The 70,859-nt window shown below is 50.6% G+C and overlaps 1 protein-coding gene across 1 annotated transcript; it reads right to left on the bottom strand.

The window, feature by feature from the left end:
* Positions 1–37,078: 37,078 nt before the first annotated feature.
* Mindy4b (MINDY family member 4B) lies at positions 37,079–66,411 on the bottom strand. Its single transcript, XM_040270001.2, has 12 exons — positions 66,305–66,411; positions 66,045–66,072; positions 64,198–64,365; positions 57,083–57,202; positions 56,322–56,413; positions 53,623–53,788; positions 53,088–53,153; positions 49,423–49,493; positions 48,006–48,078; positions 47,304–47,465; positions 38,864–39,044; positions 37,079–37,716 (listed from the first exon to the last, which is right to left on the bottom strand). Exons 1-12 carry the CDS (start codon positions 66,409–66,411, stop codon positions 37,574–37,576), a joined length of 1,377 nt encoding a protein of 458 aa, XP_040125935.2. The 3' UTR covers positions 37,079–37,573.
* Between the last annotated feature and the right edge of the window lie 4,448 nt (positions 66,412–70,859).

Below are 70,859 nucleotides of genomic sequence, written 5' to 3'. Positions count from 1 at the left end.
CTCCCTGGACCTCCACACAGAGGTAACCGAGCCCAGGCCTCTGGCTGCCAGGAGCCAGGGCTGGTGGACAGGCTGGTGGACAGCCTGGGGCAGGAAAGGCTTTTATTTTTGTTGACCTGCAGTGAGAGGACTTGATTTGTGTGGTCCCTGCTGTGGAGGAAGTGTGACCCCTGCTGCTGCTGTGGTCCTGCTAAGTGCTTCTGACCACCAGGCAGTGGACGTCCTGCTGCCGCTGCCCCAGCCTGTCCCTTGGAACCAAGGCCTCTGGAGGGGGGAGGGGGGAGGCCAAGAAAGCATCGGCAGGAAGGCAGAGCCCAGAGAAAGGAGTCCTGGGTGGTGGCCGGGAATGGGAACGCGCCCACAGGGCTTGGCACACTTCTGCAGCGAGCCCTGGTGACAGAACTCCTTCTTTATGGCTCCTTCCTTCCCACACCATCTCTAGGGTTTGCTGACTTTTCATTTTGGAATAATTTCACCTACTAAAAAAGTGACAAAAACAGTATGAGGAATTTCCATATGCTCTTCATAGAGTCTCCAAATGGCAACATCTGATAGAACCGAAATTTTAGAAGTTTTTTTTTTTTTTTTTTTTTTTTTACAGATAACACATCACCTGGTTGAAAATGGAGACAACTTGAGACTGGTCATGGGAAGTCCCCCCCTCGCCTGTCCTCATTCACATCCTCTTCGTTGTCCTTTTACAGGCCCCATGCTGGTGGCCTCTCACTGTTAGGTTGGACTTGTGCAGATCCAGCCAACGGGCATCTGTAAAACAGACAGACACTTTGTAGTCATTATTCTCCAAACAACGCAGTACAGTAGGTATCTACGTGGCGTTTATGTGGGTGTTATAGGTCACCTAGGGATGAGTTTGACTCTACGGGAGGGTGTGGAGCTGTGTGAATAGACCTGCCATCTTGTCCAAGGGACAGGCCTGCAGAGCTGGGTGGGGGAGGATGTCCTGGCACTCTTGGATACTGAGGGATGACGGAATACACCTCCCCCTTTCTTTCAGAAGGGTCAACATTGGATAAACCTGCGCCACAGCTACCTTTCCTCAGTAACCTTATGGGCCAGAGATATTTTCATGTCAATATGTAGTGTCTCCATGCCTTTTATCAGCTATGTAATTGCCATGGTGAACATGTACTTCTGGGTGCCTGTTTATTGGTGCTGGGGATGGAACGAAGGTCTGCCACGTACTGGGCAAGTGCTCCACCATGAGCGACACCCTAGCCCCACCTCTGTTCATTTAACCGGTTCCCTATCATAGATGTTGCTGTGTGGCAGACTTTTGTTGTGATTGTCTTGTTTTGTTTTTAAAATTATTTGCAGTCAAAGGCATTTTTAAGTGCTACACCAATCAGCAGAGAGTGAGCAGGAAGCTCTCCCCTCAAGAGCCCTTTGGCCCTGGGATGAATCTCAACAGCACCTTTGGTTTGGAGCTGTGGGTGATCTTGTTCTGACAGCTGGCTGATCATAGGCCCGGGTGAAGGAAGGCAGGGTATGAGACGCACAGAGGGGTATCCCATACCTTATTGACTGGTCAGAATCCCATTACAAAGGAATGAGTCCATGTTCTCTCCTAGTGAAGAGTCCTGAATTCCCATACGGGTATCCAGATACGGAACGGGGGAAGAGGAATCCAACCCTGCAGAATGGCAGGTTTCTCAGAGAAAAGTGTCATGGCCTTCTATGCATCAGATTAGACCCCAGAGGGATGGGGGCCGCCAAGAGAGAGACTCTGCCTGGCCAGGACCCCTGACTGAGGAAGAATTGTCTTATATTCCCCACATTCACAGAAGAAGCTGTCAAGAAGCCTCAAAATCTGGGGCCAATCACCTTCTGCAGGGGGTAGTAAGAGGAGGCGGGAAGGGCCCGGATCCCCAGCCTACAGCACCCCGGGGCTCTCCTGTTCTGGGTGCAGGCTGACGGCACCTTGTAGGCTTCGGAGTGGGCAGGAGGGCCCAGCAGGGAGGGCAGATGTGGGGCACCGCCGGCTTGTGGGGTGTGTGTCTGTTCCTACCCAACTCTAACGCCCAGGCAATGATCCCCAGGGGATCGCGTTCTCCTAGCCTTGACCGTCGAGGTCCCTCTCTAGGACCCTGGAGATGACACTGGGCCTACCTGGATAATCCGGGACAATCTCTCCACCTCAGGGTTCTTAATTCAACTACATCTGCAAAGCCTCTCCACCCACGACGCGAGGCAGCCAATTCACAGGTCTCATTCTGGAATGCAGATGGACATTGGGGCCACCCCAGCTCATGACAGTCACAGTTCCCTGAGTGATAGCAACTGAGCAGGGCACTTGCTACAGTGCCTGAAATCTCCCTGAGCAGGGCCAGTAGGAATCAGGGAGACGGTGGGCTGAGGGGGCTGGGGGCAGATGCCCTGGCTGGTGGGTGGAGGATGTGAGTGTTCTGGGGGGGGGAAGAGAGCCCCCTGACTTGTGGGGGCACCCCAGGCTCCAGAGGCACTTGGCAGGACCTCCAGGGACAGGATCCAGGTGCTCCAAATCAGGGGACTCTCTGGAGGGGACAGAGCAGACTCCCTCCCCCGTGGCCACCCCGAAGCCATAGCCTGACTGGATTTCAAGCGATTTCATCCAACACAGGCGGGAGGTACAAACTACCCGGACCTTTAAAACAACTCAACAGCTTGAAGGTGGGACCTGCCCAAGATGTCATGCGCCCTGGGTGGGGACTCGGGCAGAGTCGGCGTTTGACAGTCTGGGGTCATGACGAGGCAGGGCTTTGTGTGTTCCAGGAGGCTGGGCTCCTCAGTGGACTCCTCGTGGTCCATGATGTCAGGCCTGCCTCAGTGACAGAGAACAAAGCTCCTCAGCAAGACTGTCACAGTCTTGTGACAGCTGATTGCTGGACTGCCCTTCTCGCCCCCTCGGGAATGAGCATCCCCTGTAGGGCTGCCCTGTCCACAGCCAGGTGTGGTCATCTGAGCAGGGGAGAGTGAGGCCTTTGGTTAAATGCAAGTGAAACACCCCTAGAGTGCATGCCCCTGATTAAGGCCACGGCTGTCCTGTGTGTGGCCTAAACCAAACACGTTCATAAAACACCGTGTGTTCAAACACTTGAAAACAGACTGTCCCTCTTACTCCTTGACTTCTTCTTCTATAAAATGGGGGAAACAAGGCCCACCTCAGAGCGTCGCCAGCAGAGTGATGAATCAGGAGAAGAGCTTAACACAGTGGTAACCAGGGAGGGTACGAAGGTGTTAGCTGATACCCATGTTCTGCCTGGATACATCCAAACAAACCCGTCTATCCATTGGTCATCTTTCAGTTGACATCAAAAATGTTTTCACTGTAGACTTATATAGTAGCAAGAAATATAATTTTTAGCATGTGGTAATTAACATTTTAAATTAAAACTGATGCATGGATCTAAATATATCTAATGGCATCTCTATACTGTGAAGACTCCACGCCTGCTAACCTCTTTTCACAACACATGAGCGAGATTCTCGTTAATGTGAGCGCGTCCGTGAAGTTAAAGTAGGACATTTCATTTCCTTATTTCTTTCTCCTTTACCTTGCATTTTCATTCCACAGAACTAAATCCTAACATTATACATTTTGATCCTCAAAAGCCCTTTACTGATTCCCCTATGATATTTTCTGCAACAAATATATGTGCGTAAATGTAAGTTTTATGATTCGTTTTATTTTCTGTGACCTTAAGGCTCTATTAAAAACGTTTAATTGGTTGCCATTACAATTTGTGTGTGTGTGTGTGTGTAAAATTGATCAAACTAACATATATAGCTGGGCACGGTGGCACCGCCCTGTGATCCCAGTAACTCGGTGACACTGAGGCAGGAGGATCCCAAGTTCCAAGCCAGCCTCTGCAACTTAGGCAGCTCCTCTCTCAAAATAAAAAAAAATAACTTTAAAGAAGGAACTGGGGATGTAATTGAGGGGTAAAGGGCCCCCGAATTCAATCCCTGACACCAGAAACAAACATCAAAACCCCCAAACAACAAATTTACTATAATTGTTGATAAATGCATATTAAATAAAAGGAAACATCTAACTCATGCAACAAATATCATTTATTTCTAGAAAGAGCCATTTAGCATCAGTGCTTCCTATTTTTGTTTTATTGATATAAGAATCCAGATCACTTATTCCCGTCCAGAAGCAGATGTGAGCAGAAGGAGTCTTGCCAGAAAGGAGGGCTGGCAGCCAACAATTAACTCCAAATGCCTCAAAGGACATCATAATACCCATTGAGAAAACCCTGCCAGCTGGATTGTGGAAGTGGTGGCCTCGTTATCAAGTCACTTTGACCTGGTAGGATCGACCTGCTCACTGCACTTGGTGAGGAACCGGGGCCAGCGGAGGCAAGAGCCCTGAGCTTGGTCCTTGCAAACCTGTAGCCTGTGTGGCATTTTTTTCTCATTCTGAAATATTTAACCAAAAATTTGTGTGTGTGTGTGTGTGTGGTTTCTCCCCATCCTTATTTTTTAATTTGTTCTAGTTAGTTTTTCATGACAGTAGAATGCACGTGGACACATCATACAAAAATGCAGTGTAACTTCTCATTCTTCTGGTTGTACATGATGCAGAATCACACCGGTTGTGTAGTCATACATGTACGTAGGGTCATAAGGTCCAATTCGTTCTACTTTCCTTCTACCCCCATGCCCTTCCCTTCCCCTCACGCCCCTCTGCCTAATCCAAAGCACCTCTATTCTTCCTCCCCCATTGTGAATCAGCACCTCCATAAATCAGGGAAAACATTTGGCCTTTGTATTTTTGAGGTTGCCTTATTTTGCTAAGTAGGATATTCTCCAGCTTGATGGAGAATTTACCTGCAAATGCCATCATTGCATTCCTCTTTATCATCTAACAAGATGCATGACAAGCTTTGAACTTTCTATGTCAGTGGTCAAGTTGTGGAGAGCAAGAGAGGTCCGTGAGGCCCCCGGGGAATGAACGCCCACAGGCAGCAGAGGCCCTGCGTCCTCCCCGAGGGAGGAGAGGCTGCCTTTGGTTGTGTGCAGGATGCTTGTTTCACTTGGGCTCAGTATTGGCTTCCTTTTGTCTTCATCTGGAGCTGTGGGCTTGAGCACCTTGCAGGGCAGCAGGGTGACTGCGTGGGGGATTGAGGGACCTGCCTTCCCTGCGTGTTCCCAGATAGAGCGTGGCACCAGGGGAGACTGGGGCTTTGAAGGCTGGGGTGGGGCAGCCTCCTCTCTGCAGTCCTCGGAGGCTGGCTCACCTCATGGGGTGGCCAAAGACCGCAGCTGTGTCTCCAACTGCCATCCCCATAGCCTCCAAGGCCTCCCGAGACTGTGGTGAGCTGTCTGAGGGGGGCCCTGGCTTCTGAGCCGCCTTGCAGGAAGGTCAGGGGTGCCAGAGCCTGCTGGGGTTTAGCTAGCTCCGGTTTGCTCTGCTCCCTGCTCCCCGACCCTCCCTCCTTGTGCCTGTCCACCTTTGGCCTGGAAGACAAAGGGCCTGGCCTGGGCCATCCCCAGCTCCCACAACTGTCTGGCCCTCTGCCTGTCAGGAACCCCATCTCAGCGGTCCTGCTTCTTTGATAGAACCCCAATTAGTGCAGTGAGTTATCTATAAATTAAAATCAATATGCAATTTTTAAAATTTACAACAGGGTAGTGCAATTTGTGGCTAACTTGTAAGTTGCTTTGCCACGTGCTGTCCTGGCCTTCCTCCTGTAACTGAACGGGAAAGCGTAGGACCCAGTGTCGGGGTCCTGAGAATAATTATATTAGGATTTAGAATGACCATTTCAAATAAATTTAATTTTTGGACCTTATAAGTGAATGTTTCCAATTTATTTAATAATTGAGAAGAATAAATACAGTTCAAAACTATTTGGTCCAAAACTAGTGTATACTTTTATGTTGTATTAATAGCAGATCAAATATTAAACATTTGGTAAGATGAAGTGAGATTTTATTTGAATTAAAATGAATGTTTCATGGTCTATAACAAAATATGTCCTAAGTAGACCGCTCGTAATCTACATGGATCCTGACAAGATGCTATCCATTGGCTAATTCCAGTCTTGGAAGTCTGATGGATTGATCTGGGAAATATCTTCGCTGCATTTAGGAGAATCAGCACTCATGGCCTCTACTGCTTTGACTGCTCCTGGCTGCCTCTTTTCCTAGCTAATGACAAGTTCTAGGGATTCATATTGAGAAGAGCAGAAAATATTTGCTTGTGTTGAAATACATGAAAAAGTTATTTTTAGCATTTAGAATTTCTAATTGATGCTCTCTTTGCTCTTATGAAACTCTCCCTCAGATGATTCACCCTTTGAGAATAAAGAGGCTGATTAAAATAAAAAGTAGACGAGCTGGGAACAATGAGTTCACAGAAAACCAATTGCAAATAGCTCATAAAGAAACTGTTTAGCTTCATACAAAACAACAGTGAGAGCAGAGAGCTCGTGGAGAAGCTGGAGAGGGAGAGCCGGGATTGCAGAAGGGAGCAGGCGGTGGAGGCCGTTCCCTATGGAGGCTCTGAGCTGCGGATCTGGGCAGAGCTGGACCAGGCCCTGAACTGACAGTGATGGGTCAGGAGACCTCTGGCAATTTAGTGATGGGGCGAGGCATAGCCCTGGCCCTGGAAGATGGCCAAACAAAACAAGAAAAAACAGAAACAGTTTTAACCACTCTGCTGAGATGCAAAACTGGCATAGATTTGTCAACTCTATTGACAAAATTATGGTGCCTCTGAAGCCATCCCACCTTGCTGGTTGGGATGCAGTGGCACAACCCTGGGAATCCCACCAATGGCCAGGCACCAACAGGAGGGTGGTTCCAAGCACCCTGGAGTGCAGGAAGGAGAGGAAGCCCAGGCCCAGGCTCCAGGCCCAGCGGCTGTTCCTCACTGGGGATAGCAGAGGCTCTGGGGTCCATGCTACTCCTCTTATTCCCAGTGTCAGGGCTGGTGGCCTCTGTGTATAGGAGCACAGAATCACCTTCAGGTTTGGGTTCCAAGTACCCTGTGCTGCTGCGAAGCCAGAAACCCACTGAGCCCAACCCTGGAGCCAGGGCAGAGGCTCGTGTGATTGAATCTTCATCGCATCTTGTCACTTTCGAACTGGGGAGCCCACAGGGGTGAACTTGGATGCTTTCAGCATCCTGGATGTGAGTGTCTCTGTGGCTGTTTAACAGTTTACATATCTATGCTTAGAAATATTTCCCTGTTTGTAAAAATAATACATGTTTAGTGTACAATAATCAAACCCCCAAGCCAAACAAAACTTGCAAGTTTTGTGAATAAGGACCCAAATAATCCTGCTATAGAGAGTAAGAAAATGCTTTGGAGTTTTCTACCTGTTCCCCTATGATAGAGATAGCTATGTAACTGTATCTGGCCACCTGGGGTCCAATCTTCACTGACAGTCTTACATCTTGTCACTGTATCTTTGATCTAATGCACTTTGTTGTTTGCTTTTAATGGTTGAAGAGTGCCATTTGACCAGTGTTGTTAAATAAGGGGAAAGCACTGTGCTGGGCGTTGGACACACTGGGTGCATGTGAATCTGTGTGGGTGAGCTTATGTTTTCCAGCTTGTTCCCCAAAGAGACCGTAGATATTGTCCCTGCCCTCTTGAACTTGCCAATCTAGAGGAAGGAATAATACGTGTACATAATCAACTTCAGAATGGTGGCAGTGTGGGAGGAGTCATGACGAGGAGCCAGAACAAGGACGTGAAGCTTCCCCAACCTGTGAATGAACAGTCTCTGCTTTTCAAACACGGGATCACCGAGGTTTGGTAAGTTCCTGGGAAAGGGAAGTGGAACCACCCGGACTGTCTTTTCCATTGCTCCCGCCCTGAAAGGTCACCTGCCAGAGCGCCATTGTCAGAGGCGATCAGAGTCCAGGCAGCGGGGGTCCCCCTGTCTCTGGAGTGTGTGGAGGCTGAGGATAGACAGAGGCTCTCGGGGGAGAAGAGGTTGTGCTCCTCTCTCCTCGGTGTGCCGCGGGGAAACGGTCATTCCGAATAATTAGAACTAAGTAATGGAGAAGCGGGGATGGGGTGGCCAGGTGTGGCACTCAACGGGACACTGACCGGCTAAGGAGAGGCAAGGCCATCTCCAGCAATTCGGAGACTTGCCTGTGACTGCCCACGTGGAAAGGTGGACCTGCAGACCAGAGGGGCCTGGGAGGTGGGCCGCGGGCTGCGATGGCACCTGTACCCTTTCATAGGCAAAGAACTCCTGGGCCGTGTGTGCCCTGCGTGTTTCTGTGGTTTTCTTCTTCGGTGCCTGGCCGTCATGATATTCAAAATATCTAAGACAAAGATAATTTGGGGCAGGTGGGTGGGTGTTTATGGAGGGTCCAGTAGTGAGAAGGCTGCTGGGCATATCACACGGGCCCCGAGGAGCTGAGCAAGGATCCTGTCCCTTGAGCCTCCTTGTGGGGATTGGACTCAGGGCTTCCACCTTTCAGCCCAGGATGCCAGACCCCAGGGTGGGCAAGGCCCAGGCGCCACAGAGCAGGCGAGGGTCTCTGCTTTGTGCTGGGGTTTGGGTTCAGAGTCCTCATTGTGTTTCCAGGACCTGCCTTGGCATCAGTGGGAAAGGATCTCATGGCCCCCAAGCCTAATGACATGCTCATCTGTCTTGATATTCCGGAGCACGTCATAATCCAGTACCTTCAGGGTCTATTTCTGGATATTCCTGCTGGACATCTAAGTCTAGCCCCGTTCCTATGCCCAGCCCTCCTCACCATTTTGTCCTCCCAGGTCGTTATTGGCTTCTGGCAGCTTTGGTGGACTTCTGGTCACTTTCTTCTCTGCCCAGGCACACTCTCAGCTGTGCAGGGCCTGTGTCATGCCCGCTGGATCAGGCTTCTCCAAGAGACTGTGGGGTTAGCTCTCTGGCCACAGAACTCTTTTAGGAGCAGGTGGTCTCAGGAGAGTTTCCAGATCTGATTTGTCCCAGTCCTGGCCCCAAAGCTCGAAGGACTGTTTCCCATGCTTCCCAGCCCTTCCGAGTCTGCCATTTGATCACAATGGGACATGTTTCTGGATTACAAGATATCAGGCCAAAGGATTTCACCTAGCAAATGTAATGTCTTAAGAATATTCAGATACTATTGGTCCCATTTCCAGTCTCTGCTTGAAAAGGAGGCTTTGCCAGGCATGGAATCCACTACCTGTGATCCCAGCAGCTCAGGAGGCTGAGGCAGGAGGATCAAAAGCTCAAAGCCAGCCTCAGCAACTTATCGAGGTCCTAGGCAAATTAGTGAGGACTTGTCTCTAAATAAAAAATAAAAAAGGGCTGGTGAAGTAGTTCAGTGGCTAAGCGCCCTGGGTTAAAGTCCCATACCAAACCAAACAAAACAGAACAGGTCTTCCAGTGTTATGGGGCAAGGCCCTGAAGGCTGAGTTTCTGTCAAATGACCATGAAGGGGTCTCTATACCTTCAGAAAAAGGAATGTTATCTAACATGTTTATATTGTCTTCCTAGAGTGGAGGTGGAGGAGGCTTTCAGAATTCGGGCGAATTTGCTCACACACGCTTCCCACGCAGGATGTCTTGGTTCATGGTGACTTTATAGTTTACTTTATTTGGAAAGGAAAGCCCCGCCCCACTTTCCAGCGGGGACTCACATATGTTCCTTATTTTCCTTCAGTGCAGATATGCAGATACTTCACAGGGAAGTATGCAGGCCTTATTTGGCGTTCTTTATTTAAGGAAAAGGCTCACAGTTGTGCTGACACTCCCCCAGTTTCTGCAAGAAGAGAGCATAGCATGACTGAGCCGGTGTCAGCCCCAGGGGGAGGGGTTCTGGAACCCCCAGTGCAGCGCTGAGCTCCCTGCTCTCTGGGCCACATGCCGGGATTTCTGAAGGGTGACAGCCAATGGGCAGAGTGCTGAGGCTCTTCCTGATGGCTTTATGGAAACAGCAAGTGGCAGAAAGCTTTGCAGGGTGACGAGGAAGAAGAGCTCAGAGGATCCGCACCTGTCTGGGGCGGGCCCTTATGCCGTAGCTCAGCCTGGGGCGATGGTGTTCTTGATCCTGCCACCAAGGAGACTTTTTCTTAGCGAGACAGAAAGTGGGAACTTGGGCTGTTGCAGGAGAGCAATGACAGAAGCAGTGCTGTCCTTTCCAGGCTGGGGCACGGTAGCGCCCCCGGCAGGCGGCATTGGGAATTGCCACAGCAGGTGGAAACTGTGACTAGGTCCACCCCATTTTTACTGACCAGGAGCCACAGAAAATATTTGTCTAAGGAACACCGTGTGTGGAATGCTTCTCTTTGTGCACAATGAGTGGGATTCCTCTGGAGAAGAGGCCTGACCCTGTCTGATCCGTGTGTCACTGTGCGGCCAGACTAAACTCTGTCCAGCAGAAATCTCTCGGACAGTGTCAGCCTCCTTCTTAAAATCTTGTAGGAGTCCTGTAGGAGCTTCAGGGTGACAGCCAGACTCTTTGATCTTGTTGAAAACCACCCCTTCCAGACTCTTCTCTGATGATGCTTTCCTTTGCCCTCTGGATTCCTGTCATACTTAACTATTTTCTTTTTTAAAAACTTTTACTGAGCATGCTCTATACTGTCCTGAGGATTTTTACACAGCTTATTTTACTTAGCCCTAATGACAACTCTGGAAACAGAGAAGTTAAGTAACTCACCTAGAGTGACAGAGCTAAGTGGTAAACTTGTTAACTAGCTTGGCTGCAGGCCCCATCCCTAATTCCTGCTCCACAGCTCCTCCCTGAAGGATCATGTCCTCTCTTGCCTCTTGTATACATTCCTTCTCTTGTTTAGAATCCTCTTCATACCACCTCCACCTGGGCCCCCGACCTTCTCGGGGCGTCTCCCATGGTCACTGAAGTTAATTCTGCTCCGGTGCTTCCTTCCCTGTGTGTGTGCACGAGGACTCTCCTCTGCAGGTGGCTCTCCTCACTTGGCTAATGCTTCTTCTAGACAGGAACTACATTTTTTATCTCCCTGACCCCTTTCTGGATTTGCAGGACTTAGGAGCTCCTGGTACTTAGCAGGACAGGCAGTGAGACTTCTTGACTAGACCTGAATAGGACACACAGTGGGTGCCTTTTCTTCACTCAATGGTGTGGGCAGAGGCTTCCAGGGCCCAGAGAGCAGCACCAGGAGAAGGGCCTCAGCCCCCTGTCTCTTCCCACCAGCCTGCAGGTGTTGTTGTTGCTACAGGGTCTTACACCAGCTGTTACCAGGATGTCCACTTGCGTTCCATCCAGAGGTAAGCGGGAAGAGAATAAGGAGATGAGGCTCTCGTCCCTTTACAGACCCACCAGGGCATTTGTGCCACCTGGGAGTACCACTGGCCAGAGCAGAGTTACATGTTGGGCCTTGCTGCACAGGGCCTGGGAAGTGTGTTCTGGAAGGCCAAGTGCAGGGAGAAAACGGTTCCTCTTACTATATGCCTTAGGCCATTTGTGACACTAAAACAAAATACCAGAGGCCCGGTGAATTCCCGAGACTGGGAAACCCAAAATGAAGGAGCTGGCAGGTGTGATATCTGTGAAGGCCTCCTCTTCCCAGAAGGCACCTGAAGGTGTGTTCACGTGGCAGAGGGACAGAGCGCAAGCAGAGCTCAGCTAGTCCCCTTTGGCTCTTCAGATGGCACTAACCCATTCTTGGGGAAATCTGTGCATGGTGGCATCCATCGTGGATAAAAGATTGTGCCGTGTTGAGTGATGTCAACATGAGGAATGTTGGAGGTTTAGTTTATTAAGTAGCAATTTATTTTACAAAATCTAAAGCCTTTAAGAATTATCTGGCTAGAGGAATCTGTCAGTATATGGATTTTTAAGTGAATCAGTTTGGTGAATAATGGGGGAGTGGTCTTTTTCTTGAAAGAAAAGGCATTTCATCATGTGTGTGTGTGGGTGTGTGTGGGTGGGGTACTGAGTCCTGAAACTGGGGCATTGCACATGCTAGGCAAGGGCCCTACCTCTGAGCTACATCACCAGCCCTTTTAATTATGAGACAGGGTCTAAGTTGCTGAGGCTGCTCTCCAACTTGCCATCCTCCTGCCTGGGCCTTCTAAGTTGCTGGAATTACAGGTCTGTCACTGAGCCTGGCTTGATGTGATTTTTGAAGCGTGTGCAGCAGTGAGCTGCAAGGACCACCAAAGGCACATCAGGGGCATTTTAATTTCTTCAACGAAGGAGAAGGAAGAAGCTGAGTTTCAGAGTCTAGGCTCTTCTGCTGTGGGGACATTCCTGTGGATTGGGCGAGCAAGGGAATGAGAGAAGACAGGCAGGAGTCCTCTTGTTGGAACCAGAGTTTGAGATGGGAGTAGAGTCTCTGCTTCTGCTGGTGGGTGGGTCTGCATAAGCCACAGGCCTCTGCAGCTGAGAGAAGCCTTTTGTGGTGTCAACAGCAATCAAGGCAGGGGATGCCCCCAGCTGCAGCCTCGAGGTTGCAGCTGTCGGAGCTGGAAAGTAGCGGGCTGCACCTCCTAATGGCCAGCTCCGCCCTCCAGGGTCTCAGCAGACCCCAGAAGCTCACCGCCAATTTCTTCTTTCTGGGTTCTTATCTCATGAATTCAAAGAATGAAATCCATAGACAGCAAGAGTGAGCATGAAAGAGCCGGACTTGCTCAAGGGTGGAGACGAGAGAGCTCCCCCGGGTGGGTTACATGCCAGCATTCTTGTTCAGGGTTTATATAGCACTCCGGTCAACGCTGTGGGTCCAGACTTACGTTAGTCAGGGCCTGGAAAAGTGCCAATGCCGTTGGTTCAAATTTACCTAACTGCACGTGGTCTGCCCACTCCCCCCCTCACGGCTCTTTGGGAGGCAGGAGGCTGACGTTTGTGATGGGTTGCTCCAGGCCTTGGGTGCTCTGGGCATCTGCACCAGGCTGGGCTCTGTGTTGGGCCCGGTTGGTGCGCCTGGCCTGCCTCAGCCTGGCTCATGGTGCCTCAGGCTGGTGCTGGCATGGTGGGCTTGGTCCCCGCCACCTCCCGTACTCCAGCCCACCCTGTCCACCCGCTCCGGGATGAGAGCTTGGGTTCAGTGTTCAGGCAGTTCTGAGTGTGAGGCTGAGTGTGGGGAGGCAGATGGGCAGGCCAGCCCCCATCAGGAAAGTCCTGGGGGTCCCCAATGCCCAGTGTGCCCTGGGTTTGGAGGCAGCTTGACTCCCTGGAACCAAAACTTCCCCCTCTGATGGATACAGCTCCTCGTTGGCAGTGTCTTGTTTTATGGCCACTCTCTGATACCATTCTGTGATGTAAGTGAAATCCATTTAGGGTTTATGGGGAATTCCTTTTTTTTTTTTTCTTTTTTTGTGGTGCTGGGGAGTGAACCCAGGGCCTTGTGCATGCAAGTCAATCACTCTACCAGCTAAGCTGTATCCCAGCCCTGTGGGGATCTTTCAAGGTCAAGATTATTGTGTGCACCGATAAATATGTAACAAATCCCATCGTTGTGTACAACTGCGATGCACCACTAAGGAGTGTGGGCAGAAAGGTTCTTTACAAGTATATGTGGGCGTTAGTGTATTAGTTTGTTTTTCAATAAAAATTTTCATCAAGATGACAAATAAAATCTGATATTTTGAAATATCTTTCTCCTTCCATCTTGCCCACCAAATGGCTCCTTTACAATTGGTAGAATCTTAAGACCACAAGACGTAACTCGCCACTCCTAGAGACTCCTCATCCAGAAATCAAAGGTCAGAAGGTTTTGTTAAATGTATTCATAAGTATTTTAAAATTATAGCAAAAGGGATTTGGCTGGAATCCTTTAGTCTTGGAGCATCTGAAGGTCACCAAGTACAAGAAAACCCTGCACAGTTCTTTGTGTCTTGTGAATTTCAACTTTTCTTCACAGAGAGTCCAAAAGAAGTAAGTGGAGGTAAGGTGTGGGGGAGCCTATGCATAACCTAGAGATGGAAAACCAGTCAGGCTCAGTGTCTGTCTTAAATACATATGAACATATATTTTTTTTCTTTTTTGTGGTGCTGGGATTGAACTCAGGGCCTTGTGCATGTGAGGCAAGCAGTCCACCAGCTGAGCTGTATCCCCATCCCTGTGGGGGAATTTGAAGTGTCTGTCTTAAATACTTGTGGCAGCCTGTGCTCCTGATTGTCATGGTGGGTCTGGGCTTCACAGTACACTTCTCCACAGGGCGAGCCATGAAGCCTTGCTCTCGGGCTTCCCTCCTAGGCACGCCCAAGGATATGAAACCCCACGGTCTCAGTGGCCACCATGGAGGTGCATCTGATGAGACTGTGGTTAGGATGCCCGCATGGTAGTGTCAAGTGCTTTCTGAGTGTGGCCGTCCCCTGTGTGTATTTGTCCACTTTCTCTCATCGAGAGCACATGGCCATGGGTGGGGAGAAAGACTTGCTTGGCTGACGGGGCTGGAGGTGCAACACTGGGGGCTGCATGTGGTGATGGCCTTGCTGGCTGTCCCCAGGAGGTGCAGGGGGTGTGCGTCTCCTAGGGGCTGTCTGCCTCTCCCTGCCCAGCTGGCGAGTCAGGTCTTGGGGCTCCATCTGATGAGTCTATCTAGTCCTGATCACCTCCCCAGCATAGTCAGAGGGTCTCCACTCCAGAACCTCATGGTGGGGATTTGACTTCAACACATGAAATTCTAGGGACACACACCACATCCAAACCATGGCACCGCACCTGTGCAACCCCAGCTCAAGATCATGCACATTACCACTTATTCTCAGTAAAGAAAACAGGTCACAAATAAGTATGGTTTTTGTTTTGAGTCAAAACACACCAAACAAAAACCCACATATTTGCGGGTTGACAGCCTTAGAGAGCTCAGCACTGACCCCCAGCTGCCCCAGCTGTCTGACCAGCTTCACACGCCTAAAATGTCTTCTGCGCACCTCGGAGCCAAACAGTGGGACAGTGGCAATGTTCTGGAGGTCAACGTTCTGCGAGTTTTGCAACTTTTGCTCTAGCAGAGACTCTGTCTCCCTGCTTCCCTTCCCATCTCTGGGTCCAATACTGTGGTGGTGACCAGATACATGAGGGCTATGACCAGTCTGCAGCAAGTGCCACCGGACATGCCCAGCTCCACCCAGGCCCAGACCCCTCATCCTCTGTCCTGGGACTTCCCTGTTGATGCCGAGGTGAAGGAAGCTGTGGAGCCCCAGCTGGTGCCAACCTCAAGTGCGGGGCCAGTACACAGGGAAGAACTGCATCCAGGGGTGGGGATGATGCCCTTGGGCTAGTGACCTCCTGGGTCCAGGGCCAGAGTTCAAGTACCTGTTCCAGGAGCCCAAGGCCCCTCAACCAGCTGCCCTGCTTGCCTTCTCTGCTGAGCCTCCGGCCAACCCCAGAGAGTCACACTCCCCAGTAAAGCAAAAATGAACAGAGGGTTCTGGACTTGCAGTAGTTTGGACAGAATTTTTTTTTTTTTTACCTTCTGATGGTAAAATGGCAACACATTTGTTACAACTTGGCCAGTTTTGAACTTTTCCCAGGCTCCTGGTGTGTGGTAGGCTCTTTTCCACTGATGCTGGGCAGCAGCAGTGACCAGGGACTCCCAGCCGGCCAGCAGCAGGAGGGTGGATGACCAGTGCTCTCCAGCATACTCTGTTGCTAAGCGACGGTGTTCGTAGGTCAGGTATCTTCAGTGCCTTTGTGACTTGGGATATCTTTAGCTAACCATGGGGTGTTGGATAAATACCGGGGCATCTGTGGGAAACTCTGCTCTCCGTCTCCATTTTCTGGAGAAGACCCTGCTTGTCCAAGCTCCATTTCTATTCTATGGTGACAGAAATCCTTCTCTGGGTTATCTCTGTGAGGATGGTGAAGGACAGAGGCCATCCACACGAGGACTTTTTCTCCTTTCCCTGAAGGAGGCTTAACTTCTGCAGATGGGCAGGCACAGGACATTTTCAGAGAGCCGTTCAGCCACACATTTCAATTCAGATCGCGTTGATCCGTGTTAGCATGTAGAAAGAGAGTTATTAAAGCCCGTGTTGGAGTGCTTCCTGCCCCTGCATCAATCTGTCACGGAGGAGCTAGCCTTGGCCATCCAGGAGCCAGAGTGAGGTGGGGCCACGGGTGTCGGCATGGGCATGGCTTCCAGGGTTGGAGGGAGGTTAATGTTGGCAGAGAGACCCCCTCCCCTGCCTCTTCCTCACAAAAGATGCCCCTTGGAGATTCAAGGAAGAAAACAGCCACAAAGGTCAACTGGCTGCAGTGTCCCCACTTTAACACTCAGAGCAAGTCTGATCTTTTACCTGTTGGCCAAATGTGCTTCTATTTTTACTTCAGTTGTAATAAATTAACATGAAAGAAATTTAAGAAAAAGATTAAAAGGCCAGCTCGAGTCACACTGGCCCATGCAGTGGAGGGACATGCAGGGAGCAGCGGGGCCAATGGCCCTGTGGTGCTGCTGCAGTGAACAATCTGGGCATATGATCCGACTGCCACTCTTCCTGTCTCCTGTGGCTGGCCACTCAGTCCACCACCGTCCTCAGCCTGGGGTCTATCCCAGCTGAGCTGCACTGCTTCCATTCTCCACCGTGACTGGTGCCAGGAGAACCTGGGCAGAGCTAGAGGACAGCCTGCTATGGAGGGAGTGGTGCATGAGCACAGAGGACAAACTCAGGGTGCAGGGACTCCCTGGAGGGGACAGTGCAACAGCCCTAGAGGACAACCTCAGGGTGCAAGGACTCCTTGGAGGGGACAGGGCATAGCCCTAGAGGACAATCTCAGGGTGTAGGGACTCCCTGAAGGGCAATGTGCATGAGCCCAGAGGACAATCTCAGGGTGCAGGGACTCCCTGAAGGGCACAGAGGACAACCTCAGGGAGCAGGGAGTCCGTGAGGGCCACAGGGTATGAGCCCAGAGGACAACCCCAGGGTGCAGGGACTAGCTGGGGGACAGTACATGAGCCCAGAGGATAACCTCAGGATGCAGGGACTCCCTGGAGGGCACAGGGCATCAGCCCAGAGGACAACCTCAGGGTGCAGAGACTCCCTGGAGGGGACAGTGCATGAGACCCAGAGGATAACCTCAGGGTGCAGGGACTCCCTGGAAGGACAGTGCATGAGACCCCTGAGGACAACCTCAGGGTGCAGGAACTCCCTGGAGGGGACAGGGCATAGCCCTCAACCTCAGTGTGTAGGGACTCCCTGAAGGGCATGAACCCAGAGGACAACCTCAGGGTGCAGGGACTCCCTGGAGGGGACAGTGCATAAGTCCAGAGGACAACCTCAGGGTGCAGGGACTCCCTGGAGGAACAGTTCATGAGCCCCAGAGGACAATCTCAGGGTGCAGGGACTCCCTGGAGGGACAGTGCATGAGCCCAGAAGACAACCTCAGGGTGCAGGGGCTCCCTGGAGGGCATAGGGCATGAGCTCATGGACAACCTCAGGGTGTGGGGACTCTCTGGAGGGAACAGGGCATAGCCCTAGAGGATATCTCAGGGTGTAGGGACTCCCTGGAGGGGACAGTGCATGAGACCCCGGAGGACAACCTCAGAGTGCAGGGGCTCCCTGGAGGGTACAGAGCATCAGCAAAAAGGATAACCTCAGGGTGCAGGGACTCCCTAAAGGGTACAGAGGACAACCTCAGGGAGCAAGGACTAGCTGGGGGATAGTGCATGAGCACAGAGGACAACCTCAGGGTGCAGGCACTCCCTGGAGGGGACAGTGCATGAGCCCCAGAGGACAACCTTAGGATGCAGGGACTCTCTGAAGGGCAAAGAGGACAATCTCAGGGTGCAGGCACTCCCTGGAGGGGACAGTGCATGAGCCCAGAGGTAACCTCAGGGTGCAGGGGCTCCCTGGAGGGGACAGGGCATGATCCCAGAGGACAACCTCAGGGTGCAGGGACTCCCTGTAGGGAACAGGGCTTAGCCCTAGAGGACAACCTCAGGGTGCAGGGGTTCCTTGGAGGGGACAGTGCATGAGTCCCAGAGGTAACGTCAGGGTGCAGGGCTCCCTGGAAGGTATAGGCATGAGCCCAGAGGACAACCTGAGGATGCAGGGATTCCCTAGAGGGGACAGGGCATAGCCCTAGAGGACAACCTCAGTGTGTAGGGACTCTCTGAAGGGCACAGAGCATGAGCCCAGAGGACAACTTCAGGGTACAGTGACTCCCTTGAGGGGACAGTGCATGAGCCCCACAGGATGACCTCAGGGTGCAGGAACTCCCTGGAGGGGACAGTGCATGAGCCCCAGAGGACAACCTCAGGGTGCAGGGACTCCCTGGAGGGGACAGTTCTTTAGCCCCAGAGGACAACCACAGGGTGCAGGAACTCCCTGTAGGGGACAGGGCATAGACCTAGAGAACAACCACAGGGTGTAGAGACTCACTGAAGAGCACACTGTATGAGCCCAGAGGACAACCTCAGGGTAGAGACTCCCTGAAGGGCACAGAGGACAACCTCAGGGAGCAGGGAGTCCTTGGGGGGCATAGGGCATGAGCCCAGAGGACAACCTAAGTGTGTAGGGACTAGCTGGGGGACAGTGCATGAGTCTAGAGGACAACCTCAGTGTGCAGGGACTCCCTGTATGGCACAGGGCATCATCCCAGAGGACAACCTCAGGGTGCAGGGAGTCCCTGGAGGAAGACAGTGCATGAGCCCAGAGGCCGACCACAGGGTGCAGGAACTCCCTGGAGGGGACAGTGCATGAGCCCAGAGTACAACCTCAGGGTGCAGGGACTCCCTGTAGGGGACAGTGCATGAGCCCCAGCAGAAAACCTCAAGGTGCAGGGACTCCCTGAAGGGCAAAGAGGACAACTTCAGGGTGCAGGGACACCCTGGAGGGCACAGGGCATGAGCCTAGAGGACAACTTCAGGGTGCAGGGACTCCCTGTAGGGGACAGTGCATGAGCCCAGAGGACAACCTTATGGTGTAGGGACTCCCTGGAGGGGACAGTCCATGAGCCCAGAGGAGAACTTCAGGGTGCAGGGACTCCTTGGAGGGGACAGTGCATGAGCCCAGATGACAACCTCAGGGTGCAGGGACTCTCTGGAGAGGATAGTACCTGAGCCCCCGAGGACAACCTCAGGGTGCAGGGACTCCCTGGAGGGCACAAGTATAGACCTAGAGGACAACCGCAGGGTGTAGGGACTCCCTGAGTGGCAAAGGGCATGAGCCCAGAGAACAACCTCATGGTGCAGGGTCTCTCTGGAGGGAACAGTGCATGATCCCCAGAGGATAACCTCAGGGTTCAGGGACTCCCTGGAGGGGACAGTGCATGAGCCCCAGTGTACAACCTCAAGGTTCAGGGACTCCCTGGGGGCACAGTGGGTGAGCCCAGGGGACAACCTCAGGGTGCAGGGACTTCCTGGAGGGCACAGTGCATGAGCCCCCGAGGACAACCTCAGGCTGGCAGGGGCTCCCTGGAGGGTACAGGTCAGAGGACAACTTCAGACTGGCAGTGATACTCTTTTCTTGGGCATATTTTGGCTTCACTCTTTAACCAACTCGAGGAGATAATGCGTTACGAGGCAGTCACCCATAATACCATTATCATTGGTGGTCATCTGCACCCAGAGGACAACCTCAGGGTGCAGGGACTCCCTGGAGAGGACAGTGAATGAGCCCCAGAGGACAACATCAGGGTGCAAGGATTCCCTGAAGGGTACAATGCATGAGCCCAAAGGACAACCTCAGTGTCCAGGGACTCCCTTGAGGGGACAGTGCATGAGCCCCACAGGATGACCTCAGGGTGCAGGAACTCCCTGGAGGAGATAGTGCATGAGCCACAGAGGACACCCTCAGGGTGTAAGGACTCTCTGGAGAGGACAGTGCTTGAGCCCCAGAGGACTACCTCAGGGTACAGGGAGACCCTGGGGTGCACAGGGCATGAGCCCCAGAAACAACCTCCGGGTGCAGGGACACCCTGGAGGGGACAGTGCTTGACACCCAGAGGACAACCTCAGGGTGCAGGGGCTCCCTGGCGGGTGCAGGGACTCCCTGGAGGGCATAGGGCATGAGCCCAGCGGACAACCTCAGGGTGCAGGGACTTCCTGGAGGGGACAGAGCATGAGCCCCAGAGGACAACCTCAGGCTGGCAGTGATACCCTTTTCTTGGGCATATTTTTGCTTCACTCTTTAATCTACTCGAGGAGATAATGTGTTATGAAGCAGTCATCCGTAATACCATTATCAGTGGTGGTCATCTGCACCCCTGAATCTATCCTGTGCTCCTACTTATGAAATATTCCCTCTATCATCCCTGGTTATTTACTAAGCACTGAGGTCAGCGGTCGTAATCCATGTCTGCCAGCGGGAAGCCCAGGGTCTTCCTCTTGGATTTGGTTCTACAACCTGTCACCTGCCCTGTGTGTAGGAGGAGCCAGAGCAGTTCAGTCCTGATGTTGAAGGCCAGGCAGGAGGCGCACCTGCCCATGTTCCTTTACCACCCCGGCTTCCTACTCTATCTGGGTTTTGCCTTGAAGACCAATTCTTTGCTCTGGGACATGTAACTTGGTGCCCTCTGACACATTGCAGTGCTCCACTTCAGCTTCGAGTTTACAGTCAGGGGTTCCCAAAGCTTGTGGTGATGAGGGCATCCTCAAGGACTGAGCTGGGTCTGAGCGGGTGTGGGTCTCAGAGTGACTGTGTGTGATCCCCTCGTTGCCTCCCTGACCCTGGGTCCTGGTTGGGGTCTCCCTCCCTTGAATTCCAGTAAGCAGGGGTGGCATTGCAGTGCCTTCCAACCCAGGATGAGCCCAGGACCTTCAGGCTCCTCCATCCCCTGTCCCCACAATCCTCCTCCAGTCCTATTTACCAGCGAGAGAGCGCTTTGGCTAAACCCCTCGGAAGATGACACCTGTCACTCTCTTCTTCCCAGGCCACCCATGGCCACCATCCTAGAGCAGTAGTGTGCTGGAGAATGTGTAACAATTGGATAGTGGAAGAAAGAAAAAGTCCAGATGTACAGTGTTTGCCAGTCCTATGGGGTGACTGGTCAGCGCAGCCATTTCCAAGCTGCCAGGGCAATGAGGCTTGACCTAGGGGTGGGAGGAGACCGGCTGTGGGCCCAGGGGAGCGGGCAGGACAAGACCTGCTCCCAGTACATGGGAACCCACCTTGGGCTCTGACCACCAGGAACCTGGTAGAGCGTTTTCTAAACAAATCAGTAAATGTACCACACTCCAGGCTTAAAAACTGGGTCACCAGTGATGCTCTGAGCAGTCCTGAGCAAGGGCTTCTGAGCCCAGTGTTTGTACTTACCAAACACCTGAGAGTGGCGAGTTGATTTCTATGTGTCAATTGCTAGGTTTAAACATTGTTTCCCGCTCTTGAAGCACCTGCTTCCCATCAATGCCATCGTCTCTGTCCACCTATCCTGCCCATCCCCCGCTCTGGCCTCTGCTCCTTTCTTCCCACTGTCCTCCTTTCCTGTGTAGCTTCTGGGGTGATAGGTGCGGTGCATGGAAAAGACCAGCCACGTGCGGCGGCCAGGCTGCGCTCCCAGGCCCCCAGTGGAGGGGTTATGTGTGCTCAGGGCTGCGCGGTAACCCAGTGGGGGATCCTGGTTATTTACTAAGTGCTGAGGTCAGCAGTTGTGATCCATGTCTGGCAGCATCTGTTTCCTTTAGGGATCTCAGTTGTACATTAGGATATACATTTGCTTTATCACCAAAATGGACAGTTTTTGTCTCCAAGACTATCTAGGGGTGTTTTTTAAACCAAGAAATACTGTTACATAATGCTCAAGCCCGCCCCCTTTGGTGGCTGTTTTGAAGATGATTTTGTCACTGAGTTAGTGTCCCCTGCAGCTCAGCAGCCCCTGGCATGGCCACAGCCCCCTCTGGCCACTCCCATCGCTGCCACTTTTCCCTTTGTCCTGGGGCTTTGTCTATGGCCTCGTCCACGCTCATGGTGCCGAGCAGTGATTCTGGCAGGATGCACAAGCTTAAGGACCTGGGGCTGCCGCACACGTCTGCACACAGCATGCCAGGCACAGGACGAGGGACTGAGACTGATCAGTGACCGAAGCAAGATCCCTGCCCAGGAAAACTCTCACCTGGGATCCGTGGTGACGGAGTGTGGGGGTGAGTGCCTGAGAGTGGTCCAGCTCAGCCTGCTAGGTCCAGCATTTGCTGGAGCAAACAAAACAGCTTTGGAGTCTTTCAGAAACCTCCAGACCTGTAGGGACTCCAGAGGGTGCCGTGCAGGTTCTGAGAGATGGCATGCCATGCCCGGCTTGGAATGGGGCCCTTCCTGTCACTCCTCATGTCTCAGAGTGGGCCCTTTGGAGGCAGGGTCAGCACCCTGGTCTGAGGGCCCATGGAAAAGGTGGGCTGGCCTCTCCCTGCCTCCCTTCACCTGAGAGCTTTGAGCCTCTACTGATGGAGTGGTGCTGGGCAGCAGGGCAATGGGAAATGTGGAGGCCCAGTGCTGGCTGGACACCAGCTCAGCCCCCCACTCAGCCCCCAGCTCGACACCCAACTGAGCACCCAGCTCAGCACCCAGCTCAGCATCCAGCTCAGCATTCAGCTTAGCACCCAGCTCAATACCCAGCTCAGTGTCCAGCTCAACACCCAGCTCAGCACTCAGCTCAACACCCAACTCAACACACAGCTCAGTACCCAATTCAAGTCCCGCTCTGAGTTCACTACCAAGAAAGACTGCAGGGAGCTTGCTGACTTTCCCTGTTTTCCTCACCTGGAAATCAGGCTGCCAAATCTGCCATCAGGGTCTTGGATGGCCTGCCATAGCTGATGCCTGGGAGGGCACGTCACAAACCTGGTGCCCACTTATATGCACTCTAGTGCTATTTTGATTACGAGCTAAGAAACACGGTGGCAGAGGTGAGTCCGTTTGGAAACCTGTTGTGCTTTTTCTAGGAGTTGTTCTCTCTGACTCTCAGTATTTCCTCTACACAGAGGCTCTTTTTAAGTGGGGGTTTCAATCAACCAGGGAGGAAGCCCATGGGGTCCTGGGTGGGGGGACTCCTGGGTAGGTCTTAACCTCCTCTGCAGTGGCAGAGGCCTCTTGGGATTTGACCTGATGCTCAGGTTGCTAAGGGTGCTGGGAGGAAGAGAGGCGAGGCTCCTGGAGTGAGGGAGGGGCTCAGGTGCAGGAGCCCTAGGGAGGACTGGGGCTGTCCGAGTGGACATTGACCTTTCCACAAGTCTGAACCCCCTGCCACCCGTGTTGAATTCTGCTTTCTGGCCTTTACAGCAGCCATCTCCTCCCTCCTGAGCTGCACACAAGCCGTCCCCTGTAACACCTTAATAGCAAACTTAATTTCTGGCGATGATTCTCCAGGTGACACAACTCTCGTTTCATAGGAATTGGGTACAGCCAGAATGTTTCTTATGGTTTAACAGCACCAGACTCACGGTCAGGACTTGCAGGTGTGAAATACTTGCTTTTGTAATTTGGTAATTAGTACTTTTACAACTGGCAAGGTGGGAGTGGGAAGGAGGGAGACCATGAGTGAAGCAGGGCCCTGAACAACAACGCTAGGGGACACCGGACCCTGCAAAGCTTCGTCCTTAGGGGGCTTGGGCTTATTGTATTAAAAAACATATAACAAATTTCAACTAACTTTTTTGCTCAAGGCAGGATTTTTATTTAAATTATTTTTTCCTAAATTTTAACTAATAAACAATCTAAAGTTCAAATCACTGATTCTTTCCTTGAAGATCACTTTGCTATTGTCTCAAAGAGCCCTAAAGTACTCAACATATTGCTCTATTCCTAGTTGTTTTTAGAAATAGGTTGGGGGCTGTAGTTAATCAAAAATGAGAAAACCGAAGCGCGGGAAGGAAACATTTTTTCTTACAAAATGACGAGGTAGACTCGTTACAGCTTTTCTGCCCAAGGAGATCCTGCCGTGGTTTTCTGTAAGGAGTGCACCCTGGCCAGGCCAGTGGATGGCTCTCGCTGCTCCTGCCACGGACGCCCTGGAGCTCCGGCCCACTTTCTCTCCCACTCAGCTCTCTCCACCCATCTCTTCCCACCCATATCTCCACACCCAGCTCTCCCACACCCAGCTCTCCCCACCCAGCTCTCCTACACTCAGCTCTCTCCCCACCCATCTCCCCCCATCCATCTCCCCCCACCCATCTCTCCCCCTACCCATCTCCCCCACCCATCTCTTCCCACCCATATCTCCACACCCAGCTCTCCCACACCCAGCTCTCCCACACCCAGCTCTCCCCACCCAGCTCTCCCCCACCCATCTCCTCCCAGCCAGCTCTCCCACACCCAGCTCTCCCCCCACCCAGTTCTTCCACACCCAGCTCTCCCCCACCCATCTCCCCCCAGCCAGCTCTCCCACACCCAGCTCTCCCCCCACCCAGTTCTTCCACACCCAGCTCTCCCCCACCCAGCTCTCCCCACCCATCTCTCCCCCACCCATCTTCCCCCACCCAGCTCTCCCCCACCCATCTCCCCCCACCCAGCTCTCCCACACCCAGCTTTCCCCACCTAGCTCTCCCCCACCCAGCTCTCCCTCCACCCATCTCCCCCTACCCAGCTCTCCCCCACCCATCTCCCCCCACCCATCTCCCCCCACCCATCTCCCCCCAGCCAGCTCTTCCCACCCAGCTCTCCCACACCCAGCTCTCTCCCCACCCATCTCCCCCCACCCAGCTCTCCTACACCCAGCTCTCCCCACCCATCTCCCCCCACCCATCTCCCCCCACCCAGCTCTCCCTACCCATCTCCCCCCACCCAGCTCTCCCCCCACCCATCTCCCCCCACCTAGCTCTTCCACACCCAGCTCTCCCCACCCACCTCTCCCTCCACCCAGCTCTCCTACACCCAGCTTCCCCCACCTAACTCTTCCCACTCAGCTCTCCCTACCCAGCTCTCCCCAACCCATGTCTCCCACATACACTCTTCAACCTCACCTCTGCCTACAGACCACCAAAGGATACCTTCCATCCTCGCTGCTGAGGGACAGGAAGCATGTTGGAGCCGAGGCCCTGCCGAGACAAGGACGAGGGGCAGAAGGCCTGGGGGTGTGAGTTATTTCCTGGCAGCAGACTCCACACAGACAAAACCATCAGAGATCTCTGGACAGCTGTCCAGGAAGAGGAGCTGGGACAACAAACAGCAGAACAAAACAGCAAAGCAAGACAGCCTGGCATGGTCTGTGGGTCAGAATGACTGTCCAACGGGTGTTTGGCAATCCATCAGTGGACAGGGGGTCACACTGAGAGCCAAACAAGTGGTCAGAGGCCGTTTGTGATCATGTGACATATATCTAGAATTCTGTCACAGTTCCTGGCTCAAAACCCCCTCACCAGGACAGGCCAGGGGAGCTAGAGGCAGATACCAGGCCCTGCAATCCTCCCACCCATTAGCCTTTCAGTCTTGGAGCTGGACATGAGAACCGCTGCTGGCCCACGCTGGCAGAGGGTCATAAGCCCCCTCATTCCAGAGGGTTCTGCCTCATGCCCTGGAAGAAGGTCCCTACACAAAGGGACCCAGAAGGACAGGAATGGAGCTACCTGGTGGGGGCTCCCCACGTAGCCCATTAGATCCTGCTCTGCACCCTTCCCCTGACCTTGCCCCATTAGATCCTGCTCTGCACCCTTCCCCTGACCTGGCCCTGTGCAACTCTGCATCTGAGACCTTCGACTTGTCCTCTTTAACAATCCTGCCAATCAAAGTAGGCGCCTCCCCTGAATTCTGTGAGCCAAGGAACCAAGCCCAAGGAAACAGCCTGGAGGAACCCCTACTTGTAGCTGGGCTTATGACTGGCATCTAAGCTAAGGGGAGGGGCAGTCTTGGGGACTGAGCCCTTCACCTGTGGAATCTGACACCATGACCAGAGGAAACAGGATCAGAGGCACCCAGCTGGCGCCAGTGACTTCAGCTGTGATGGCTTCTTCTGGGTGAAACCCCACTCACTTGGTGTGATGTTCTTTCTGTTGACCGTGGCGTGGCAGGAGAGGACAAGCAAGATACTGATGTATCCAGATGCATGTCTTATTTCCTTGATCCTGTTAAGTTCTTGCATAACTATACTTTTCCTCTAGCAGCTAGCCCTGAGTGCACAGGCAGAAGTGACCGAGTCATCATGAGCATCGAGGATTTCCCGTGGTGCACCATTTCTTTTCTAAGTGGGAATCTCACTGTATGGGACAGATTCCGAATAGCCGGGGCAGCTACAAACCATGCAGAAATGACCCTCATGTGCACTTAGCAACCTTCTGCTTCTTATTACCCTGAAATTCAAGCTCTGGAGCACAACGTGGTTCTGAGCTGGGCTCTCCGTGCAGAGAAGACAAGGCACACACACACACACCCACACCTCCCAGGTCCAGCCTATTTGCATTCTGAGACGCCCGCAGCCACCCGAAGGAAGGGCGATTTTATTTTGTACGGTGACAGTTGAGCTCCCTTGGCCGGCTCATCAGCACACCCCCGCACTCCCTGTGACTTTAAATTGCTCAGCGAGTAACTCTGTCCGGCTTGTAAGCAGCAGTCAAGCAGGTGTTTCCCCTCCCACCCCACAACTGCTGCTCTGCCCAGTGCCCTGTCCTTCTACCTGTGAGTCTGATTAGTCTCTGAAGGTGCGGGCTCTTGGGCTGCGGCTGTGTGGTAACCCTGTGTGCCCTGCAGCACTTCTCACAGGGGTGGTGGTTGGCAGGTGCGGGCACTAGGACAGGAAGGGCAAGTGTCCTGGGAGAGGAAGGGTCCAGAGCTCCCTCCTGTGGAGCTCCAACCCTGCTCAAGAAAGCCAATAGAGGTGAAGGGACTTGGTCAAGGAGTGGAGGTTTGATTTAGGATGTGAAACAGACCTCACACCAGTTTCTTTTAGGAAACTACATGGCAGCACTGGGTAGAGGGGATGGCAGTGAGACTTTCCCCACCCCTTGGCCTGGTGACACACAATGACGCTGGTTAAAGGAGTGCACTTCATCCCTGCGACCCATCAGATCCTATCACCTACTGTGTGCCTTCCAATGAACGCCGTCAGCACCCCTAGTAAATAGCCCATTTTAAAAAGCAGATTGAGATGCATTTTATATTCCATTAAGTTCAGCTGCTTAAAGTACGCTATTTAATATTTTTCATGCATTTGTGGGGCTATGCAACCATCCCTATAATCTAATTTGAATGTTTTTATCATCCGAAAAGAAGCACTGCACTGCCCCAGCCTCTTCCCACCTTCCCCCCACCTTTACCTGCCACTCCTTCCTCCAGCCTGGATACTCACTACCCTGGATTTGCCTCTCTAGATTTGCCTATTTTGATAATTTTCTCCATATGAGTTCATACAGAATCTGGTCTTCCACGTGGTGTAATTCTCTGAAGTTTGTCCATGCTGGAGCAGCGTGGTGCGGTCACGTGGCGGTCACGTGGGTGAGCCGTTCCTCTCTGTTGCTGAATGGCATCGCACCGTATGGACAACTACTTGGTTTATTGGCTTATCAGCTGATGGACCGTGGAGATGTTTCTGCATTTTGGATATTATAAATAGTGCTGCTAGGAATATACAGGTGCCAACATTTGTGTGAATGTATATTCTTGTTTCTCCTGGGTACATATCTGGGAGTAGGATTTCTGGGTCACATGGTCACTTCCTCTTATCATTTTGAGGAACTACCAAACTGCTCGGAAAGTTGGCCCCATCTTCCATTTCCACTGGCATTGTCCAAGGGTTCCTCTCTCTCCACCGTCCTTCCCATAGTCTTCTTTCATATCACAGCCACCCTGGAGAGTACAAAGTGGACCTCATGTGGTTGTGATTTGCAATTCCCTGATGCTAATGCAGGATGGTCCCCAGATAGCTGTCACCAGCCCTGGTCCCCTCCCTGTCTTCTTGCTCATAGTTTTCAGAAGAACTGTAGAACATGTTAGGAATACAACATCCCAAGATGGGAGAGGAAGGACTGTCTGGGACAGTGGGCTTGGTCCCTCTCTCCCCAGAGGCAGGAAGCTCTTCAATGCTGTAGCCCAGCAAATCATTTTCCCTGAGGTGCATAACCCAGGCAGGCCACCTTTGGGTCTCTCTGCTGCAGAGTAAGTGGGTGCTCAGAGGAGACTCCAGCTTTCCCCAGCCTTGGGGGACCAGCTGTTTATGATTTTTTTTTCTCCCTTCTTTTCTCCCTGGCTGCCTATCGGTAACAAATCTGCTTTACAAAATGTGTGCACGTGTGTTCTATCTGACCGGGTCTGAGCAGACAGTACAACTGCGGCTCAGGATGCAGGGGGCAGAGAGTGGACCTCCTCCTATTCCTGGTGGTTGGCACAGGGCTGACCGTGCTGTCCTGATGCAGTGGGAGGTCTCCTTTGGATTGGTTATTAGTGAACCTGTGCCACAGCTCATGGTGTTGAAATCTTTTCGCATGCTTAGTTAGCCACTGTCTATCTCCTTTGGGGAAATGTCTTTTCAAATAATTTGGATATTTTTAAATTGGATTGTCTTTTTACTATGGAGTTTTGAGTTCTTCATGTGTATTCTGCATACAAGTTTCTTATCAAATATGTAATATTTCCTCTGAGTCAGTAGGTTGTCTTTTCTTGCTGGCATCCTTTGAATACAAAAGTTTAATTTTGATGAAGTTCAACTTTTCATTTGTCTTTTTAGTTATGTATCTAAGAAAACATCACCTGACTGACCTCAAATAACAAAGGTTTATGTGCATATTATTTGCTCAGAACTTTATAGTCCAGTTTTGACATTTAAGCCTGTCATCCACTTTGAGCCAAAGCCTGTATATGGTGTGAGGTAGGGTCTGACTTCGTGCTTTTGCATGCGCCTTACCAGTGGTCCCATCACCATTTGTTCAAAAGACTATTCCAGTGAATTGTGTTGGCCTCTTTGTCAAAAGTCAATTGGCCATTAAGTCTTCTGGACCCAAATTCCATTGACCTATAAGTCTACCTTCAAATGCCCTATTTCAGAAAAATCATTGTATTCACTATATTATCCATATAGAAAAAGCATACATTTTAAATGTATAATTTTGATTAACTTTTTGCAAACTGATCATACCTGTGTAGCCAACATTTAGAAATATAATATTATTAGTACCTTGCAACCCACTTGAACCTTTCCTAGTCACTGACCACAAAGGTGACCACTCTCCTGACCAATCAGCACAGATTGGTTTTTCCTTTTTTGTATTATATACAAATGGAACCACACAGCATATACTGTCTCCTGTCTGTCTTCTTCCCCCTGCGTTATGCTATGAGGTCTGTCCATGTTGCTGTGTACAGCAGTTGCTCATTCACTCTCACTGATGCGTACTGTTCCATTATCTGGAATTGTGGTTTCTGCTTATTCATTCTGCTGTCGATGGCATTGGGTTGTTTCTAGGTTTTGGTTCTTGGGAGCAGAACCCCTTTTCAAAGTTGCTGTACAAATTTACACCAAAATAAGAGCATCTTTATCAAAAAACATTCACAGAATGAAAGGTCCATAGGGAAGAAGATGTTTGCCATACGTATAGTTCCCTCAGAAAAAGCAAAAAATCTTACAAATCAACGACTAAATCGAGACAATCAAGTAGAAAAGCAGACACGGGACGTGAGAGAGAACAAGGGCCAAAACCACATGGACAGTGCTCAAGTTCATCCGTCATCAGGGACTTGCCACAGTGTGACACAGTCACCCATGGAGTGGTGCAGGTGTCAGTGAGAATGTGCAGACTGGAACTCCTATGTACTTCTTTCAGGAGGTTGGAACAGGTACATTAGCCTTTCAAAGTTTGCTCATGTATCACCACGAGATTTTCAGTATTAGGAGATTGTGCATTCTGCCCCACCCCCTTCTACTCTTTCAAGACAAGTTATCAGAGTTTTAAGTTGTGTTGAGTGTTAAAATTGTGTCCATGCGTAGGACTTTTGTGAGTAAAGGCGATCCCCAAGCTACTGCCTTTTAAGCATTACCCTTTTTTATTCTGTGGTGTGTTTCTTAGAAAATGGCAAAGTCTGATCTTAAGCCTAGTCTGCAGTCTTACCGTGCACAGGAGGGACTGAGCAATTTTAAAGTGAGTAGGGGTAAAACCTGTGGGGGCAGCACCATCCACCCCACTTCCTTGTGTAATGAGGACCCCATGGCTTCCACCTGGCTCTGTCCGTACCCCCACCCACCTGGGGCTCACCGCCTGCTCCTGGCCTGGGATCAGGTCTTGGCTCCTGCAAACAGGGTCTTGCTTGCCGGCAGCCTGCCCTGGGTTCTGCCGAGGCTTCAGTCTGCCTGTGGGTCATCATCCGTGGGTGCTACCAAGAACTGGGCACAGGAAGCCAAAGCAGGGACTGGAGTGGCTCTGGGGAATGGGGAGGCGAGAGCCAGAGGTCTTGAGGGTGGGCACAGAGGTTGAAGCCTAGATTCAATCGCCTTCCTCAAAGAACACACTGACCGTCCATTGTCCATTCTGTTCTCAGTGGGTGGAGTGGAGTCCATCCCCAGTTCCAGGATGCTGAGGTGACTAGAGAATGACCACACCAAGATTATCCCTCCTGGCCGCAGAGACCGGTGCAGGCGCAGTTGGGGGGAGTTGCTTTTTCCACCGAAGAGGCTGGAAAGAGAAAGCTCTGGGGTTTGGGGGGTGTTTAGTCAGCTTTTTTTTTTTTTCTGCTGCTGTGATCAAAAGACCCAACAAGAATAATTTTAGAGGAGGAGAAGTTTACTTGGGGACTCATGGTTTCAGGGGTCTCAGTGGACTCCACAGCTCTGGGATCCAGGTGAAGCAAAGCATCATGGGAGGGCGTGGCAAAGGAAAGCGGCACCAGGAAGCAGAGCAAGAGGAGAGCTCTCCTCACCACCCCCAAATACCAACCCCAAAGCCAGGCCTCCAGGGACCCAGCTCCTCCAGCCACACCCCCCCACCTCCAAGTCCCCATAGTTAACCCCTATCAGGGTTAACACACTGATCAGGCTCAGGGTCTTGTGCTGTGTTACACAGAAGCTTTGGGGGACACCCCACATCCAAACCTTGACAGGTGGACATCTTGTTAGTCCGAGGGGGCTTGTCTTTGAAAGGAGACAGACCGAAGAGCAGAGAAGCAGGGGAGGCCAGGTCCAGTGACAGTGCTGGACCGCCTCATCCCCTCGGTGCTGAGGAGCAGGCTGCTCCTGGACCTGTCAAAGAGGGAGTCAGCACTTTTCCTCTTTCACAAGAAAGCCAGTTTGTGTTGATTTCTCCCACCAAAATAAATCTGAGTAGTTCCACAGGCAAGGACAGCGGGTGCTTGTGGCTTGCCGGGGAGCTACAAGATTTAAGGAAAGGTCGATGGGTCACGTGAGTGGGAACAGAGACACGGGTCCCCAACTCTGCTCTGTGCAGCAAAGCTGTGCATCTGTCTGCTTTGCGTGTCGGGGTTCCATAGAAAATTTCACAAGAAAATCAGATTTTTCTCTAAAAAAATTATGCACCATTAGGTGAGAGAATTAACAGATAACAACAATAACAATAAACACCAGCCTGGGATTTTTTTCTTAGAATGAAGCCTGTATGTCTGATTTGCCAGTCCTGTGACAAACCTGGGGTCAGTTTCTAATACTCCAAGACTTCTCTAAGGAGACTGTGGTAAAAGTTACTAACGTGAAGTTTTTTGGTATTAAATTGTAACATGTAATGTTCTTCATAATTTTATGAAGCAATATTTCCCAAATGACCAATGCCTGAGAAAGATCCATTCAAAGTGCCAGATACATTCATGGATTTTTATGGGACAGACTTGCAAAGTTCATCCAGGTGATTTCAGTTTCCATGTTGCAACTGACCCTTAAGAAATGACAACTACAGAGTTTTGGTGTAGTATCAAGGGAGAGCCACAGAGCCATCAAATTCCTCCTTCCTTTTCCTTAAATATCTGAGGCCAATTTTCTTCATATTTTTCAACTAAAAGAATATATCACAACAGTTGGAATGAGGAGGCAGAAGTGAGAATATAGCTGTCCTGTTTTAAGCTGACCACTGAGGGTTTAAGGGCAGGGCGCAGTGGTGCTCTCCCGTAATCATAACTGCCCGGGAGGTTGAGGCAGGAGGAGTAACTTAGCAAGAGCCTGTCTCAAAATCAACTTGAAAAGGGGCTAGGGATGTAGCCCAGGGGCAGAGCACTTGCCTAGCATGAGTAGGGCTCTAGGTTCAATCCCCTAGCACCACACCAAAAAACAATACTAAACAAACAAAAAACCTCCAATATTTATAGAAATGTAAAATAATGCCTCTTTTCATGACTTTTTTCCTTTGGAAAATATAGTTGTTTCTCATACATACCTTTAAAGGTTAGTATGTATTAAGTTTTATTATTTTAAATGAATTAATAGATAACTATTCAGCCAATTTTTGTTTTGATTTCTAATGGAAATCAATAATAGGTTAGTAGATCTAACCCAGGTAAATAAAAGCCCTTTGGGATCCTTGATAACGTTGAAGTATGTAAAAGGGTCTGGAAACGGCCTTGTTTGAGCCTGGCTGGTCAGTGGGCAGCTGGGTGTTTAGCTCATAAGCATACAAATGAGAACGCAACTGCCAATCACAGAGAGTGGCAGGCAAAGGCCAGGTGCCGAGACAGGCACTGGGGCCTAATGGGAATGGAGGTGGAGACAGAGGTGGCTTAAGCTGAGATCTGAGGGAGTGCCCCAGGTGAGTCTGGCATGAGATGGGGCAGGGGCCAAATCCTACAGGCTGTTGCAGAAATTGCGAAGTTTTGGGTATTTTGTCCTAAGTGCATACTAGTGACCATGATGAGAGTTACTATCACATAATCAGACTTGACTCTGTAAAAGGTCACTGATTGTCCTGTGGAGCAAGGATTGGGAGGGGACAAGAAGCCAGGTGAGACAGGCTCTGGTGTCTAGGAGGGAGGCGGCTGTGGACATGGAGCCACCTGGGTAGAATGGAGCAGGGGGGGTGCCTCCATCAGAGCTGTCCTGCCCCTGTGCTCAGGGATCCCAATCCTAGGTGTCTCGAAGACTAAGCATCCACTACACCAATGTTATAGACACCCTGGGTCTGTGAGTATTTGTGTGCGTTGGTGTGACTGAATTGCCATCCTGCCTTGGACGGTTTTGCTGGGGAGAGATTGATGAAGCCTCTCTCAGAGCTCCACCTTGTGGACAGTAGTGGAAAGGGTTTTTGTTTGGTTGGTTTGGGGTGGTGTTGGTTTAACCACTGGAGAAACAGCAACAGCAACTTAAGATACCAAGTTCTCCAGGAGGTTCATAGCTATCAGCCATCCCACGTCCTTCTCGGGCAAGAGACGGGATATGAACACATTCAACACGGTTAAGTTTAAACCCTTGGGCTGGGGATGTGGCTCAAGCGGTAGCGGCTCGCCTGGCATGCGTGCGGCCCGGGTTCGATCCTCAGCACCACATACCAACAGAGATGTTGTGTCCACCGAGAACTAAAAATAAATAAATAAATATTAAAAATTCTCTCTCTCTCTCTCTCTCTCTCTCTCTCTCTCTCTCTCTCTCCTCTCTCACTCTCTCTTTAAAAAAAAAAAGTTTAAACCCTTTCTCTGAAAATAACTGTTCGAATTCATTCAAATGTGATCCTCTCTGATGGCTTTTAAACACAGTTATTTCCCAAAGTCACCTTTTATTTAGATAGCTCCAGATGGCCACTAATACCTTTTGTTTTTATGCCAAAATGTGCTCCACTGTCACTCCCATTTTCTCCTGAGGTGGGGTGGCCTTTTGCTCCAGCATCAGCCTGCGGGCAGTGGTGTTATCTGCCTTTGTCCACTAGGTGGCCTCCCTTGAGGCCGGGCTTTTCTGCTGCGTTTCCTGTTGTGTCACTTGTGCCCTCAGCTGGGCCCTGGCTACGCCTTGCTGGTCTGTTGCTCTGGGCTCCTCAGGAGGCCCTCCCACTGCAGGACTGGCTTCTCCGGGTGTTGGGAAGTCCCCTGGGGTGAGGCAGATCCCTCTCTCGCAGGTTAGGGTTATCACCTTAGTCCAGTACGATACTGTCATAACCAGGGAAACCCAGCCTTACCTTCTCCTCGTGGTGTCTGGGCTCCTTGCAGCTCTCTGCCACCTGGCTGGGTTCCCCAGTGTTGGTCCAGGCCTTGTGCCTGGCCCCCAGCTCTGGCCGGGGGCTTGGGGTGGGAAGAGCTTTTCTCCTGTCTCCCGGGCCTGCCTCCTCCCCCAGCATGGGCAGGGGAATGCTTGCCATGGTTCAGTCTAGTTCACCTCGGGCTTCCTCCTGCCTCCTGGCTATCTCTCCGGCCTCCCTGCGGGGCTCGTGGACTTGAGGGACACTGGGATCCTCGGGTCAGCTTCGGGTTGGCTCTCTGCCTGCCTGGTCTTCTCTGTATGTGACCCCCACCCCAGGCCATCCTGTGACCCACTCTCTGTGACTCCCGGGTGTGTTTATCTGCTCCAGATGCTCCTGATCCCTCCTCTCAGCTCCCTGTGTAGTGAAGGACATGAACTTGGCATTTCCTCCCCTCTGAGCCTGCTGTTCCCTTCCTGCGCCCAAACACAGCAAAGGTGTGACCTGCCACGGCTCCCACTGGAGCCTGGACATCCTTCCAGACCCCTGCTTCCCTCTCTCTGGCACCTGTGGCCTGTCCTGCCTTCTCTGCTGTCACCGACAGGTGTTCCGTCTGTGTGAATTACCAGCCCTCTGCTCTGGCCATCACTGACTCCACTGCTGGGATGGCCGCCCAGCTGGTCTCTGCATCCGTCTGGGCTCTTGTTATTCTGTTTTCCACACTGAGGCACCTTTCAAAATGCAGATCTTCTCAGGCCTCTAGAATCTTCCCAGGCACCTCAGCGCCATGGTCTGAGGCCTCCTGCTGCTCTCCAGAGCCTCCTTCTCCTCCTTCTCTCCAACCTCCTCCTCCTTCTCTCCAGCCTCCTCCTCCTTCTCTCCAGCCTCCTCTTCCTTCTCTCCAGCCTCCTCCTCCTTCTCTCCAGCCTCCTCCTCCTGCTCTACAGCCTCCTCCTCCTGCTCTACAGCCTCCTCCTGCTCTATAGCCCAGCTCAGCAGCTGCTCCAGTTCCTTCACCCCGTCTGCTCTCCTAGGTGCCTCTCCAGGCCTCCAGATCCTCCTGGGAGACGCCTTTCTTGGCCATCAGTCCTGAACTCTGAGAGGACACGTCCAGAGTCCCTTCCCTTGGAATGCTCACCGGGTTTCCAAGTGTGTGCCCACTAAAGTGGGTTAGTGCCATCAAAGAAGAGCACAGGAGCTCGAGGAGGAGAAGAAGGGGTGTCTGACTCACTCCCCGCATTTCCCAGAACCCCACAGTGCCTGGTGCAGGGGAATGCTAAGCCACCTGGTGGAATGAGCCAACAGCTGGTCTGGTCTCCAAGGCCTGAAGGCTATTGCGACATTTGACGTATGTGTCCATAGTGTGCTACCTGAATCAAGGTCACATTGTGGCCAAAGGTTGCACAGATCTGGACAGTGTGACACCAGCTTCTCTGTTACTTCTGCAGGGTGAGGTGCAGGGAACCTCAGATCTGTTGTCCCTGTCCTGGTCCTACCTGGCCTGTGACACAGGTGAGCATGTACTGGAAACATGATCCATGCTGTTCCTTGAAGAACAAGTAATGATTTGGGGGCAGGGGGACATAATAGTCTAATGTTAATATTTACAGAAGAAAAATATTTGCCATCTCCTCCAAGCTCCATTAAAGACACAGTTGGTTTAGGTCACTATTCAGAAAAATTAATATCTCCATCTTCAAGCAAATAATTTTCTCCTGCTTTAAGTCTGAGAAGGTAAAAGGACAATTTGAGTCATTTTTCTCAAAATTTAGAAGTTCAAAGGTGAACTCAGAGCCTGAGGAAATTTCTAGCTTCTTCTAAATAATACAGCTTCACCTAAAAAAAAAATGCAACTATTGCTGGGTGCCCTGTTTATAAGAGGAAAACTCATCTTCACCTACATTGACATACAAAGTGATTAATACCCTTACATATCATAATTATTATATCTTTACATATAAAACATAGGTACTTAATCTTTCCTGCATTATTTTACTTATTTATAGACTTGTTCTGGGAATAATTTAACAGAGATTACAACAACATAAAACATATGGCAAACTAACATAAATTATGAACAGATTAAAAATTCAAAGGGAAATAAGGGCAGAAACAGAATATGGTAACAGGGTTGAGACTGCTTTACAAATGCCTTTTGTGGGGTCTATGCTGCTGCCAGGGACCTGCTGGTCACCTACCAACAGCCATTCTGCTGTCCTCTGCAGACCCTGACTTTGTTCTTTGCCCAGTGTCTGGTGCTCAGTCCCAGAGGATGAGCAGGATTGAGCTAAGGGCTGTGGGCCTCCTAGCTAGGCCATTCTTGTAGAAAGGAATGTCCTCATTGTCCGAGGCTCCTGTGAGATCTCTTAGAGTTAAGTGCTTCTCACCAATGCACTTAATGTGATTCCTAATTCTGCTCCAAGCTTTCCAGCTGTCAACACCAAGAGGGACATTGAGTAAGTAACAACCCAGTGTTCATTAAACCCTCACAGGCCAGCAGCTCAGCAAAAGCAACATGGCTACGTCTAAGACCAAATTAAGACCAGGGTCTGTAGGGACTCACTCATTTATCTGATGTGTTAAAAATCCCAAATGAAAACACTGATGATAAAGACAGTGTAATCAGCAATCCAAGCCAAATTGGCTTCCTCTTTTGACATAATTTATTACTCACCTTGAAGTTTCATTTTCTGCATGTCCCTTAAGTTAAACATTGTTCTGGAGCCAAATGAAAATGCACTTAATAATTAATGTGGACAACAAGTGCAGAAAAGTCGTGCTTTGGAAACTGACCCTTGGTTTCCAAATTCCAAGCCCTGAGTCTGTGAGTTGGCAGACCAGCAAGGTCTAGGTGGTTCCCAGGGACATCTTCTAGAAAGAATGTGTGTGACTCCATCTTTTTAAAACATAGGAAGGCACTTAACAGAACAGAGGGACCCCATGCTTAAAAGAACTGGTTTCCTCTTTAAACACTGACATGAGAGGTTTTATTTTTATCCAGGATCTTATTTTACAGAGAATAAGACATGCCTTAGTTTTTGTTTATTGATATCATTAATATTTATCTTATGAAAAAGAAACAAATTCAACACTGGAAAGAATGCAGCAATACCGCGATGGAAAGAGGGTGTCTCCAGGCTGGGTCTCCTTGACCACTTGGGGCCCCTGCACCTGGCCAGAGTGACCAGCCCACCAGGAGGAGCTCCCTTCCAGCCCAAAGAGCCCATTTACCATTTGAGGACAAGAACTCATCCACGTGGGCAGGCGAGCGTGTCCTTGGAGGGGACCAGTCCCCCTGCCAGGAGTCTCCGAGAAGGCTTGTGTTCTTGCCATGACTGAGAGGGGATGACGTACTGCCGATGACGTCATCCCCAAATGGAAGCTGGCTGCCTGCTCCCGTAGTCCGCGTGAAGAACCAAAGCAGAAGAGGAACTTGGAAAGAGCAGGCACAGGAGAGGCTTCCTAGCATCCTTTGGGTGAAAGGAAGGCGTGAGGTTAAGGAGCCGAGGGTCCGCTGGGAAGACCCTGGTGCGAGTGCTGTTTCTCTATGATGCCAATGCCTATGGCACTGCCGGGGGGACTTAGCAGGGAGAAAACCAAAGGCTACTCGTGGTAATTTCAATGGGGCTCATGACGGGAATGTAGAAATCACCCACGCCCATCCTGGCTTTTGCACCCCAACAGTTCAGAGACTTAGACTTTATCGCACAACCTGGTTTTCTCTTTAGAAAAAGGGACCAGTCCCATTCCAGGTGATGGTGGCCTCTCTCCACTTGGTTCTGATTGCCATCTCCAGGGGAGAGAACCGTCTTCCGGGTCTGTGTCCGTCTTCACGTCTGCCCCTCTCCCAGTGATGGGAGTGTGTATCTGGGGGAAGGAACACCAGTATCTACCCCAATCCATGCACACCCTTCCCGAGGAGGCCAGGACAGGCGGAGAAGAGGGAGGCTGGGCAGGAGGTGGGCCTGGGGGCTGTGGCCTTAGAGCTGGGGAAGTGGAAGGAGGCCCGCACCCACCCCGGGGGGACTCTGGGGAATCGCATGGGTTAATGTGAGGGGAGCTTTCAACACAGGGCCCAGAACAGAACGTGTGGGCTGCCTGCGAGCTAATAAAAACACCGTGGCTTCCTCAAAGAGGAAAGTTAAATTAGAAATGGCAATATATTTTAAGGAACATCTTGTCAATGTCACCCTAAATTAAATGGGCTAATATGTGTTTTTCACAATTAAAGAAAAAGAATTAGAAGCTGCACAGATAAGATGGTCACTCGGTTACTTTTCCAAGTCAGTGACAGTAATGGAGGATGATGTAATGCCAGGATATGGTGCCCAGTGCTGACTGGGATATGGCCAGGCTCCAGAGAGAGAGAGCCAGGGCTGCCCGATACAGACTCCAGCCTGCCTGCTTCAGGACTGTGTCCGAGGGCCAGTGCACGACAGAGTGGTGAGGAGGACCTCATGAGGATGGTGGGGACTGTGCCTCATCTCCCAAGGGCTTTCCTGTGGCCATCCAGACTCTGGCCCAGGGCAAGCCCTCCAAGGTGCCTTCTGAGCTAGTCTGAACAGAAATGCACCCCTAGTTTGTCTGATTTTGTCGCTGGATGATCACCTGATGTCTGGTTGTGACACAGAATCGGCCAGTTGGAACTCCCTCTCCCCACTTTTCCCATTCTCTTCTTTTTTAAATGTCTCTCCTAAGGCATTACATACTGCAAAAATAAAAAGTCCTGGACAAGGCTGTTTGGAAAGTTGCCTCTTTGCCCTTTGTGTTTTCTCGAACCTAAGTTGTTTGTTTCTCTATGTTTTCCTACTGTGCCCCCTTCCTTTTTCAGGGTGTAGAATGCCCATATTGAAGGCTGGGTTTAGATCTGTGGGATTGTGCCAGGCTTCCTTTCAGGACTGAGCCCGAGCACTTTCCTGCAGAGACAGCGTGACTACCACACAGGTGTTAATCAATGGCCGCTGCGTCTCTGTGGGCCCAGCAGAGCCCGCAGACCCAGGTCTGAAGTGCTCACCTACGGTAAGATGTGAGGGCTTCCTCTGCGAACGCTGACCACTGTACAGGTACAGATCAAAGACACGCTCCATTTTCCAGTCTGATAAGAGCTGCCTGTTTGTGCAAAAAAGGACGCTGCAGTTTCCATTGATGTTACACAGCCAGATGGGGAATCTGGGGGTCTTCAGCATGCTACCCACCTGCAGGGGAGAGAGGCAGGAGAGGAAATGTGGGCCTCACCACCCCGCAGAGGCAGGGCACCATCACTCGGAGGCGCTCTCTTTCTGTGTGTGTGTGTGTGTGTGTGTGTGTGTGTGTGTGTGTGCGCACACCTGCGCGGGGTGGTGTGTGTTGTGTTGTGAGGCCCAGCCTGAGTCCTCCTCAGGGACCAGCTCGTGTCCTCAGGCAGGATTCTGCATTTCTGTGGGGCAAGGGGGATGCTGCAGTTTCTCTCTAATGGATTATATTCTCAAACTGCTTTTGGTGGCCTCGTGGAGGGGTGGAGGAGTCTTCATTTGGATTTAAGGCGAGGTAAAGAACAGCCCAGGATGGGAGTGCAGGGTGGGGTCAGAGAACCCTGACTCTGTCACTGAGGAGGGCCTCTGCTCTGTTCCCAAGACAGGACAGCATTTCATTCAGCAGGTGGCCGGGTGTCTGCTCACCACTTCAGCTGCACAAGAGAGATGCTTAGCAGGCAGGGGAAAGCTACGGCAGTGGGCCGCAGACCACGGCACACGCAGCAGGCTCCCGGCTACACCAGCTGGGAAGGTGTCCTCGAGGGCAGCGTCTGGTCATACCCCACGTGACACCATGTTCACTGGTTTAACCAGCTTGTTTTCTGTTTCCTCCAGGCAACTGTCAGTTCCTGAATTCCCGCGGCTGGTGACTAGACTCACACACCAGCACACAGCGGGGCCAAGGGGTAGGAGCAGTGGCCTGAGTATTTCAGTGGCCCCTGGAGGTACCAGGATATGGTAGTGTATTTCTATAAAAAAAATAGTTACATTTTGATTAAAGACTTGGGGAAACACCTATTTTGAAAAAGACTTCCTTCAGCATTCATAAAGACAATTTTTTAAAATGTTAAGGACAATTTAGCTTCTACTTAAAGAGAAACAATGATTTCCACACAGTGCCCAGAAGTTTTGAGACCTCCTTCCCCGCCCCCTCTAGCTTGGTTCTATCCTACAATGGGAGGACCAACATTGCCATTTTGTTTTTTTCTTCTCAGTCCTCAGAGTTTACTCTTTGTTCAGGAACAAATTCTATTTTATAGAATATCCAGCTTTGGAAAATTATTGCATGCTCTGTAAACCCAAGTATTAAAGGCTAATAACTTGACATTTTGATTTCTCAATAGTTCTGTTCATATTCCTTCATTTTCTTCTGTTCACGCTCTTCAGTTGTGGGTGAGTGGATGAATCAGAGAGGCTTTCGTCTTTAAGCATTTTGCTTTTAGCTACCGGAGAAAGATTCTATTACCGTGCTTTAAGGAAACGACCTTAGCTTTAGTTGGTGGTCTTAGAACCAGCACCTCAATCAGAACGTGCTCCTAGTGGGTGCTCCTCTCCTCCTCCTGGCTGAGGCCCACTAAGTGTCTCACATACCCGCATATTCAGTGGGCATGGGCATGGGTGTGGGCCTGGGGCTGGTCAGAATGCAGCAGCATGTGCCCCTGAAGCTGTCCCTGGTGACTGGGATCACACGTCCAGCCCAAGTTGCAGCTCACTTGAAACTTGTCGTCAGGAACACAATAAGCTACCTTTCTTAGGTTTCTTGCTGCTCTCCCTGCATTAAGATCATGTATAATCAAAACACGATACGAAGGACATGGAATTGCTAAGGTTGGAAAACGTGGATAAACTGGGAGATGGAGGGAGGGCTGTTTGTCACCAACTGTCATTCCACTGGAATTTCAGGTGGACATTCTGGCTGGCTTCAAGTCAATGGAAGTCCCTGTACATTATGCCTGGATGGACGAAATAGAACATGCACTTACAAAACATCATTTCATAGATTGATCATAAGGAGGCGAACTTCAACGGCACCTCTCCAGGCCCACATCCACGCACTGCCACCTCAGGCCACAGCTTCTTTCCTGAACTCAAAGTTACCCCAGATATTGTTCAAGGAGGAGGAAAATGAAGTAGTCCAAGTCCAACCACCTCTGGCCCCCCATGGTGACCAGCTGTCCCCTGAGCAGGAAGACTCCATGGCTACCTGGGGAGATGTGGTGGAAAGGGGACTGTCATCTGGGACCGTCATGGTGCATGGGGAACTAACTCCCTGAGGGGGCCTGAAGATGACCATGAGATACACCTGGCTTACGCCGGTCCTGCAGAAACCAACAAAACACCTCTTGCCCCAAGCCAGTCAGACATGGCCCCTCACATGAGCAGTTGGACTGAAATTTTCCATTTGAAGCATTTGTATTGCTGGATAGACACCGTTTACCAGCTACTCCCAAAGCAAGATCCAAGTATGTTTTATTGGTGAGATTCCACCAAGTCTGAATTTGTGCATGTTGCCATGGTGAGCAGGAAATTAAATTGGGATACAGAGGTGCTATAAATAAGACACCTTTCTCCTTAGGTTCACTCGTTCACTCTTGGTTCAATAAGCCCGTAGCTGCCATGCACACAGCCACCAAGCTTCACATACCGCACATCCTTCAGACCAAGGTAGCATTGGAAGGACAGGAAGAAGGATGGACAGATTCCACACAGAGAAGGCCACAACTGAGTCCATGTAATTCTTTTTTACGTGGCCTAGAGCAATGGTGCTCAGAGCGTGTTGCTGCGTGACGAGCTTGGGACCAAGTGCCCGAGGCCCTGGGCTGGCAATCTGAACGGGAGAAAGGTGTTGGCCACGTTGCACTTTCTGCTCTGGGTCCCGGTGACGATTCCTGAGCATAACAGTTAACGGCCCGGCTCTGATCTCTGCCACCTGGAACACGGAGTCCATGTCTCGTCCCTCATCGAGCTTGCAGGTATGTTGTGAAGTCAAACTGGACAGTGGTTGCGGGGTGCGGCCTCAGAGGCCCAGAGCTGAGTGAAGCAAGCACAGCTCCAGCTGGTACTTTCAGGGTTGGATTTCCCCTACCCGACTCTCTAAAGGGAAATGTAAAGAGGGAAAGGGCACCCCTGGGACCGTGGCAAGTGCTGCCAGGGTGCTGGGGACTAACTCGGGCCAGACCTAAATGGCTTCAGTCCCTTCCAAAAATGAGAGTTGATTTCTCTTCTCAGCGGCAGGTGTGAGGATAATGTGAACCTCCCAAGGCTTTCCAGATGGTGTTAGACTCAAACTGCTTTATGTTCTCGCTTAGGTACTGGAACCTCACAAACAAACCTGTACCCTCCAATAGGAAAGTAACAGGGAAGCTTCAAAATAGAGCCTCATCTTGCAGGGAGCAGGCCCCATCCTGCAGGAACTGTCAGTCTGGTGGGCTCTGGGGGGCTTGCCATGTCAACAAATGACAGCTCCATCTTCTCTCTCTCTTTTTTTTTAAATGTCACCCACTGGGCTGTGACATTGGGTTGAAAGACAAGTGTTTTTGTAGTCTCTGCAGTTGGATTGCAGAATCAGAAGAGATGGAGTTGGGAAAGACAGAGGTAGGGGGTGGGAGGGGGGTCGAGGACAGGCCACCGGGCAGCACAGCCCCGATGACAGAGAGCACGAGCTGTCCTTTCAAACTCAGAGAACTTTCTTACGTTAGGTTTTTGGTTATCAGTACAGTACATAAATATCACACTCAGGTTTGTCACACCTCCCCTCGACAGGCCACTACATACCCATAAAGCCCCTACCTGCCCAGTTGCACATCATGGGTGATGGGTGGAGTCACCGTGCCTCAGGGGAAAGGAAGGGCAGTTGCAATGGAGGGTCTTCAATCCTGCCATGTGAGGGAGACTGTTTTGCAGCCCCCGTGGAGCTGCGGTCTTCCCTGGGTAGACTTTGGCTGGGCAATGGGTCTCAGGCCAACGCTGGGATGCTGTGCAGTGTTAGTCATCTGGTCCACTGGGGTCTCTGGTTAACACATCTCTGAGTACCACCAAGCTTGTCCTGTGGTTAGAAGTTCCACATTCCTGACAGGTGTGACCCACCAAACCGGAGGTGACGGAGGCAGAGCCTGTGCACAGGCCCCTGAAGTTCACGATCATGGTGAACTCACAACTGCATTACCCTTGAAGCCAGTGATGAAGTCCCTGCTGGTTGAGCACGACGGTCATGCCCTCTGAAACCTGGCCATGATTGGCCACTGTCCCAATGTTGGGCCCACACCAGTCCATGTGCACATGATGTGTTACAGACTGTAGAATACAGAGCTGTGTTTAGAAGGGACTGTGAAAGAAAGGGCTGATGGTAAAGTGGAATTCTAGGGACTGGCAGGCATATGCTTATCATTGACCAGCAAACAGCCCGCGGCAGAGGGGACAGAATTGGGGCTTTGAATGAAGATAGAGCTAACCAGGTTTTAACTCTGCGGCGTGCCTGGCTGGTGAGTTGGGGCAACTTCCTGCACATCCTGCAGTTTGGTCTTCCTCATCTCTAAGGCGAATGACTAAGCTTGGACTTGAAACAACAGTGATTTCAGTTTTGAGTGGAAGTGAGGATTAAAGGAAATCGGAGATCATTGCAGATGGTCCCCAGGAAGCCAGAACACAGTAGGTCTCTATGCATGTGGCTGTCCCCAGGATGAATAAAATGCCATTGAATAGACTTCCCTTAACTGCCACGTGTCAGCGAGGCGGAGAACACACACACATGCGTATATGTAGGGAGCTACTTCAATACTACATATGAGTTAGGGATCATTTTTATCCCAAATAATGAACTGATATGTAAGAAATTAAAAAAAAAATTGCCTGCAGGTGAAATCAACTTTACATGCATGGGCTTAACATGTTTGTAAGATAGCAAGCCATCAGCCTATGGTTGCTCTTCAATACCCTGTTTTTGGAATCAAACCCCAAGTGCACATAGACACGACTGGATAAACCTCCCCGGAGGAACCCGTGGTCTGGCACATCCTGTTCTTGTGCCAGCAGGAAAGCTCCTTTTTTGATCTTGTGCTATGACTTAAAGGTCCTGGCAAGCTTATTCTTTATTATTAGAGGGTATTTTGGACTGCAGGTGATTTTCTTTAGTGCAAGATTCATCAGCTCCATGGGTCTGAGCTGACTTGTGTAGAAAGAAATATGTTCCAGAAAAACCCAGGGCTGGTCCCTGGGCGCTGCTGACTCTCTGGCTGAGTCCTCTCTCCCTCTTCTCAGAGCAACTCATTTTGCAAACACCTGTTCAATTTTCAGTTAGGATAAGGTCTGAGGCTGTTCCCGAGGCTTGGTAAATGTTAAAAGGAGCAAAAACCTGGCAGCCTTCTGAAGCTGACAGCAAGCTCAGGTAAGACCCTGGCTTCCCAGGTCTTCGCATCATGGGTTGGGTTTGCACTGTGGGTCGGGTTCACCCCATGGGTCAGGCCCTGTGGGTCAGGTTTGCCCAGCCCAAATGGATTTGAACCCTCCACCCTGCCCTTCTCAGAGCAGTGATTCTCAACCAGGGCAACTTTGATCCCCAGGGGACTTTTGAAAATGTTGGAGACATTTCTGGTGGTGACCTGGGTGTGGTGCTAGAGGCGAGGACATTGCTGATAGCCCAGGATGCGCCCCCCCCCCAGCAGAGAAGCCTGGTGCTAGGGTGTTCCAGTGCTGAGGTTGCGAGGTCCAGCTTAGAAACAGACGACTGACCCTGGCACTTATCAGTATCTCCTGTGTCCAGTGTCCTCCAGACCAAAAGAAACTGTCTTTGGGCAGAAATGACTACAAATTTCATGGGTCCCAGTGCAAAATAAAAATGCAAGGGTCCTTGTCTAGCAGTTATTGGTAACGCAGGGCCCTGGGGGGCTGCACGAGTCTCGCACTCTTGAAGTGGACAGTTTTGGGGATGCCCCAGGGGTTGGCAGTTTCCAAAGCTCTTCTGGGGAGTCCAGTGTGCAGCCAGGTCCACATCTGTGTCCTGTGGCACTTGTCACCTCTATCCCTCTACAGTGGCCGGTGTACGCCACGTATGGCCCAGGATGGCCTCTCTGTTTCTGGACAGAGCTCCCAGTTAGGAGAGGCTGAGGGTCCTGGCTTCCACGTTACACCTTACGTCATCTATCAGGAAGTCCTACATGAGCACATGAAGCTTTCCAGTGACTTCCGAGTTCGTGAAAGCACTTGCTCTTCACTCAGTTCTCTGGTTGCAAGGCAGGTATGTGCAGAACCCGAAACCGGTTCAGAGAGGGTCAGCGCTGGTCCACGGCACATCCCTGCAAGTGGCAGGGCAAGGCCTGCGGTCAAGTCTGCTGATGACCAAGCCAGGATGATTTCCCACACACTGTGGGAGCTTTGTCACCTTTACACCAGGTTCCAAATGTGGTGTATGTGTCCGTTGGTGGCATGTGGCATGACTGGTGGCACCAGGAATGAATTTATTTATTTACGTATGTGCTTATTTATTTACGGTACTGGGGACTGAACCCAGGGGTGCTCTACCACTAAGCCACATCCCCATCCCTTTTCATTTTAAATTTTGAGACAGGGTCTCACTAATTTGCCCAGACTAGTCTCAATCTTGTGATCCTCCTGCCTAAAATATTTGTTTACTTATTTAAATACATATTGGGGGGAGAGTGCACCAAGCACGGGGTTTATAATACAGCTGCAGAAAAGGTTAGACCCAAATTCTAAAAGTGAGTTGATTTAAAGAAAAAACATCAAGCAAATAACAGCAGAGGGTTTGGAAAGACATGACAGAACTCGAGGATTATCTAAGAGTGTTTTGAAAGCTTTGTGATATCGAATAAAATGCTAAATCATTGCTGTCATTTTTGGGTTCCCCTCCCTTGAAACTCAGCCCCATGTAGCCTCCATTTCTCTCCAACCAAATCTTGGTGTATTGCTGGGCTCTGGTAGGTACCAGACACCAGGAGGCCACGGAGGGTTGAAAGAGAAGAAAAACGTGTGAAATGGGATCTACACATCCCTATTTCTGGTTTAGCTTTCCTCTCATTGTATTTGTGAGATTTTAAGATGAATTCCAAAGTTGTTGGAAACAGTGACTTGGGACTTCATCCCAATGATGAGTCCAGTCTCTGCCGGGGACGTACTCAAAGTGCAGTGTCACAGGAGCCTTGGGTGCTGCCTGTTGGACGCAGTGAAGCGACCGAACAGAATGTCCCTGTTAGTGTGCAGAGTAAGCTCCAAGTGGACGGAGGCATGTGGGGAAGAGGAGGGGAAGAAGCGGGTCTGAAGGGACTCGGGGCGGGGTTGGACTAGGTCCTTAGTTCGTCTGTCACTTCTCATCCTCTATATGGTGGACCTAGATGACCAACTCAGGAGCTATAAGGGAATCTTCAAAGCACACTTGCACCCAAAACATGCCAATTCTGCCAGAGTCGGACACTGTTTTCTTGATATCATTAGGTACAGAACCAGATGCTTATTTCATGAATGACAAGGTAACTGGACACTTCAGTGGGAGCAGAGAGGTGAAGTAATGGACGTCAAGATGCTGTGGACAACCAGGGGAGCTGAAGGGCAGGCAGGTGCTGAGCAGGGGAGAGGGTGGCCCGAGGACAGACAGCATTGCTCTGAGGCTCCCCTGCTGTCCCAGGACCACCCAGAGAAGGGCTGCGTCCCGGAGTCTGCCTGGCCCCTGGGCTTAGGATGGACACAGTAATGGAGGCGTCCCACAGCATTGGCGATGGGTGGCGAGGCGACAGCTAGCCTCCTCCCTGTTGGCGCTACAGAATCCTGACCCACTCAACCCCTGAGGGGCTGCACCTTTCAGCAGCATGTGAATCCCCAGCCTTGGAAACAGGTTGGACAGGAGTTGCCTAAGTGGGATCCCTTTCCCCCAGTGTCTCTAGGAAGGCTCTCATTGATCTGTAGAATAGAGCATCCATTTGCATAAGTAAAGGGTAGGGAGGACCCTGTGTTTACCTCTGAGAAGGGATCTGTGGCTCCTGGAGACAAGAGGAGCTGTCCTCTTATCTGTACACTTCAAATATTGTTTTAAAAAATGTTTACATGTATTGCTTAGGTTACCTGTGCGCTGTGTACACTAAAATGCATAAAGTATCTTACACAAGATTATGTATCCTATACAGGAGTTTATAGTTCCATTTCCACTGTGTAGACTGGATACAGTCTTTATGTCCACTATAGATCTGGAGATCTCCATGCCGAACCTGGATGTCTGTGTGTGTCTGTGCATCTGTAGTTCCGTGTGTGTATGTGTGTGTGTGTGTGTGTCCATGTGTCCTGTGTGTGTCCTTGTGTGTGTGGAGGGGGAGGGTCAGAAGTATATAGAAACACAGTATAGGAAGGAAGAGCTCAGAGCTGCCTTGATAGAAAGACTTCAAACATTGTCACACTATTGACGTGCTAGCTGCAAAGCTGAGAATCCGGGGCACCCACCTCTGAGAGTCTGTCATCCTGGGAGGCATCCTGACCCCACTGCAGGTAGCCAACGTCACTGCGGGCCAGGACTCCGTGAAGCAGTTCCTGAGCCTCCCCTTTCTCACAACCGTTGAACACGTTGGGACTTGCTCTTCCAGTGAGAATCATGTTCAGAATGGCCTGGGGAGGTGGCAAGATTGTTCACAAACACATTTTAGGTGGCAATAAAATAAGGATTTAATTTTTTAGTTTTAAAAATTATTAAAAATAAGCATTTTTACTGAAAAAAAGAAGCCATGGAATACATAATTCTAGATACACATGTCTTAATCATTTGGTAGAGCTAAAGCCATAGTCCATTGCCTTCACCCCCCAGCCCCATCTTACCTGGAGCCCCCTCTGAACTTACTAACCTCCTCCCTTTACATTTCTTTTAAACTGATTTTAAACTTTCCTTTCTGATGTTAGGGATTCCTGGTGAGTCCTGTTAAGACCCTTTCTGATGTTTCTAGAATCACCGGGCCCTGGAGCTTTCAAGGTAACTAGGGAGGATTGAAACAGGAACTGGACGGCAGCTCCTGACACAGACTCAGGGCACCATCTTCTCGGGCTCCAGAAGATAACGATGTGATGTCTCTTTGCTGAAGGAGCGAACGAGCTCACTTGGAGAACAAGCCTTCGTCAGATTCTGCAATAAAAGGGCAGAGTCTACCCACGCACCTGCCTGCACAGGAAGCCTCCAGCGCTGGGCTGTAACAGGTGTGGGGTGGTTGAGTCCAGGTCCTCCTGAAGCCTGCAGGAGGGGAGAAGCCATCAGCATGTGGCCGGTTGACAGCGGCCCCGGGCAGAGCAGCAGTGATGAGGCCCTGGTCACTTCCCCTCCCATGTGCCTTGCACACTCCAACATCCTCCAGGGAAATCCTAGGCTGGGACGGCGAAGTCGGGGAGCTGTGGGTGCAGATGGGGCGTGTGGCCAGTGGCGGGGGAGAAGAGAACAGACACAGATGTCCCGCGCTGTAGAACCCCTGTGTCGGGCTCTGGGTGGATGCTGGGCTCACTAGGGAAGCTGTCTGCGCTGTGTGACAAGGACTCCTGGCTCCAGGTGGTGACATATGACCACGCCAGAGAGTGCTGGCCCAAGGCAGGACTGAACATGCCGCCCCAGTGGAAGCACCAGAGGGGCTGGGGAGCCCATTTCTGGCTGTAGAAGGGCAGAGGTCGGGGCTGAGAGGGATCTGGGCTGGGAGGGGTCCAGGTACAATTTGGCTCCTGCTGTCACCCAAGGAGCCACCGAGTACTGATATGGGAGCTGCATGTGTCCTTGGATGAAGCTACTCATGGAACTGGAGGTTATGTCCAGCTGTGAATGGACCTGAGGTCAAGGCTGGCCAGTGTCTCTGTGGCACCAGATATAATTCTGGGCAGTGTTTTTAGATGGTACAGATATGAGCACTTAAGACATTTAATAGTGATGTGTTTATTTTAATGCTTTATCTTTTATTTATTAGTCTAGGCAGATATTAGTGGATAGAATGTTAATGTTTAGGAACAGGTTAATATTTAAATGGGTCTTAATTTAAATAAAATTGTTAAGCAAATAATAGCACAGACCACAAACATGTGATAGTGGAAAGTGAAAGACAAGTTTCAAGAACACCGCTTCGGAGCTATCAGCCTCCCTCCTGGGCCTCTCCTCTCTGACCCAGAAAACCTCCCTGGTGCCCTGGCAGGGGGCCTCCCCTCTGGAACCCACACCCACACTGTCTTCACACCGTCAGGACCCACTTTGCTACCCCCCAAGCCTAGCTCTGCCCTTCCTGGGGAGCCTGCAGGAAGTCAGGCTGCGTCTTTTCTTATCTGTGCTGCCCACAGTGCCGCGAGCAGGGCTTTGCATGCCACCGAGACGGAGTGGATATCCGAGGGTGTATTTACTGTGGATCTAAATAATAAAACCCGTGTCCTCGACTGACGGTCTCTGCTTGCCCCGCCACACGGCTGAGCCAGCCTCCGGAACGAGGTGTCCACAGAAGAGTGAGCCTTAGGAAATGGTGGTGCTCGTGGGAATGCTTTCCACCCCAAGGGCACAGTGACATGGTCCCGCTTCTGCACCCAACACCTGGGGCATGGCAGCATTTACCTCTCGAACGTCCTGGACAAGATCAGGCTGTAAAGGAACAGCACAACGCCGCGACTCCCTTCCCCTTTGAACTGTTTGGGAAACAAAAGAGAAGCACTTTGGTCCAGGAACACAGCAGCCTTGTGTCCCTGTAGGCGTGACATTCGTTGCTGAGACAGGGGTGCCCTTGGCCTCCCGCTCTGGGACTCCACTCTCAGGGGCAGCCTCCCTCCTCAGCCTCCTTCCTGCAGCAACCATGATACCACCAGCCTCCCAGCCCCAAATGCTCTCTTTCCCACCTTTCCAAGGTGATGCTCTTCCAATCCTGCCCAGGCCCTGAGTGCTGTCCAGGTTGGCCTGTCTCCCTGCCCTCTCTGGCCGTGTCCCTCTTTACAGAAACAGAGTAACACAGGCCTCTCTCCTACTACCTACTCCTAAGTATTGACTTCTCTGAGCTCCAGTCTTTTTCAGTTTTGTCTGCAATCATAAGAGGAAAAAAAAAAAAGCCAAAAACCTTTCCTTCGGTTTGTTGCAAAGATCAAGTGAACTAATGAGTGCACGTGCCTCTCTTCGTCTTGGGTCATTCTAGCTCCATAGAGAGGTCAGTATTTGCCCCTCTTTAAGGCACTTCTCTCTTTTCTGGGCTGCATTACTGTTCGGCTCAGAACTCCTTGAAGATCATTTGTGATCTCTGGGATCACATCCCTCTGCCTACCCAACGTCCAGGGCCTCTCCTGAGCTGGCCAGTGTCCATCTTCTGCCTGCAGCATGGCTGCTTGTTGGCTGGCTTTCCAGGTGCCCAGGGTCCAGGCCCCCCCCCAGTAAAGCCGTTGTCTCAAGAAGGGACCTGATGAGACACACGTGCTTCCCCTCTGTGGATTAATTTGCTCACCTTGCTATCTGTGACCTGGCAGGGACCAGGACCCTCAGGCAGGAGAACAAATTCCAGTGCTACTAGAGTCAGACAGGAATTCCTATGACCGTACCACGAGAGTGTGGGAGAAGTGGGCAGGGTGGGGGGCAGGGTGGGGCCTGAGGCAAGCTGGAAAGACCCGTGTATTAGCTTTCTGCTGCCACCTCTGCCACGGTGACTTAAAGCCACATGAATTATGCCCTGGGTCCAGCATGGGTCTCAGTGGCTACGGTCGTAGTGACAGCAAGCCTGTGTTCCCTGGGATGCTATAGGGGAGAGCGGGTTCTTGGCCTCGTTGGCCTTCTGAAGCTGTCTCCCTCCTTCTTTGCGAGGAAGCCGACAATGAGTCAGGCCCATCTGGGACCCAGAGAATCTCCCCATCTCAAGGTCCCTAATCGCGTCTGTACAGTTCCTTTTACCATCTAGGGGACATTCAGGAGGTTTCTGGAGCCTGGAAGTGAGCAGCGCTCGCCTGTCGCAGTTCATCTCTCAGGGCGGGCTGCCTCCGCCTCTCCACCAACTGAGAACCCTATAGGATCAGTGTGGCAAGGTTTTCCAGGAAAAGCCAAAAACCCAAGTTCTTCTGTGGGATTTCCTGATTGTTTTTGACATTTGCTGATTCCAAAGTCGGCAGCACAGCCCTGGGCCGTCCCAAAGTGTGTGGAATAAGTGTGATCATTTCCTAGGAAGTGCTGGCATGGTTACCTTGTGGTGTCTTCTGTGTATCTATCTGTATCCAAAGTTTAAATCCTACAAACAACATCAAGGTCATTGGAGTACTATTTACCCTAACTCTAACCCAGAACAAGCTCATCTGAACCCGACTACATCTGCAAAGACCCTATTTTCCAGTAAGATCACATTCCCAGATACTGCAGGTTGGAACTTCAATGTATTTCGGAGGGGACAAAGTCCAACTGGTGACAGTAGGCCACAGGCCTCCAGCTGGAGATCCAGGCCCGTGCACTGGGACAGAGGATGGATGCATTTTGGTAGTGATGGGTTTGGTTGGGTGAGTGGTGCTGGTAACAACGAGAAGGCAATATGCCTGCCTCCAAGCTCCCCTCACCCAGAAAATATTACCAGCCCTTCCCCAGGTGACTGAGGTGACCATAGCCTAGGCGGGCTCCACACAGGTGGCTGTCCTGCCATGCCCACCTGCAGGGCAAAGTCCCCTCTGCTAAGGGCCCTGGGCCAGTCTACAGAGCTCCAGCTGTGCTCCTCGGATGCCACCCAGGCCACACTTAGGACTTCCAGCAGATGTGGGTCCTGCTGAAAGTCTCCCAGGGGTCAGTGGAGGAGGCTAGCAACACAAAGGAATGTCCTTACCGATGTTTGCTGAAAAGTTCCCTTCTTACGTGGATCCTTTGTGTTTATATAACTCTATCTCCGTCTCCTGTCCTCAACCCAGTGGCTGGCTGGCTCCTGGCTCAACATTTCATGTCAAGGAGTCAAAGTCGATCATAAGGTTTTACTTGTTGCATTTTGCTGCTGTAGCAAATTACCATAGATGGAACAGCTTAAATTGGGGCTCGGGATGGAGTTTGGTGATAGTGTGCATGCTCAATGCCCCGTACCAAATAAAACAAAATGTGAAATTAAACAAAACAAAATGTTTAAAACATATTGTGTCATAGCTGTGGAGGTCACTGAAACGGGTCTTAGTGCACTGAAATCACGGTGTCTCAGGAGAGCCCTCCCTCTGGAGACTCCCTTGTCCTGTCCTAGCCCTGGCCTGTCCTCCTGGACAACCGTGCACATGCCTTGGCTGGGGTCCTACTTGCAAAGTTTAAATCCTACAAACCTCAAGGTCATTGGAGTACAAGGTCATTGCACGTTCAGTGTGGGCGATGCTCTTCTCAGCACCTCGTGGACTTCCTCTCCCATGTGAGGACCCTGTGGCTGCCTGGGCCCACTTGGGTCATCCAGAATGACCCCTCTATCTTAAGGCCATCCGACCAGCCGCGGTCACTCTCCTCTGTGATGTAATGTGCATATTCACAGGCTCTGGGGGCAGGAAGTAGACACCTTTCTTGGGACCATCCTGCCAGTCACATAAGTCAACAGCAGGCCCATGAGAAGGGGGGCAGCTGGTCATCCAGACTAGAGCTATAAACCACACGTGGCCATAGCTCCCAGTGTTGGCCTCCTCAGCCTTCCAGGGAACGGAGACCACAGTCCCCTCTCCGCTCACCCGACAGGCCTCGGGCTCCATTGCTGTCCTGCTGACTCCCTGCTTCCCGCACACGGTAGGTCTCTGATTCTTATCTTTCTCTGCAGAGTCTTTGAGAGGCCCCTTCCCTCTCCTCCTGCTGCCTCCTGGTCTGTGCTCCCACCCTCCTCGGGGTTGGGGCTGTGGGAAGAGGTGAGGGGCCACCTTAAGGCCAGTCATTTACCCAAAATCCGAAGTCCTTGTGGAGGCAGCGTAGACAAGGGCCTTCCTTAGTTTTCTACCATTTCTGTTTTTACCCATCGGATAAGGAAAGACTGTCTGAACAAAAGACATCCTGGCCCGTGCCCTCTACAGTACTGTGCTCTGGGTTGATTAGCCAAGGAAAGAGGCCGTAGTGAGCGGGGGCTCCGTCTGATCTAGCCTCTTTCTAGGTTGTGGGGAGGGAGAAACAGGCTTCTTCCACTCATCCCGCCCTTTCCCAGCCCTCGGAATGACCTGGTTTTCTTAACGAGCATCATTAGCAACGCGCCTCAGAAGAGAAAGAGGATCTCTGTAGGGTGGTCCAAGGCAAAGGCACCACCGCAGCCCTCTGACACTTACACTCTCCAAGTGATCCCCGATGAATTTCTCAGCCGCTTCCTTCTCTGAAAATTCAAACAGCTGGAGCTACAAATCAGGAACAGGAGATAACAATGAGGAAGAGGAAGGTGCCTCCAAGGGACGCCAATTCTGTGTCATTTCCTCGAGGCAGATCTTTGTTTCGTAGCGAGATCACATTGCCACACGGACATGTTCTTACACGAGGCCACGAGACACACCCGGGGATGGGTGGCCCTCAGAGTGCTCAGTTTTAAGCCCACGTGATTTTTGAGCAGTAAGACAATAAAGAGATTTTCCCCCATAGGAAGGAGTCAGCTATCTTTAGGATGATGGATATGGACATTCAGGGATGGTGATTTTGAATTATCTGGAAGGAAATTCTCTTTGGGACCTTCCACTTTGGCCGCTTGGGTCATTATAGCTCTGGGCACTCTCCCCTTTGGGGTGCCTCTTGCCACAGCAGGCATGTCCAGGGGCATCGAAGGGCTCCATTTGGTCTCCATGGACGCCCTGCGCATGGCGGGACTGCACTTACCCTCTCGGTGAAGTTGTCCCTGGAGTAGTCAGGAGTCCAGTCAACATAGGTGTCCTCGGTAACCACGCAGACAACGGCCTTCTGAGCGGCTCCTGAGACCCACAGGATGTCAGTCAGCACCGTGGCCAGGGCTTGCTCCTGCTGCTGCCTGCTCAGGTGTTGTAAACTGCAGGAGGGGGAGGGAACAGGCACAGGGAACAGCGCCTTGCTGTGTGTGGTGCCCCCAGGGTCATGCCCCCTCTGAACACAGCGGCATGGCCTGGGTTCCTTCACCAGCCAGCTCCTGAGCTGTGGCTGCAACTGGAGTCCTCACAGCAGGGTCTGTGATCTTAGCCAGTTCACCTCCTGCGTCTCACCCAGTAGGGCCGCTGCTGTCCTCTGTCCTGAGCGACAGCAGGGGTCAGCCTGAACACTTCAGCCCACTGATGGGCCTTTTTCAAGTGCAACCCCCATAACCCCTCTTTTGCAAAGCCTCTTCCAGGACTGGCCAGCCTGGACCTGCTCTCCACTTTCATCTGTCCCGTCCTAGTGGCACAGGAGGTCTCCCCCAGATGGTCCTGCACTCGCTGTATTCCTGCACTACGCACTTCCCTTATGTCACCTTGTCTGGTTGCCTAAGCCTCTAGGGCACATACCACTGCTGCTCCCACAAAAAGGCACAGAGAGGTTAAGTAACTCGCCACTGTTCCCTCATTTTTAAAGTGGGGGAGCAGTGACTTGAATTCAGGCTGTTGGGGTCCTGAATCCCTGCTTCTCACTGTTCCACTGAGCTGAGTGCCCTTGAGGACACACCTTCCCAGGAAATGGGAGCCAATCTTCTGTGTGATGTCACTCTGCTTACTTTCTACCTGTGTGACATTGACAAGTGTGGCCTTTATAGAGGGACAGACAGCCATGGCTACAGTAAGCTTGATGATGATTTACACAATCCTTCTAGCTCTGTGGCAAGGCACAGATTTGTGACAAGGAGTCTGAGGGCCCAAAACTCTAGCACAGAGCGGAATGAGAAGAGGACAAAGTGCTATGAGGTAAGGGGGAGGGCAGAGAGAGGCTTGCGCAGGGGGCAGCAGCTCCCTGGAAAGTGACCCTTCACAGTTGTTCAGTTTGCCACAGACTTGGTGCTGTGCTAAGTGCTTTACATCATGTAGCAACTGTGTGTGTGTATGTGTGCATGTGTGCATGCCTGGGTGCATGCGTGTGGTGCTGTGTGTGTGTGCATGTCTATGTGCATGTGTGCATATGTGTATGTGTGTGAGTATCCATGTGTCTGCGAACGTCTGTGCTGTGCACATGGGTGTACATGTCTGCATGTGTGTGCACATGCATGTGTATATGTGTGCATGTATGCATGTGATTGCATGTGTGTGCATGCTATGTGTGTCTTTATGTGTGCACATGCACATGTGTGCATGTATGCATGCGTGCACATGTGTGTGCCTGTGTGCATGTGCATGCTGTGTGTGTTTGTATGAGTGTGCATGTGTGTGCTGTGTGCATGTCTGCATGTGTGTGCTGTGTGCATGTCTGCATGTGTGTGCCTGTGTTCATGCATGTGTACACATGTGTACACATGCGTACAGTGTGCATGTGTTCATGTGTGTGTACACATGTGCACATGTGTGTGCTGTGTGCATGTCTGTGCATATGTGCATGTGTTCATGTGTGTGCTCATGTGCCCACATGCCCCATCTTGGCTCCCTGGGTCCCCCCATTTGGCACTGGGTGCATTCCCCAGACACTTTGGGTCCTACTCTAGTGAGTTCCACTTTTCACCCTCCTCCAAAGGATTGGAGCCGCTTGGTCCACAGACAACTGGAAGGAGTGCCCATTCCTGGGGCTGGCCGGGAGCCAGGGATGGCTGGGCAGGAGGCACCCCCTCCCTTATCTGAAGGTGGGGCAGGCTGCATTTGTGCCCAAGCTCCCCCAGTGTCGGCTGGCCTCCCTGGGAGCCACGCTCTTCCTCAGCTGCTCCTCTCTTGCCTGTTTCTCCTGCTGTCTCACAGGGCTCTCTGGAGGGCACACCCGGAATAAATCACTGGCATAAAAATCCCCACTGTGCCCTGTGCTTCCGCAGGACCTGGCAATCCATGACCTTAGAATACATTATACATTTCATTCCTGGTGGGGATGACCTATCTAGCCCGAGGGCAGATATTTGCCTTTTACTGATTTTCATTTCCTGTGATACACAGCACAGGGCTCTGCACATGATGGGGGGCAGTTGTTAACCTCTAAGAATAAAGTCAGTTTGAACAAGTTTTGAGTTGATTTTAGCAAATAGGGAACCACCAAACACGGTCCCTTGTTAGACTGGTGAAGTAGGAGGATGGAGCCTTCATTCACTGGTTTGAACCACCTCCGTGGTTCCCCCTAGAATTGTTGGGTTACGGCTTCCCATCAAGTATGGACAGGTGAGCTCACCTGAGACCTGGGGCATAATTTTGCCTGACAGGGTGGTCCGCAGTGGAGCATGAAACCTGTCAACCTCATTCCTGCCGCTGGACATTGAAGGGATGGCAGGAGGCCCCCCCACCCCAGTGCTGCAGGCCAGCCCCTCTGGGGGAGCTGATCACGTCTGCCTTCTGCTTTAGGAGCACAAGTCCTTCCTGAGGCCACCCGCCCTGTCCAGTATGCTTATTTAGCATATTAAGGTCTCCATGAAGCTGGTCACTGTTCCGCACTGCTCACAGTGCTCTTACCTGCGAAGGTGACAGTCTCTGTCCTTCCTGGTAAACAAGAGATGTTTGATGATGGACCCTTGTACAGCCATCTGAATGCTCCGGGGGCCTCCCTGGGATGGGGAGGGTGAGCAGTGAGGGCGAAGTTGTGTGCTGGGCTCTACCACCGCAGCAGAACCACAGAGTGGACGTGACAAAGAGCCCTTGGAGTGGACCTGGTTCTCCACCCTGCTCTGCATCCCACCCCCTCCTGGTACCCCAGGGCTTCATGAAGGGACGCTGCTCTGTCCCTATGCATCCCTGCCCTTGGCTGTAGCAGGGTACCGTGGCCGGCTAGAATCTACAATGACTAGCTTCTTTGTGGAGCCCTCAGTTGGGTTCCTGGGAACCTGTTCCCCTCCATCCTCCCATCACTCTGCCCCTGCTTCTAGTCAGACTTGCAGACTCGGAGCAGGCAAGCAACTAGCTGGCCTGGGAATGTGGGTGTGCCTGTGACCACACAGGAATTGTTGAGACTTCAAACAAGCCAGAGGGAAGTTTCTAGATTTCCCTCTGCTTTTGAATCTTCAGGGATGCTTAGAACTTGGAAAGAAGAGACAGGAGAACAAGGAGGTGAGGAGTCTATCATAACCAGGCAGTGTGTGGTGACGTTGAAGTCTTTTATCATTTGAGGTTACATTTCAAATTGTGCACGCGTCTCCACTACGGTCGTAATGGTTCATGCGCACACAGAGGGAAGGAGAGAGACTAGGGATCTAACAAGACCGCCATCTGGCTGTTACCTTTGCCACTTCCAAAGCAAACGCAAGGCCAGAGAAAGGACTGTGGAACTTGAAATAGGCCTTGTTCCAGTCATAGCTGAAGATGTGGATGGTGTTTCCAAAGAGGCTCTGCCGCAGCTTCTGAAAGTAGAGGAAATAAACTATCAGCAAAAAGAGTCCTCCATACACCTCTCCAGGCGAATTGCAAGTGGCCTTATTCCCGCCCACAGTCCGTGACCAGGTCTCCAGGCACCAAGTGGGGGCAGCACGTTCACATTAGGGTCCACTCAGCGTGTCCAACATGCTGTGTCCCTGGTCTCACGTCCCCTGCTGGTCATGTCCCTCAGAGTCCACCACGTACTGCTGCTCTGTTCCTGGCCTCTGGTCCCTTTGGCCCTGACTATAATCCCTGCCTCTCCCATCTCTGGGGTTTTCTTTCTTGATCCAGGAAAAATAAATAAGGACAGGATGGGACCTCATGTTTGTGGCCTCAGCACAGTAGTGACTCCAGTGATGTGAACAAGCATTCCCACTGGGATCTCTGAAGTTGTCCTGGGTGCGCTAACCACACACTGAGATCTGAGAGGCCCTTTTAGATCTTCCCATAAAAGTAGGAAAAAGTCTTTATCAATGAAACTCATGAAAAATAAAAAAGGCAGGGCCGGGGCGGGGGGTCCATTCACAGCTGAAGACTTACTCATCTTTAACAGATACCAGCTACTGTGGACTGCGGTCAGGTCAAAGTCTGACACCCAAAGTGCTGTACAGGACAGAACCCTGAGACAGAGGGACAGAGACCTTAGGCTGAGTTGCTCGGGAAGGCTTCAGGGAGGAGGTGTTATTTGAACTAGGCTGGTGAACGGCCCCTGTCACCTGTTGAGACTTCCCCATGCCAAACCTGGGCTAAGCCCTTTACACTCATGGCATTCACTTGATTCTGTGAGGTAGCTGTGGTGCAAGCCTCCTCCCACCAGGCAAGGGAAGCACCTGGCCTCAGGCTGCCCTAGGTGGGAACAGCAGGGGTTCCCACCGTGTCCCATATCTTTCCCACCATGGTCCTACCTGGGCCGACTTTGTGTTTTCTACCATTTTTGTGTGCCAACTACTCCTTAATCAACACCTGTAATTAAGTTGGTGACTTCTTGTGATTTAGAAACCTTGTTTTAAAAGGACACTCGATATACTTCCTTACATGGAAGTCAAGCTCTCTTGCCATCCATAAGGAACCCAGTGGAAATCAAGCAACTTTATCCATCACAGCAAGAAACCTCTGCTGTGAAAGCTCTGGCCGTCGTCACCACTGGGAAGTGGGGTGAAAAGGTAAAGGGGTGCAGCCAGGACTTCCTTTGACCCAATCTTTCCCCTGGTCTGCCCGAGTGCACAAGGGACGACACCCTCCCCGGGAACCAAAAATCTTCTGAGGTGCGTATGTCACATCCCTAAAGTGCACGTTCCAGCAGAGGCACACGTCCCCACAGTGAGACAGACCACGCAGCAGCCTGAAGAAGGGGGATGGGAAGAGGCTCTACAGACACCCAGGCAGGTGCCCGGGGCCTCCTGGATGGGGAATGAGAAGTTCAGGGTGACTAGGGCCTTGTCGGGACGGGGTAGGGACAGCTGAGTGGACACTGAGAATGGAAAGTCCCTGTAGCCATATCCTAAAGCCAGTTGAAGAGCGTGAACAAATGGAGCCCAGAGCCCAGGTGGTCCAAGCGGTGCCACCTTCCTAGCAGAGCCCGAGAGCAGCTCTGATTGCTTCTCAAAAGGGGAAACAAAGAAACATGCATCTAGAACGCTCTTCCTGAGCCAGGCCCAGGTTGGTTTCATGGCTGTAGGTTTCTTCCTGATCATTTTTGCTTCCAGTTCAAAAGAAAAGGTGGTCTCTCCAGAGAAATCAAGGCAGGCGCATCTCAGTGTGAAGAGGGCTGGGTCATGTGCTTGCAGAAAACCCACGCGGCGGTCTTGGGCCCAGAGTGTTGGAGGAGAGGCTCTGGGAGGAGAGATGCAGCGTGTACGGTGGCTGGAGAGGGCCACCAGCCTCCAATGCCCCAGGGAGGGCCTCGAAGATGACAGGAGGGTTTCCCTGACATGATGATGGAACAGCTCGGGAGGACTTCCAAGGGCCGAGAAGCCCATCTCTGTTTCTTACTGGCCCCAGGAACGGGGGGAAATTGCCAAACCTTCCTTCCTTGCTAATTCAGAAGTGGAGACCCCTTCTTGGTCCACATCATGGCTAGGACTGAAGGAGGAGTATGGAAAAGGGCTTTGGAAACCCAAGTGCTGAGTGAATGTAAGCGTTGTTGCCTTCGTGAAAACACAGCCTGTCTCTGCGGGGACATCTTGTGCTGTGTGGAAGAAAGTCCCAACACAGATGGAGAAAGACCAGAGATTGGCAGGAAGCAGGGAGGAGAAACCAGGCTAAGTGTGAAAGATTAAGACTGTTGAGACTGGAAGCCTGAGAACTCGGATCCAATTTGAAAATTCCTGCAAGCCGTCCAGACTCCTTGTTCTGCTGCCAGCTGCCGCCTTCCACTCAGCTCCGCCCGCCCGCTGCACCTCTGGGAGGCTCCCCAGCCAGGCCACCAGAGGCAAGAGCGAGCCCTCTCACCACAGGACATTGACTTCCACATCACACAAGAAGATCGCCCTGCACAGATTTGATGGCAGGCCTGTCTGCTGCCCGGGAACCGGAGGCGCATGGTGACTGCCTGTAAGTGACTGGAGCGATCACTGCAGCTTAACACGTCCAGGGACAGTTCACGGTTCCCCCTTTGTGCTTTGTGACACATTCCCCTCTCCTGACTCTGCCTTCCATGTCACTGTCGTGATGACCACGATTGGCATCAACAACACCAGCACACACACAGAAGACGGGTCCCGAGTCATTCTTCCCAAGAGGTTGAACTTCCTACCCTGACAGTCTTGTCCCTCATCCCTGGGGTGAGAGTTTCCCACGGCCACCTGTCCCCATCCAGTCCCAACCCTCGTGGAGGCTTCTTCCCTAGATTTCTCTTTGCCTCATGAATTTGGGACTGCCATGGAATCCAAGATTCTATAATTCCCGAGTCCTAAGCCAGGCATGCGCTGGGCCATCTGATTGTGTGGTGGAGTCCTGGCTGTCACGTTTGCTGTGGCTTCTCAGATTCCAGGTCACCCCTGGAATGTGGAGGGCTTGCCGTAAGAATTCGTCGAATGAAAGCATCTCATTTTGCCCTTTCATGTTACAGCTCCAGGACTGGAGGCCCAGAGCAGTGAGTGGCATGCAAGGTCACATCCACAGAGAGGGCAGGTCTCTGGTGCAGACCAGCAGGATCCCAGTGCCAGGCAGGTGGCACTCTCCAACCAGGATGGTCAGCCAAAGGGAAGTTTAACACGGGACCCTCCCCAAGGCTGGGCTGGGTGTGGGGACATCACCGTGCTAATGTGGTTTCCTAGCAGCAGTTGGGAGTCATCGTGACCTCTAGACCTGAAGGAGCCTGGGGACAGGAAGCAGGAAGGGACTTCCAGGAGAGCAGAGGAACTAAGCCAGCGCTAGGCAACCTGGCTCCCTTCCCCACCTGCCCTCAGTCTCCCTGCAGGGCTCCCCATTGCTCAGACTCAACAGGAGGTCAGAGGAGGAGGGCACTGCATTGATGGAGAGGACAGGTCAGCCTCCTGGGCTGAGGCAGGTGGAAAGCGCAAGAAGAGCCTCTGTCCCGTATTGATTGATTACCACCCTCTGAGGTCCATTTGGGAGCCAGGAGTCATGTATAGGGCACTAGGCTCTGTCTCACTGCCCGCTAAGCCACTCTTGCCTGACCTCTCTCTATGACAGCTCTGTTCATGGTGTCTCCCAGAGTCAATCTTTGGGCATCTTGGTGATTTACCATGATACTGCCATGGGCTGGTGCTGCAGCTCAAGAGGGATCTGGTCCTTGGTTGCCAATAATTGAGTCTGAGGGAAGAAATCCCAGGCTGGGTCTCTAAGAAGGGCTGGGGATGGAGGAGGCTGCGGAAGGGAAGGTGGGAGGGGAGAAAGGGCTTCTGGCGGGGCAGGCACACCCTCTCCATGATCTCACAGGGCCAGTAGCCTTGGCCAGAGCTCCTTCCACCAGGAGTTGAGGGACAGAAGGAAGCTGCCCAGCTCAGGAGGGCAACCCAAGGCAGGAGGTAGGAGCCGTGAGACCAGTGCAGGCACAGAGCCCACTGATGCAGCCTCCGCGTCTGAGTGGGTCCCAGTGGCCACTGTGTGCCAGGGTCAGGTGTCCCAGGTCCCCCTACTCCCCTCGGAGAAGGGCAGGAGGACAAAGGTCTCTCCTGAGCCAGCAGGACCCAATAGCTCTGTAACTTGCCAGGTGGCTGTGCTGTTGAAATGTGGATCAGAATCAGCCAAGCTTCCAAACCCACCCGGGACAAACATTCAGAACCCCAAGCTCATCATCTGGGAGTCCAGGGCGTGTTTAATTAATGCTGCTGCTATTTAAAGGACATACTATCATCTGGCCCACATGATGGGAATAAGTCCAAATTCATTTTTTAAAAAGATCAATTATCTCTACTTCTGGGATATCCCCCTGATTCAGGCTGCAGTGGTCTGGATCTTGTCTCCCCGTCTTTTGCAAAGGGAGAGAATCACCTTGGAAAAGCCACTGGGGAGGTCTCTAGGCACCTCTCTGTGTGTGTTTGTTGGTAAGTGGGAGCATCCAGAGTAGGTCTGCTCTCCTACAGAGAGAAAAGACTTCACAAACATCTGTGAGTGCTTTTCTATTTTTAAGATTTGTGTGTTTTTAAAAATAGAGAGTACATTTGCATGGTTCAAATTCCAGAGTCCAGAACGTATGCTGTGAGCACAATCCCTCCTATCCCTGTCTCCCGTACCCTCTGAGCCCCTGTGGTATTTGATGAAATCTTCTGGGATTCATTTTTTTTTTTTAATACACAGGCAAATACCAAATAGAATCATAGTTTTTCTTTTTTTATATAAAAGGTAGCCTATTTTTCAGAGGTGTATTACTTTTTAAATGATATTCTCCATAAGAAATCTGTACAGAAACAAAGAATATATTTTTATGAAAGATTTTTCATTAAAACATTATCAAGTAAAATGCACATACGAGCTGATTATCCCTCACTGAAAATGCCTGGGTAGAGCAGAGGGAGGAGTCAGGGGGAGGGAGGAGGAGAGGGAAGGTGGACATGCTGGGGAGTGAAATTGATTAAGTCATGTTATGTGCGTGTATGACTATGTCACAATGAATCCAATATTGTCTATAATTGTAATGCACCAATAAATTTTAAAAAAGAAGATGCCTGGGGCTGGAAGTGTTTTGGGTTTTTGGATTCTGGAATATTTGAGCATACATAGTAAGACCCTCTGGGGATGGGGCCCAAGTCTGGACATGAAATTCACTTATAGTTCAGATGGGCCTTGTACCCACAGCCCAAAGGTAATTTTATATGATATTTTTAATGTACCTACATTTTGACTGTGACTCATCATAGGAGGTCACGTGTAGAATTGTCCATCTGTCATGTCAATTCCTTGAAAAGTTTTGGATTTCGGAGCATTTTGGATTTCTGGTTTGGGGTTTCTACTTGCTCTGACCTCCTGGCTGCACCATGTAGGCAGCAGGCCCACCAAGAACTGGGCACTGACAGGACTTAGAGTCACTATCTTCACCGCTGGAAGGAGGGTACAAGACACGCCCTCCTACCAGGGGTGTCAAGGCCAATGAGCACAGCGCAGTCTCTCAGAGAGCCCCCGTCTGCCTGTCTCCCCTGCCAGCCGGAGAGGAAGGCGGATGGAGGCAGTGTGCTCACAGGAGAAAGGGATCGAGGCCCAGCACATCTGTACTGAAGTGTGGCAGTGGAGAGCGGCTCGGGAAGCCTGAGAGGTCACACAATCCCAAGGAGTTTGGGGGCTCTGGTCCCCACATGTATCTGGGGAGCTTCAGGAAAGGCTATACTGAAAGGCCGCACTTGGGGTCACCCAGCCATAGCTCCATCAGCAGCCAGAGGTCCTACCTGAGGCTCTGTGTGGTTTTTCTGAGGGGTTTGGTCCCACCCACTCCTCTCAGCGGGTCCCTGTGTGCAGCACACAGAATGCCCGACTTCACATACATGGTGGCCTGGTGCAGGGAAGATGCTGCTGCCAGTCTTTGCCCAGATCTGGGCTAGTCCTGGGGCATCTCTGCAGGTGTGCCAGGTGTGTGGGAGCATGCTTTTGGAAAGGAAGTGCCTCTTCCAACACTTCTTCTTAGGGCCCAAGGAAAGGTCCCTGCCTGAGGCTCTAGAGTGTCATGGGGGTTTGAGGGGTGGCGCCAACCTGGGTGGCTTGTCCTGGGAAGCCTGAGCTCCATTACGATTTAAAGCACCATGTTAGAGAGCAACCCAACTGGAGGGACCTCTCACCCGCCTGGTACTTCTGCTTTGACCTACCCCTGCCTTCACTTCCCATTTCCAATTGTGTCTTTTCAACCACGACAGCTGCTCCTTTGGACATCTGCCAAGACATCACCTCCAACTCGGCCTATGTGACCCCTGAGATATCTCTAGGTTCACCTCCTGGCTACTTCTCTGCATCAGCCTCATTTTCATCCTGATCAAGAGTCGAATCATCAAACAAACAGTCCCTGGGACCAATATTCCAGATCCATTTGGATCCTCAAATGCCAGGTTCTTTTTAAATCTATATATTAATCAACAGTCCCAAGTAAGAAGCCCTTCCTGAGATCAGCTCCTGACCCAGGACTGAGCCCCCTCCTGCCCCCACACCCGCAGGGTCCTCTCCTATGACCCTTCTTCACGCCGAGACTCATGCATTCCCAGTGCTCCATGGTCTGCCTGCTCCTTAGAGGACTGACCCAGTCTACCTTCCAGAGAGAACATTTGAATGCAACTCCCTCTCTCGAATTTAACTGCCATTTTGAGGGAGTGAGTAAAGAGAGACTTTCAGAGTTCATGAAGAAAAGGCTACTGTCACCCATGTCCTTGGGAAGTGCCCTCAATAAGTCATTTAAGTTATATTCTCCTTTCACCAATCCCAGCTGTCTGCATTCTGATCTTCAACAACACTCTCCCGAGAGCGGGTAAGATTCCCAGTCTGGTTCTGCCAAGACCGTGTCCTGTTTCATGTTTAATTGACCAGCTATACTTACTGTGGCCACTGTAAGGGAGATAGGAGAACCGCCCGATTTTGAGGAGATGACGGAGGGCCTGGGAATAGGACAAAGGCCCCTGGGTGGCCAACGTCCCTGTCCTCTGGGCTGAGGTGTTCCTGTCCCATCTCCAGTTCCATCAGCAGACGCAGCGTTCCCCTCATGGTTCTGTATAAAATGCCAGCCGCCCAAAAGAGACAAAGCAAACAGAATAAAGATGAAAGACAGGATAACCTGTTCCACGTCTTCTCTTTCTCTTTGAAATATCAGTGTTCAGAAAATGCTGTCTCACTTTTAAAGATGCCTGAAATTTGTAATAAATAGCGATAAAAGAGATGGAAATATTTTTTAAAAATCCCAGGGTCTGTGTCAAAGGAGTTTCTTGTAAGTTTTATGAGACTCAGAGAGGTGAAATGTAACTATGGAAACATAATTAATGCTATCGAGGCCTTGACTTGAAATTATGTTTAGAGAAGAATGTAAATGTCACCGTCGCTTGTTTGGAAAAGCTAGCGTCTTAGGAACGTGGGCTGCTTTTTTTCTGTCCGTGGGGCACCCCCATCATAATGCTGATTGGCCAATAAGTGAATCGAGTTTCCTCTGTTCAATTCTTTCCAATTCCAATTGTCCCATAAGAAAGCATAATAATTTTCTTCTTTAAATGCCCACCCCCACCTTTTAAAAAAATCTTTTTTAACTTTTCTTGACTGATTCGCTGGCATTTCAGAACAAGTTAGCCTCCACGCTTTCTCTGATTTATTCAACATGGGTACTAACACCGCGAAAGGAACTACCCCATTGGAGATGAAATGCGAAGGACGCGGCCTTCTTCATTTTTCTGTATTCCTAGAGGCAAAGATGCTTTCTTATCTCAGAACCGCAGCATCTGAGGCACAGGCCTCAGATGGGAGAAGATGCATTTTGTAAATCAAATGGAAAATCTTTACATTTGTGCCAGTGGGGTTTCCCCGCCCTGTGTAGAGCATAACTTGACACTTATTTACTTTTTCCTTTCAGAGATTGTTTTATCTTTTGAATGTTTTATCCCCCCAAATGTAGCTATCTCCATTTAATACTTCCAGGACGAAAATAGAAGTATTATCTCCCAGATTCTAATTTAGACTATGGTTAAGAAGGCTTTAGCACAAATAAGGCTTTTGATCACAGGTTACTTGAAGCAAGATGCTTTAGCATTACAGTTAAAATTTTAATAATCCAATTGCTTGATCATATGTATTAGTGCTAGGAAAATCACCTAAATATTTTATGCCGTGTTGGCTCAGAAATTGATGTACTGCCTGCAGTACAAAGTCCATTACCTCTCAACCTCTGCAGGTTACATGAGGTACAAACATCTTTCATCTTATACTGGGTAAGAGATTTTAATATACTGATGACAAAACACCTTTTTTTTAACACCTGAATTCAGTCATCTTTCCCTTATTTGAAAATGGTAAAGGAAAGCAGTTTGTCAGATGCTGAATAAAGATGATAACTATTTTCAAAATTACTTTTCTTCAGGGACATTGGATGCGCTGGTTTGTCAGATTCTAGTGTTATTTCACAAGCGTAGGAACTTCAAATTCTATTACTTTTTTTCTAAAATAATAACCATATGGTGCTCTTAATGATGAAAAGTAGCTCTTAAAAGTAAGAAGACATTTCTGAAGGGAGAAAGCACCAGATAAAATCTTCACAGGCTTTCTAGTCTCTCCAGCTTTCACGCATTAAATGCTAGTGCCTGAGTGACATTATGTGCATTGAATAAATGCAGATTGTGCTGTTAATGTGATTGTTTGAAGAAGCTACTAGAGGAAAACACATTGGCCCCGGGGGAAAGTAATTACCTGCGGAGTTGCATTATTGGTTCCCAACCTATAAGTGAAGGAGAAAACATGGAGTAAATTACCCACTGCATCCGAAGCTCACATTCCGGAACCTCCCCAAGCCCCAGCCTCACTGGGGAAGTCTTTGTCGACAGCTCCCCAGCAAGCATTCCAAACGTGCATCTCTAATGGAAACTCCTCATGCAGCAAGCATCAGAGTTGATTACTTAACACCCCGAGCCCCTCTGTCTCTGGAGAAATGGGAGAACAACACCTCTTACCTGTGATAACTAAAGATTTCCCTCCATTTATCAAGAAATACAATCTTCCTTGTTATTTCCTCTAAATCCAGCTCTGGAGGGCTTTGCTCCCCACTGGAGACTTCCATACCTGTTTGGGTAATGTGAAGAAGTGGAAGCAGGAGTTGTTTAGACGGGAGGGAGGTCTGGCTGGAGCAGAAGGCTTGGGATGTCCCTGCTTTGGCCAGCACAGAGAGCACACCTGCTGCTCAGGGCTCATGAAACCCCTGCTGTCAGATCCTGATGAAACTTTCATTGGAGGTCAAACACGGTGTGTTTGTGCACTGTCTGGGTGCCATGAATCTTTAATCCAGGACACAGATTTATAAATGAAGGGATTCCAATTACTTACTGTCTCAAAGCACCTGAGACAATTTAGTTGATGAGAGATGCCTTGTGGTGGAATGTGATAGCTACTTATCCTGGAGGTCTCCTTGGAAGAGTCTATGGGACAGAAATACATTGCCAAAGGGAGAGAAAGCCACCCTGCTCGCCCCCAAAGCTTTAAAACCTACTGTGGTGTACTCCATAAGCCAAGGAAGTCACCAGCTTTCACATGGTTGAAGAAGGAACTAGTTTTCTCTGTCCCGGGAGAAATCTAAAGGTTATCATCTTCCTATTGGCTGAAAGAATTGTAGCTGCAGTAACTGGCACAACAAAGAATATTGATGGCCGCGGTGGCTAACTTTGCTTGTCAACTGGGCTGGGCTGTGGTGCCCATGTCTGTGCCCTTAAACACCAATCTAGATGTTGCTGTGAAGGTTTTTGCTTTTTAAAGATGTGATTAACTTTTAAATCAGGAGGCTCTTAGTGAGTGAGACCGACTACCCTCCATCTCAGGGCAGGCCTCCCCCAGTCGGCTGAAGGTCTCAGGAGAAGACTGCCGTCTTCTGAGCAGGAAGACACATCACTCTGACCAGGCAGAAGCAAGTCTTCAACACCCATCCTGTCTGGGGTTCTAGCTTGTTGGTCTACCTGCAGAATTCAGATCCCCCTCCCCCCCAAAAAATACACTCCTTGGTTCCTGCAAGCCAGTGTGTGTGTGTGTGTGTGTGTGTGTGTGTGTGTGTGTGTGTGTGTGTGTGTCCAGTTGATTCTATTTCTCTGGGGGACTTTGACCAAAATGATGGGTCTTATAAAAAGCCAATACTGGTTACCAGAACACTTTCCTAGTCTCTTCTGACTTTTTTGAACCTCATGATTGAACCTTGTTAGTGGCAAGTCGTTTTCTCTATAGATATTTCTGATGTGAGATATATAAAATCCTAGGAATGCTAAGAGGTCAAGAGGCAAAGAGGTGACTTGGATGTATTTTAGCTGCAGTGGCGAGGGAATAGGGGATTGGTTATTTGTAATATTGCAAATACCTTAAAACAGAAAGGTATCAAATAACCCAAGGAGGACCTAAGTGTCCACACTCTGGCTTGGGAGTCCTGTGACAACAGTTTCTTAAGCTAATTTTTGTTGATGGTTTAACTATTTCATATTCACAGGTTCATAAAGCTCTCTCAGATTTAGGATTTTTGTTGCAAACATAAGGGGCATGAATAAATCTTTTCGTATTTTTTTTTCTCTAGCCATAAATTCTCCTATTTTTAAAGAGAAGGTGTTGTTGCTTTCCTCTTTAGTTGTAATGATAGCATCAGTATTTAATATTTATTAGGCACCCCTAGTGTAGAAAAAGAAATAAGAAATTACATGATCCTTACTCTCAAATAATAAAATGATGAGAAATGTTCTGGCATTTCCTATTTAGAAAGTCATATTAAAAAATAAATTCTAGATCTGTCATTTAAATTATTTAACAACCCCAAACCAGGAAAGGGAAACAGCTAAGAAAACCATTTTTCTTAAGAATCATTATTAAATCTGTGAATTCTGGCCTATGTCTGGGTCCTAATTCACAAAGAATTCTGTAAAGGCTGGAGCATAAATCCCAGGGATTAGACAAGTCCATTCTGTTTGGTTCAATATGCATATTTTGCATGTTCCTTCCATGCTGGGCACTTGGAGATGCCAAGGTGAAAAGGTACGATTCCCACTCTTCTGTGGTGGAGGAAACATAGGCAGTGCAGGGAACACACTGTGAGGATGTGTCCTGGGCCCCAGGAGCACAGAGGACAGGCAAGGGGGCAGGGGGCCTCTGGTCCAGACTACTGGTTCTGAATCATAGTTTTGTCACTGGAGGAGGTCTGAGGAATCCCCACGGGAATCAGAACTAGTGGGGTTTTTGACAAACATCGTGGAAAGAAATTTAAGCATGTGTGGGATAGAGGTACCAACAGATTTACTTAGGAAAGTGAGGGAAAGAGAGTGAGCTGGGATTTCCTGAGTGTGAGAAGCCCCCCACCTTGGTCTGGGTGCTACTATTTCACCAGCAACAGTAACCAGGGGCTGGGCTGTGGGTGGAGCTGGGCGAGTTTTGCAATGTTGAGCTAGTTTTCCTTGCCTTGCCCACGGCCCTCACGTTGTGCTTAAGGTACAGGCTGGGTGCTCTGAGCTGCTTGTTCTGCTGGCTCATGGGTGTTTCTTGGCTCCAAAAGCTCATGGGCACTTTTTTTTTGAGATTCCATGTATCTTTTTTCTCTATGTCCCCAGTTCCTCTCTCAGTATCACCCATTACCAGCTGTATGGCCTTAGGTTATTTAATTAGCCTGTGCATCTGGTTATTCATCTGTGAAATGGGAATAATTTGGAAACTTCATTACATTGGGACCTCTCGTCTATGAACATGGTATGTCTTGCTGTTCAGCCCTTCTCTGTCTTCTCATTGCTTATTTGGACTTGACACTCAGAGGTGGAATGGCTAGGTCCAATGGTGTGGCCATTTGAAACTTCAACACTCAGGTTTCATCATTGCTCAAGGCCATTCCTTGCTCAGCCTCTCCTATTACTTTGATCCCCAGGTTGGGCTCTGTGGCCCTCTCCAGTTCTGCAGATGGAAAGGGCTGGTCTCTGGAGTAGTCCACGAGTTAAGAGTATATTCATCCACGTCCAAGGGAAACTACCATTCTCTTGGGCATTTTGTCAACAGACTAAGAACAACAGACCTGGGTGTAAAAAGTAGAGTGGGGAGAAAGGATGGGGCTGGGGGACCCTGACCCAGGTCTGGAAGGAGGAGACAGTGGAGGGCACAGAATGTGTGGAATCTGGGGTTGTCGTCTTCATTTTATGCCCTGCCCCCACCCCACAGCATAGGAAGTCACCCAAAGCTCCTGTCCCAAGACTGCCCTGATTCTGCAAAGAACTGGGGTGGAATAAGAGTTCTCAGGGGCTGGGGCTGGGGCTCAGTGATAGAGCGCTTGCCTAGCATGCACAAGGCACCAGGTTCGATCCTCGGCACCACATAAATTTAAAAATAAAGATATTGTATCCACCTAAAGCTTAAGAATAAATATTTAAAAAAAAAAGAGAGATCTCAGACAGTCATGTGTCTGCTGCAAAGATCCAGTCCAAAGCCCTGGGGGAGGTAGGAGAGCTTCTGCAGCGTGTGGCAGGAGATGGGGGCCAGGAGGGTCTGCACCCATTCACCTTCCCAGGCACCGCATGACATGAATGTAGAAATCAGCACCTGAGGCCACGTGCTTTGTTCATAATCAAATACAACAATATTCATGACATTATGACAAAAGCTAGTATATATTCTGAACCTGAAATTCAGGATGTGAGAGTTCAGCATTATTAACATTTGCTCTAGACCCCAGAAAGCAAGACTGATCTTAATGATCACACACTCAACTCAGCCCGTAGTCAATTTTGAAGAACTTGGGTGTGCAAACACTTCAACTAACTTGCAAAATGAACCCCCCCCCCGCAACTAGAATTTCTTCTTGCTGTTTTCATGTGAGTCTTCATAAACAGGAATCTGGAAGCAGAATTTTAGAGGCTTTTCATTTTTTTTTTCTTAAAACACAATCTCGTTAGTGTTTAATTAACCTTACCACTGGAAAGCTCTTCCTTAGGATTAAGTTAAATCCTTTATGCTTTAATTATCATTCATTTTCTTCGGTTCTACTTTCTGCGGAGATGGAAATTTCCTGATTATATTCCTTCCTGAAAGAATCCTGCCAGTCCCTAAAGCTGGGAGGTGGCTGATATGTTCTGCTTTTGTTCTGGTGCTGTGGCGAGGAGGAAGAAGGTGGGGGGAAGGCCCAGTGTCCAATGGATCTATGTCCCAACCAGATAGATGCACCTATGTCCCTCTGCCACAGCTGTGTGACCTTGGAAAAGTTCTCTAGTCTCTCTCTGAGCTTCGCTTCCATACCTCCTCTGACGTACCTCGTAGAATCATAATGATCATGGTTTGTCTGAAAGCTCCTAACCTTTAAGTGTTTCCTTGTCCCTATAGGTTAAAATACCCCCTTAGAAGTTCCATCTTCCTACCTTTGTAGATTTTAGGAATAGCAGCTTGGGTCAGGCATACAGTCAAAAGTCCCATGTGAGGGACACAGACGTCGGTCCTGGCCTACTCCCTCAGTTCACTGGCCTTTGGACACTGGTCACTACTGTGGTCCTGTCAACACCCCAAAGGCCTCAG

Source organism: Ictidomys tridecemlineatus, chromosome 3 (genome assembly GCF_052094955.1).
Source record: "Ictidomys tridecemlineatus isolate mIctTri1 chromosome 3, mIctTri1.hap1, whole genome shotgun sequence".
NCBI classification, from domain to species: Eukaryota; Metazoa; Chordata; class Mammalia; order Rodentia; family Sciuridae; genus Ictidomys; species Ictidomys tridecemlineatus.
This window is presented reverse-complemented; position numbering and strand designations above follow the sequence as displayed.

Bases quoted from the DNA above. Each gene is read 5' to 3' on its own strand.
- Mindy4b (XM_040270001.2), bottom strand. From the start codon at position 66,411: ATGGAAGTCTCCAGTGGGGAGCAAAGCCCTCCAGAGCTGGATTTAGAG. The intron at 53,789-56,321 runs GTAAGAGCACTG...CCCCTCCTGCAG, and splicing joins AGAGACTGTCACCTTCGCAG to TTTACAACACCTGAGCAGGC. The intron at 53,154-53,622 runs GTAAGTGCAGTC...CCTGATTTGTAG, and splicing joins GGGACAACTTCACCGAGAGG to CTCCAGCTGTTTGAATTTTC.